Source organism: Bos javanicus, chromosome X (genome assembly GCF_032452875.1).
Source record: "Bos javanicus breed banteng chromosome X, ARS-OSU_banteng_1.0, whole genome shotgun sequence".
Taxonomy (NCBI): Eukaryota; Metazoa; Chordata; class Mammalia; order Artiodactyla; family Bovidae; genus Bos; species Bos javanicus.
This window is the reverse complement of record NC_083897.1, coordinates 121,283,197-121,355,285: the sequence shown is the minus strand read 5'-3', so window position 1 is coordinate 121,355,285 and position 72,089 is coordinate 121,283,197. Positions and strand designations below refer to the sequence as shown.

At 42.5% G+C, this 72,089-nt stretch overlaps 1 protein-coding gene and 3 pseudogenes across 3 annotated transcripts; all 4 read left to right on the top strand.

Moving 5' to 3' along the window:
* Nucleotides 1-10,985: 10,985 nt before the first annotated feature.
* Nucleotides 10,986-14,167, top strand: LOC133241964 (melanoma-associated antigen B4-like). Of its 3 annotated transcripts, none has more exons than XM_061407803.1 (2): nucleotides 10,986-11,411; nucleotides 12,455-14,167. In XM_061407803.1, exon 2 carries the CDS (start codon nucleotides 12,515-12,517, stop codon nucleotides 13,541-13,543), a length of 1,029 nt encoding a protein of 342 aa, XP_061263787.1. In that variant the 5' UTR covers nucleotides 10,986-11,411; nucleotides 12,455-12,514; the 3' UTR covers nucleotides 13,544-14,167. The 3 variants fall into 3 exon arrangements, with proteins under 3 accessions (XP_061263787.1, XP_061263788.1, XP_061263786.1); XM_061407804.1 differs by having other exon boundaries at nucleotides 10,986-11,441; XM_061407802.1 differs by having other exon boundaries at nucleotides 10,987-11,436.
* A 3,245-nt stretch (nucleotides 14,168-17,412) lies between these two features.
* On the top strand, nucleotides 17,413-18,586 carry LOC133242891 (melanoma-associated antigen B5-like; annotated as a pseudogene).
* A 10,150-nt stretch (nucleotides 18,587-28,736) lies between these two features.
* On the top strand, nucleotides 28,737-31,551 carry LOC133242694 (melanoma-associated antigen B17-like; annotated as a pseudogene).
* Nucleotides 31,552-40,414: 8,863 nt separating this feature from the next.
* LOC133242693 (melanoma-associated antigen B5-like) lies at nucleotides 40,415-48,026 on the top strand (annotated as a pseudogene).
* The last annotated feature ends 24,063 nt before the right edge of the window (nucleotides 48,027-72,089 follow it).

The window sequence follows — 72,089 nt, the reverse complement described above, 5'->3', positions numbered from 1 at the left end:
GTCAGAGGCCACTATGTTACAGAAATGTTCTACTACCTATTTTAAGCATAATTTGGGGGAACTTCAAATGAAAGCTACACTTTTGGTGCTGGTAAAATTAATGAAAATGGGGGGTGTTGGTATGGATGAAAAGGCAACTGGAAGGGAAGATCTTTGTCCTTGACACAAATTCTAGAAGTTCTGAGTAGCATCCAGGCAGGGGAGATTCCTCTACATTCAAATGGCATATTTACAAATGGGGAAATTTTATTTAGTTTTACTAAGCAGAACTGTGTTCATTCTGAAAGTGCCACATATTTCTGATATCTCATGCAACTAAAAAAACAAAATTCACAAACTATGGTCTGTAGTCATTATCAGAGGAATAAATGTCATTTTTGAAATCCATTTTTGCAAGAGCTTTAGATCCTCTACATAGAAAACCCTAAAGACTCCACCAGAAAATTACTATAACTAATCAAGGAATACAGTAAAGTTGCAGGATATAAAATCAACACACAGAAATCCCTTGAATTCCTATACACTAATAATGAGAAAATAGAAAGAGAAATTCAGGAAACAATTCCATTCACCATTGCAACGAAAAGAATAAAATACTTAGGAATATATCTACCTAAAGAAACTAAAGACCTATATATAGAAAACTATTAAACACTGGTAAAAGAAATAAAAGAGGACACTAATAGATGGAGAAATATACCATGTTCATGGATTGGAAGAATCAATATAGTGAAAATGAGTATACTACCCAAAGCAATTTATAGATTCAATGCAATCCCTATCAAGCTACCAACGTATTCTTCATAGAGCTAGAACAAATAATTTCACAATTTGTATGGAAATACAAAAAACCTCGAAGAGCCAAAGCTATCTTGAGAAAGAAGAATGGAACTGGAGGAATCAACCTGCCTGACTTCAGGCTCTACTACAAAGCCACAGTCATCAAGACAGTATGGTACTGGCACAAAGACATAAATATAGATCAATGGAACAAAATAGAAAGCCCAGAGATAAATCCACGCACATATGGACAACTTATCTTTGACGAAGGAGGCAAGAATATACAATGGATTAAAGACAATCTCTTTAACAAGTGGTGCTGGGAAAACTGGTCAACCACTTGTAAAAGAATGAAACTAGAGCACTTTCTAACACCATACACAAAAATAAACTCAAAATGGATCAAAGATCTAAACTTAAGACCAGAAACTATAAAACTCCTAGAGGAGAACATAGACAAAACACTCTCCGACATACATCACAGCAGGATCCTCTATGACCCACCTCACAGAATATTGGAAATAAAAGCAAAAATAAACAAATGGGACCTAATTAAACTTAAAAGCTTCTGCACAACAAGGAAACTATAAGCAACGTGAAAAGACAGCCTTCAGAATGGGAGAAAATAATAGCAAATGAAGCAACTGACAAACAACTAATCTCAAAAATATACAAGCAACTCCTACAGCTCAATTCCAGAAAAATAAATGACCCAATCAAAAAATGGGCCAAAGAACTAAATAGACATTTCTCCAAAGAAGACATACAGATGGCTAACAAACACATGAAAAGATGCTCAACATCACTCATTATCAGAGAAATGCAAATCAAAACCACTATGAAGTACCATTTCACGCCAGTCAGAATGGCTGCGATCCAAAAGTCTACAAGCAATAAATGCTGGAGAGGTTGTGGAGAAAAGGGAACCCTCTTACACTGTTGGTGGGAATGCAAACTAGTACGGCCACTATGGAGAACAGTGTGGAGATTCCTTAAAAAACTGGAAATAGAACTGCCTTATGATCCAGCAATCCCACTGCTGGGCATACACACCGAGGAAACCATAAGTGAAAGAGACACATGTACCCCAATGTTCATCAGAGCACTGTTTATAATAGCCAGGACATGGAAGCAACCTAGATGTCCATCAGCAGATGAATGGATAAGAAAGCGGTGGTACATGTACACAATGGAATATTACTCAGCCATTAAAAAGAATACATTTGAATCAGTTCTAATGAGGTGGATGAAACTGGAGCCTATTATACAGAGTGAAGTAAGCCAGAAAGAAAAACACCAATACAGTATACTAACGCATATATATAGAATTTAGAAAGATGGTAACAATAACCCTGTATACGAGACAGCAAAAGAGACACTGATGTATAGAACAGTCTTTTGGACTCTGTGGGAGAGGGAGAGGGAGATGGTGGGATGATTTGGCAGAATGGCATTGAAATATGTATATCATATATGAAATGAGTCACCAGTCCAGGTTCGATGCACGATACTAGATGTTTGGGGCTGGTGCACTGGGATGACCCAGAAGGATGGTATTGGGAGGGAGGAGGGAGGAGGGTTAAGGATGGGGAACACATGTATACCTGTGGCAGATTCATTTTGATATATGGCAAAACCAATACAATATTGTAAAGTTAAATAAAATAAAATTTAAAAAAAAATGACATATATTACAATGGTTCTACAAAATACGGTTTAGAACACTCACTTTGCAGATTACAAATTTGGTAATATTCTCAAGTTCATAAGACTTGTGACAGAGCTGGAAATAGACATTTGGTCTGCATCTGTCGAGAGGCCACACTGTTCCACTCTTCCCAGCCTGAGGCAGACCTAGTGTCCTTCAGTTCTCCTGTCATCTCCCTACTCCAAACTGTATTTCAGAGACTTCTGTTTCAAGACAGCGGTGTAGGAGGATGTCTGTTCATCTCCTCCTGCACCATAACTGCAACTAGCTGTTGAACAACTATCAACAGGAGGACGCTGGAACACACCAAAAATGATACCCCAAATTCAAAGAAAAAGTGGAAGTCGCAACAAGATAATAGAAGGGGTACAATCACAATGAATTCAAATCCCATACCCTCTGAGTAGGTAACTGGAGAACAAAAATACCAAAGAAGTTCTCCCACGATTGTGAAAGCTCTGCACCTCACATCAAGGAACGCAGCCTGCGGTTCTGACAAAGGGACTTGGAATTCCCTGGTCATCTGACCTTCAAGGGCAATGGGATTTGATTATAGGACTCCCACATAAGTAGGGGAAACAGGCACACCACTCTTGGAGGGCACAAACAAATCTCGCATGCACCAAGACCCAGAGAAAAGGAGCATTTACTCCACAGGAGACTGAATCAAACCTACCTCCAAGTGTTCGAAAGTCTCCTGTGGATTCATGGGTCAGCTGGGGCTCAACACAGGGATGGGGGCACTGGCAGAAGCAGTCCTAGAGGTCCTCCTTGGCGTAAGCCTTCCTACAGGTCAGCATTAACTCTGCCATAGAGACCACAGACCCATAATTCAAAGAGAGGCAAGCACTCTAATGTTCACTGCAGAACTGTTTACAACAACCAGCACATGGAAGAAACGTAGATGTACATCGACAGATGCAAGTATAAAGAAGCTGTGGAAGGCACATGCAATGGAATATTGCTCTTGTTATTTTGTCACTAAGTTGTATGTGATTCTTCTGAGACTCCAAGGACTGTAGCTCACCAGAATGCTCTGTCCTTGGGATTTCCCAGGTAAAAATACTGGGGTGTGTTGCCATTTCCTTCTTCAGGGAGTCTTCCTGACCTAGAGATTGGTCACAGTTCCTGCCTTGGCAGGCAGATTATTTACCATTGACTCACAAGGGTAACCCAGTGGAATATTACTCAGTCATAAAAATGAACAAAATTGTGTCATTGTTAGAGAGATGGATGGACCTAGAGAGTGTTATACCGAGAAGGAAGTCAGAAAGAGAAAAACAATGATTGAAAATTAATGTATATATGTGGGATCAAGAAGAATGGCACAGGTGACCCTATTTGCAAAGCAGAAATAAAGACAGTGATATAGAGAACTAATGTATGGTACCAAGGGAGAAAGGGTTAGGGTGGGAGGAATTAGAATATTGGGATTGACTCATACACACTATTGATACTATGTATAAACTAGACAACTGTTGGGAATATACTGTATAGCACAGGGAACTCTCCTTAATTCACTGGGATGCCCTCAATGCGAGGGAAATCCAAAGTGAGAGGATATATGTATATGTATGTCTGATTATTTTTAGCATGGAATAGAAGTTAACACAACATTGTAAAGCAACATACTGCAAGAAATATTTGCTGCCATTGACTCAAAACAGTGACTGTAAATGTACTTTTATTTAAACATTCCATGGTTTTCCAAAGAACAATGCAAAGTAAATCAGATTTTTCCTTCACAGGCTGTTATTTCACACAGTGTTTTTTTATGTTAACGTGTATCTTTCAAAATGTAAATGTCATACAAAGGAAACTAGGATTAATAACTTTTTAAATTTCTCTTCTTTACTGTAATTGTTTTTACTTTTCTAGTTAGTATGGGAGAGCAAAACATGCCATCTCAAACTGTCTCTTTTGATACACAGATTATTCTAACTGAAATCAATCAAGGCCAAAATACTCAGAAAGGAACATGACCTTTGGCCTAACTGCTGAAAGAACTTAGGCAAAGGTCCTGTTCCCTGAAGAGAACTATGACCAGAGATAGCTGCAAAGATTATGGGCAAGGAGTGGTGGCGAAATCTTGGCAGGGCCTAGAGATGAGAGTCCACTCTGTGGCCCGGGGTCTCTGCCTGGCACAGAAAACATTCTTTTACCAACATTCCCTTTCCCATCTCCATGTGAACTTCCTTCTCATTATTTCAGGTCCCAAAGAACTACCATTAAAATTTTCTTTTCTCTTTGGCTCTGGGCTTTGGCCATGTTGATGAGCTATTCAGTTTTCCTGGGTCTCTCTCATGTCTATGTGTTATTATACATTTATTTTATCCTATTAATCTGTCTCACATCAGTTTAATTCTTCAACCACCTGCAAAAACCCAGAAGGGCAGAGGGAAGTATCATGCTCCTCCATATTAGCTACATCTCACATATTTCTCTCTGTGTTCAAAATCCCTAATGAGGTATTCAGTAACCAACTAATGGCTATGAATGTCATTAAGGATTTTACTTATATTGATATAATTACATATTTCTTTATGCTTTTCTAATTTTTATTTATTTATTTACTGAGCATTACCCCGCCCAATAGAGCAAGAGCCAGGTTTCCTCATAGCCAGTCCCTCCCATCAACAAGCTTCCAAAAGCCTCTTAAACTCATTTTTTCAGAGGGGAGACAGAAGAACTACAATGCCCTATTCTCTACAATGAAAACCACAGTCACACAAAGCTAACCTAAATGATCACATGGATCACACCTTTGTGTAACTCAAAAGCTACGGGCCAGGCTTTGCATGGCCACCCAAGGTGGATGGCTCCTGGTGGAGAATTCTAACAAAATGCAGTCCACTGGAGAGGAGAATAGCAAATCACTTCACTATCCTTGCCTCGAGAACCCCATGAACATCATGAAAAGGCAAAAAATATGATACCAAGAGATCATACCAGCGGGAGATACCTGTGCACCCCAGGTCAGTAGATGTCTAATATGCTATTGGGGAAGAGCCCAGAAACAGCTCCAGAAAGAATGAAGAGACTGGGCCAAGTCAAAACGACACTTAGTTGTGTATGTGTCTGGTGGTAAAAGTAAAGTCTGATGCTGTAAAGAACAGTACTACATAGGAACCTTGAATGTTAGGTCCATGAATCAATGGAAATTGGTCAAGCAGGACATGGCAAGAGTGACCATCAACATTTAAGAAATCAGACAACTAACATGGACAGGAATGGGTGAATTTAATTGAGATTACCATTGTATCTGTGGGCAAAAATCCATTAGAAGAAAGGGAGTATATCATAGTCAAAAAAAGAGTGCAAACTGCAGGTACTGGGTGCAGTGTCTATAAGGACAGAATGATCTTGGTTCATTTCTAAGGCAAAGCATTCAGCATCACAGTAATCCAAGTCTATGCTCCAACCACTGATGCCAAAGAAGCTAGAGTCCAGTGGTGCTATGAAGATGTACATCACAGCCTAGAACTAACATCCCTAAAAAATGTGCTTTTCATAATAGGGGACTGGAATGGAAAGTAGGAACTAAAGGAATAACTTGCAACTGAAGATGGAGAAGCTCTATATAGTCTACATAAACATGACCCGGAGCTCACTCTGGCTCAGATCATAAGTTCCTTACTGCAAAATACAGACTTAAGTTGAAGAAAGTAGAGAAAAGCACTAGGCCATTGAAATATGACCTAAATCAAGTTCCTTATGATTATACAGTGGAGGTGAGGAATAGTTTCAAGGGATATGATCTGGTAGGAAGACTGCCTGAAAAACTAAATATGAAGGTTCAGAACAAGGTATAGGTGGTAACCAAAATCATCCACAAGAAAAAGAAATGAAAAACGCTAAATGGTTGTCTGAGGCCTTACGAATACCTGACAACAAAGGGAAGCAAAAGGCAAAGGAAAGGTGTACCAATCTGAATGCAGATTTCCAAAGAGCAGCAAGGAGTAATAAGAAAGCATTTTCAAGTGAACAATGCAAAGAAATAGAGGGGAAAAATAGAATGGGAAAGACTAGAGTTCTCTTCAAGAAAATTAGAGATACCAAGAGAACATTTCATGCAAAGATGGGCACAATAAAGGACAGAAACTATAGGGACACAACAGAAGCAAAAGATTTTAAGAAGTGGTGGCAAGGATATACAGAAGGACTGTTCAACAAAGGTCTTTATGACCCAGATAACAGTGATGTTGTGATCACTCACTTAGAGCCAGACATCCAGGAGTGTGAAGTCAAGTGGGCCTTAGCAAGCATTCCTAAGAACAAAGCTAGTGGAGGTGACGGAATTTCAAACCCTAAATGATGATGTTGTTAAAGTACTGCACTTAATATGCCAGCAAATTTGGACCACTCAGCAGAGGACACAGGACTGGAAAAGGTAAGCTTTCATTTCAATCCCAAAGAAATGCAATGCCAACGAATGTTCAAACTATCATATAATTGCGCTCATTTCACATGCAAGCAAGGGAATGCTCAAAATCCTTCAAGCTACGCTTCAACAGTATCTGAAAAGAGAACTTCAATATGTACAAGCTGGATTCAGAAAAGGCAGAAGAATGAGATATCAAATTGGTAATCTCCACTGGGTCATAGGCAAAGCAAGTGAATTCCAGAAAAACTTCTACTTGTTTGACTATGCAAAAGCCTTTGCCTGTGTGTATCACAGGAAACTGCAAAATTATTAAAGAGTTGGGAATACCCGACCACCTTTCCTGCCTTCTGAGAAACCGGTGTACAGGTCAAGAAGCAACAGTTAGAAGTGGACAAGGAACAACAGACAGGTTCAAAATTGGGATATGGGTACATTAGGTTGCATGTTGTCACCCTGATTATTTAAGTTATATGCACAGTACATCATGAAAATTCCCGGATGGATGAACACAAGCTGGAATCAAATTGCTGGGAGAAATATCAATACCTTCAGACATGCATATGATACCACCCTTATGGCATAAAGTGAAGTGGAACTAAAGAGACTCTTGATGAGAGTGAAAGAAGAGAATGAAAAAGCTAGCTTAAAACTCAACATTCAAGAAATTAAGATCATGGCATCTGGTCCCAACACTTCATGGCAAACAGATGAGGAAAAACTAGAAACAATGGAAGATTTAATTTTCTTCTCCAAAATCACTGTGGATGGTGTATGCAGCCACGACGGTGGTGGTGGTGGTTTAGTGACTAAGTCGTGTCCGACTCTTGTGACCCCATGGGCTGTAGCCTCCCAACCTCTTCTGTTCATGAGATTCTGTAGGCATGAATACTGAAGTGGGTTGCCATTTCCTTCTCCAGGGGATCTATCTGACCCAGGAATTGACCCCAGATCTCCTGCACTGCAGGCACATTCTTTACCAACTGAGCTACGAGGGAAGCCCCAAATTAAAAGATGCCATGAAATTAAAAAACGCTGTTTCCTTGAAAGAGAAGCTATGACAAACGTAGATCACATAATACACAGCAGAGAGATCACATTAGTAAAAGAGGTGTGACTAGTCAAAGCTATGATTTTCCCAGGGATCATGTGTGGATGTGAGTGAGCGCTGGACTGTAAAGAAGGCTGAGCGCTGACAAATTGATGCTGTTGAATTGTGGTGCTGGAGAAGACTCTTGAGAGTCCCCTGGACAGAAAGGGGACCAAACCAGTCATTTCTGAAGGGAATCAATGCTGAATATTCATGGGAATATCTGATGCTGAAGTTGAAGCTCGAAACATTTGGCCACCTGATGGGAAGAGCTGATTCATTGGTAAAGACCCTGATGTTGGGAAAGATTGAAGGGAAAAAGAAAAGGAGGCAGCAGAGGATGAGATGGTTGGATGGCATCACTAATTGGATGGATAAGAGTCTGAGCCAACTCCAAGAGTTTGTGAAGAATAGGGAGCCTGGCGTGCTACGGATCATGGGGTCACAGTCAGAGATGACTGAGCAACTGAACAAAAGCAACAACACAGAACTGCAAAACAACAAAAGTAAAATATACTGTAAGCAATGGACAATAAGTAATAACACCATATTGATATTAGTTGCTCATTTTTAATAAACGAACTTGTATCAGTTGAACCATTCCAAGATGTTAATAACAGAAGATGCTAAGTGGAGGAAGAGACTGGCTCTATAGGAACTCTGTACACTATCTGCTAAATTTTCTATAATCCTAAATCTGTTCTTTAGAAAAATAGAGAGGCTCACAAGACAAGATGTTGACCACTCATTATGAAAGAAATGCAAACCAAAGCTACAATGATGCATCATCTCACACTTGCCAGAAAGGCTATCATAAAAAAATCTAGAAGCAATCAGTGCTGAAGTGGCATGGAGAAAAGAGAACCCTCTTGCACTTTGAGGGGGAATGTAAATTGATATAGCCACTATGGAGAACAGTATGGAGAGTCCTTTAAAAACTAGAAATAAAACTACCCAATGACTCAGCAATCCCACTACTGGGCATACACACTGAGAAAGCCATGTGTGAAAAGATTCACGGACTGCACTGTTTATTGCAGTACTATTTACAATAGCTAGGACATGGAAGCAACCACCTCAACTTCCACTAACAGATGAATAGATACAGAAGTTGTGGTAGATATATACAGTGGAATATTCTTCAACCATAAAAGTAACAAATTTAAGTCAGTGGCAGTGAGGTGGATGCACCTAGAGTCTGTTTCACGGAGTGAAGTAAGTCAGAAAGAGAACAAAAAGTATTGCGCAGTAACACATTTATATGGAATCTAGAAAATAGCACTGATGAATCTATTTTCAGGGTAGGAATAGAGACACATGTAGAGAAAAGACATGTACACAGCAAGGGATGGAGAGAGAGGGACAAACTGAGAGTGGCTATGACATATATGCACTACCATGTGTATAAGAGAGAGCTAGTGGGGAGGTGCTCTACAACAGAGGGAGCTCAGACTGCTGTTCCGTGATAACCTGGAGGACTGAGATGGGGGTGGCGTGAGGGATGCTCATGGAGGGGATATATGCATACTTAGAGCTGCTTCATACTGTTGTACAACAGAAACTAACACACTATAAAGCAATTCTCCTCCAAATAAAATTTTTCATAAACTCTCTACTGATTTAAAATGTAGAAAAAATCTGGACAAGAACACATAGCCAGTACAGAGTTATATACAACAATGCCAAATGAATAAGAGACAGGAACAATGAAGAACAAAAGATAATGTAGGAATTTATCCTCGAATTAAAAATCTGAGGAAACACGCACAGAAAGTATTCAAACATATAAATAACTTCAGCTATCTCGTATAAAATAGATCACCATAGCAAAACCAAGAGTCTGGCCTGGAAGAATCAACAATTACTTAGACCACGTAATAGAAAATCCAGCACAACTAAAAGCAACCATACCAAAAAAACGTACCTACAAAGAATCCTCAGAACAATGTATAGGTTCCACATAGAGGCAACAAGAAGAATTTCTTGACAGCCTTAGGACAAAGAAGTCTCAAACAGAATAGTATGTTATGTGTATTCATGAGGAGCACATATTGTAAGACTGTTAATATTGCTTAACTCCTTTGCAGATCTACTCCAGTCAGACCAGCTGAGACCACAATCAAACATGGGCTGCTGTTTCCTGTACCCAGAATAAACCACGGAAAACTTACACAAGGAATAAAGACAAGTATTAACAAAAGCAAAAGCACAAAACTAAATAATCCCCGAGGCAAAGTAAGTCTCTAATGAACTTGACCCTATGAGTGTCCACATGAGGGAGTACTCAGAGACGGACAAGGGCTGTGCAGGCTACAAGGGAAGAAGGCAACAGGATCAGCTGGAAAAGGCTTTAAAGTGCAGCCCTTGATTTTTCCACTGTGCCCTGGGGCCATGTATCCCTACAGCCTCACTGAAGGAATCTGAGGTAGCATCTCAGAGCTCCCATGCCAAGACCATGGGGAACCAGTCTGAGTTGGATGTGGCAGCATGGCCCAGACGTCATGAAATAACCAGCACAAACTTTGTTAGTGCATGACAACTGGCCCTTTTAAGTGATCACCTTAATAGACTATCACCCAGGGACTAAAAGAGAAAACTTAGTACCCCAAAAATTATACCAAAGGACAGAAATTCACCTCAGAACTTTCGAGCAATGCCCCTGCAGTCGACTAAGAGCCCACAGTGAGAATCGTCAGGCTAAGGAGCCCCTTCACTTACTCTGCTGGGATGGTGTGGGGCATGGTGGGGGACAGGGGTGGATTCATACCAGAAAGGGAAGGATTTCCAGGCCCTGCCAGCAGTCAATATGTAGATCCTGAGTGAGATGTGAGGGGTTCCACACCACAGAAAGCAGTCTCCCATCCTTCCCTCTCAGCTCATCTTACCTGCGACAGCCATTTCCTGGAAGCCTCAGGCAGAAGGGTCCAGAGGAGATGTACGTGCACTTCTCAGCAGGAGTCTCGGGACTTGATATCTTCGATGGGAGGCCTTGGCCTCAGGTCAGCAGATGGGACGTAGCGCACCACCTACAGGGGTTAAGGGAAGACACGGAGAGCGGACAGAGCATCACTCAGCCCGGAAGACGGGGCCCGAAAGTGCCCCCACTGTCATTCTCAGGAGCTCCAGGAAGCCCGTTCGGCCAGGCCAGAAACAATTCCTGCTGGGGTGCTGATGGAACCTAGAGCCTGGGAGGGAGGCCCGTAGACTCTGCTCGGTACAGGGAAGGTCTCAGGATCCGCGACGATGCAAGGAGAAGTGCACATGCCAATCCTCCGGGAAGCTCCCCCGGAACCCCGCCCGCCCTGGCCCCGCCTCTGCTGTCCGCCTGGAACACAGATCCACATGACCGGAAGTGACGACAACGCACCACGCTGAGGCTGCGAAGCCATCTTTGAGAGCTGCTGCCGTCTTAGAGAACTGCCGTGTAGGGTGCCCAGACGGAGGACTCCCAGGTCTCAACAGGGGTCTGAGTGTGAGGTGACGTGAGTTACAAGTGTGGGACACACGTCCAGCACGCCCAAGCCTTTCCCTCTGAAAAGAGAGGGCCGGACAACCCCCGGCCATTCTGCCCCTGCTCTCCCCTGGAAGATTCGGGCCTGCATCTTAAGCCCCAAGTCCATCCACTTCACCCAGGTGGTCTCCGAGAGGAAGGCTTCGGTCCGGGGCTGGTGGACTCCAGTTCTGCTCATTAGAGGGAAAGCCCCGAGCCCTGTAGCTAAAGGAGGGACCGTCGGGGAGTACTGAGGGCCTCCTCACCCTAGAACGGCAGCCACGCGAAACCCCCACCCCCCGAACTTGGCCTCAGAGCATCCGGGTAGGATCTGGGCAGCTCTAACGGCTGCAGATCACCCTCATTGCGATCTCGGATGCGGGACACTGAGGGAGGAGGGCACTTCGGTCCGAGGGATTGGTAGCTGGTCAGTACAGGGAGGATGTCAGGGCTCAAGAGGAGCCAGGGTGAGGACCATCCTCGCGGACACACGGACGAATCAGGACCCTCCTCTGTAGTCAATGCTTACTCCCGGCCAAGCACAGGGAAGGGAGGCTGCGGTCTGAGTGGGGAGGTTAGAGCTTGCATACAGAAGGGCGGGTCCCGGGACCCTTAGGTGGGAGGCTGAGCACTCCCTCCTCTCCTTCTCCAGAGTCACAGGGAAGGTGGCAGCATCAGCCTTCAGAGCAGAAGAGCGATCGGGATGGGTGCTAGGGAGTCATTCCCCATTTTTCATCCTAACTATGAATGTGAACTGAAAGGACATGCCTCCCCTGCCAGCCCCCACAGGCCCCCCTCTAACGCCCAGGCAGGGATGTCTGGCTGTGCCCCAGGGCTCACTCTCACTTCTTCCTCAGGGTTCTCAGGGAACAGTCTGACTAGGAGAACAGGAGACTTGTGGGTCTTAGAGCAGTGGACTCAAGGCCACCTACGAAGCAGACTTGGTTTAAACCGGGGACGACCCTCTCTGGTGTAGGTGCTAACATTTCTTTTTCCTTCCTCAAGGCCACTCAAAGCCTGCCTTCGTAACTGCACGCCCGCCTGCAGTCCCTGACCTGTGTCATCATGCCTCGGAAGCACAAAAACAAGCAACATGCCCATGGGAAACGCCACCAGGTCCAGGGGGACACTCAGGAGGCCCAGGCCAGTGCTGCTGCAGTCCCAGGAGAGGAATGCCCATCCTCCCCCTCTTCTGCCCCTCAGGGTTCTCCCCCGAGCTCCCCTGCTGCTGGCGATCGCCAGGAGCTTCAGGGAGCCATGGCCCCTAGCTCTCCTGTTGCAGAGGCTTCCTGGGCAGGATCTGAGGAAGGTGCCCAGGGCCCCGAGGAGGAAAGTGCAGATGCCGCCCAGGCAGCCCTGCTCGCTCGGAGCATTCGCAAAGATCCTCTGATGAGGAAGGCCAGCTTGGTGATGGATTTCCTGCTGGAGAGGTACACCAAGAAGGAGCCCATCACACAGAACGGCATGCTGAATGTCATCGGCAGGAAGTACAAGCAGCACTTCCCTGAGATCCTGAGCAGAGCCTCTGAGCGCGTGGAGCTGGTGTTTGGCCTGGAGCTGAAGGAAGTCGACTGCAGCAGGAACATCTACACCCTCGTCAACAAGTTCAGTCTCGGGGTTGAGGAAGGTTCAAGTGATGAGGAGCTGCCCAAGTCTGGTCTCCTCATGGCGCTCCTGGGCATCATCTTTACGAAGGGTAACCGCGCCAGTGAGGAGGAGATCTGGGATTTCCTCAATGTGTTGGGGATCCATGCTGGGAAGAAGCACTCCATCTTTGGGGAGCCCAGAAAGCTCATCACCAAAGATCTGGTGCAGAAGGGGTACCTCATCTACCGCCGGGTGCCCAATAGTGATCCTCCGGGCTATGAGTTCCTGTGGGGCCCGCGAGCTTATGCTGAGACCACTAAGATGAAGGTGTTGGAAGTTCTGGCCAAGATCCAGGATAAGGTCCCGAGTTCCTTCCCAGACCTCTATGATGAGGCTCTGAGAGATCAGGTGGAGAGAGCAGCACTGAGAGGCGCGGCCAGGCCTCCAACAATGGCTGAAGCCAGTGCCCCTACCCGGGCCAAGTCCTACAGCTCCTCCCATATCTAGAGAGGGATCAGGGCACTTTGTTCCCTTCGTGTTGGAAGAGAACAGTCCACCTCTTAAATAGTTGAGGGTAGTAGGGGTGGGGGGAACAAAACCCATATGTTCTTCACAGTTTTAAGTAGTAAGGGAGTTTAGGTGCAGGTTTAACAAAATATACATGTTTTCTTTTTATCCATATGAATAATATCTAGTCAAAAATAGATGATTTAGGTAGGGAGGTAGAGGTTTTTTGTATTTTTAAATGTCACTACTCTTCATAAGGTTTATTATGCTTCAGAGTATCGGTTAATTAATGTCATGGATGTCATGTTTACTGCTGTTAGGTTTAAGACTAGGAGTTCATTGTAAACAAGTCGAAAAGACTTCAATATTTTCCTTATGGTCCAGAACAAGGTAACATAACATTGGAATAGAATTTTACTTGGAAATGTGTAAGAATCTTAGAGATAAGTATTTGGGAATCACAAAGCTTTCAGAGTAAACACTAGTTTATTCTTTGTCTTCTTAGCTGTCCTCTTTTTTCCTTGTAAAAGTTAATAACATGGACTTAGATTTGTTTAGCTTATTCAAACTGTATGACATTTAAATCATAATAAAAGAGAGTCTTTGCTCATTATTCCTTTTTTCTCCCAAATTAATTGACCATCTTGTGTTTAGAAGGCTTTTTTATAGTACTGGGTTGATAAGAAAATTAAGCCCAAGCCACTGCCCATGGAATTTTGAGTCTAGCAGCAGGGACCATATAAGGAAGGTGGTGAGCTAACTCTAAGGAATAAACAAATCATAAATTTAAATGGGGGAGGTGTGGAAGAGGAGGTTCCAGATGAGAGCAAGGAGGGCAAAGTTACCTGATTAAGGTGGCATTGGGTCTTGGGAAAAGTCTAGTTCCTCGGTGGGAGGTCATGTTCAGTCCAGATGCATGATGGGCTAGATGAAGCTGTGGGAGTGATGCCAGACACTCATATGATGGTGCTCAGAGGTGAGGCTGTAAACCTGGAATATATCTAAACCATATATTCACCATTATTTGGAGATATCCGAAAACCATAGGGCATGGAATGGGCCCTGTGCACTTGAGCCAGGGCAAGTGAACACTGACACTACGTGTTTTCATCAAAAGCTGTCCAGAGAGTTTCTGAGAAATAAAGGTGATACCCATTGAAGCGAGATGCCAAGACGTCACTGGACTGTCTCTCTTTTTCTGGGATGGGAGCACCAGAACTTGCTCTGTTAAACAGTTTAATTAGGTTATGTTTAGTGTAATTTGGCAAATTTTAAGGGAGGGCTCAATTTTTACTGTCAGTGGGATTAAATTAGGGGTGGTTTGGACAAAAAAAAAGCATCTGAGAGGGAAGTTGCTGGTCCTTGAGACAAATGAACTTGTCCTTGCATCCATGTGGAGGAGATAACCCCAAACACCTATTAAAACAAGTGCTCAAATAGGGAAATACTGCTTAGTTTTTACTTGCTTGGGAGCATTAGTGCTGATGTCGATTTGATTAATGTTTGGAGTTGCATATTCTCTAGTATAGCCTGGAAATAAAATTATGTGATGGAAGTTTGTTATCATTTGGGGTCAAAATCACCTTCGTAATAACGGCTATTCATTCAAAGTACCAAAGCTTGCCTCATACTGTGCCAGGTGATTTACATACATCACACATGTCTGTGGTCCTACACTATAGACTCTTTCACACACAATTTGCAGATAAAGAAGCTGGAATAAAGCAGTTCAGACTCAAAGCTCATAAATGATAGGAGCTGGACTGAACCCCGGCACTGAATTCCTCCAGAGCCCATACTGTGCCACTCCTCCAGGATGAGGCTAACCTTGGGTCACTTCCTCTTTCTGAACATTAGTCCAAAAGGTATTTCACATGTGAAATAGCAGAATTTCATACCCCAAACACAGTTTTGGAATAAAAAGCCCCAGAAATAAGTAACAAAAAATGAAAAGTGAAGTACGAATAAGGAAGGAGACTGCATTCAGTGACAATTTATCTACAAAGGAAATGTCAGTAAACTGCAATAGATCAGGGGTGCAGAAAATCATTTAATTCAGCCCCTTCCTTTCAGAGAGTAAATCTGTTAAGAGTGAAGGTTCTACAAGAGGCTATGTCTGGTCAGTGAAGAGAAGGAAGAGATCAGCGTGTTTTCTCTGATAGCACACCACCTATGCTGGGGCCCCTCCCGGACTGTAACTTCCCTATCACTCCTGGGACTCAGCCCATTCTCTGTGAGATTTGTTGCAGGCAGACTTAAGACTTTTTAAGATGTGGCTTTTCCCAAGAACTCTTTCATAGAAGAGACAGGAGTCAAGGTAAAGACAGATGAATGAGGAACTGAAGTCACAGAGAGACTGGCCTGTGTCGGCTCTCAGAAGGCCAAGACAGGGCTGCCAGGCTGCACATTCGCTCACTTCTTTTCAGGGCTTGCAAGGACATGGTCTTTGGTCTACATGGGTCACCTTAGGTTGAAAGAAAGAGGAAATCCAGAGTCCCCCAGGAGTCAAGGTGAGGTACCTGAGTGAGGGCATACCCCTACACTGAACACAGAGAGCCCCAAGAAGCCTGAATCCTGATGTCATCCCTGAAGGCACAGGTAAGAGTAGCCTCATGTGGCATTCCCAGACTTTCCCTCTCTGGCACCACAGGGAGTGAGGACCTTGGCCTGAGGAGAGCTCCCTTATGTAAACAGAGAAAGGAGCCCCAAATGCTTCCAGGAGTCCAGCTTTGGACTTACAAAACCCCCTGATTTCAGAACTCTGAGGAAACCACACAGAACCCTGCCCTTCCTGGCATCCCTGGGATACCTGCTTATTGTTGACATGACATGCCCATTTCCTTCTATGATGTCACAAGGGGGGTTGGGACATGGTCCAAGGGGTATAGCCTAGGGCCAGCAGTGGGATTATTTCCAGGTTTTCCAGAAACCAACTGAATACGTTGAAGACGAAGGGAACCACACAGCCCATAACCATATGATTCATCTCATCCACCCTCGCCTCAGAAAACCAAGGACAGGTATGGACGGATGAGGAGAATCTTACTTTCTCCTAGGGGTCTCACAGGGATGCTTGCCCTACTGTAAGAAAGTATAGTAGTAGACGGGGTGGACCTAAGTGGAAGGGAGTGTAGAATTTCAGGCCACAACAGAGGTCAAAGCAAGGACTGAGGGATCATCTACCAATAAAAAGAAGTGATAACGAAACCAGCCCTGTTCCTTATAGCCCTTGAAGAACCAGGGCAGAGCTATCAAGCTGAAGTTCCATCAACATTTATTTACATCAGGTGTGTAGGAGGTAAACCCCTTAGTATGAAGGTGCAAATACTATTCCAAGAAAGGGGTGGGGACACCAGGCCCTATGGGGGAACCAAAGGAAGCACTCTTAATTCGTGTTGAGGACTCCAGAGGCCACACAGAAAACTTCCCACTGAGCACTCAGTACTGGGTGATAACTACTGACACGGGTCATAAGCTGAGGACGTCTTCACTTCTCAGATATCCCAGGGAAATTTGTGATGACAACTAGAGGACAGCAGAGGGAATGGGTCCTATGACTGGTCCCTAGTTGGGTGGTGGTCTTGAATGTGAAATAACAGATGCATCTGTGTAGGAGACTACCAGCCCCTTCTGTCACCCCAGCATGCCTGAGGCAGGGGTAGCAGGATGAAGCCTAAAGATCACTCTAATTTCCTTCAATATGTTTCCCAAAGGACAGGCTGATTAGGTGAATAGGAACCCTGGGGGTTTTCAGAACAGTGCCCTCAAGAAAACCACAAATGTAGCCTTCGTGATAACCAAGGTGGTATTTCCCTGCTGCAGCTGTACACTCAAGCTTCGTCTTCCTTTGGGCCCTTATCACCTGCCCTCCTACTCACACTTCTAATCATTGTCCCCCAGCACAGGCATCATGCCTCAGGGTCAGAATCATAAGCTCTGCACCTGTGAGAAATGCCACCAGGCCTGATGTGAGCCCCAGAGTCACAGGGGACTTCAGCCCGCTGCAGTAATGGAAGAGCTTCCCTCTACTTCTTCTCTTTTAGAAGATAATTCACAGAGCTCCTCAGCTACTGGGTCAAATAGCACTTCCCAGGGGTCTTTGGAAGCCCCATCTACTACCAACACTTTTTCAACTACTTCTGACACAACATCTGATGAAGAAGATACCAGTCAAGATGAGGAAGATCCATGTTCCTCCGATGTCTCATCTTCTACTGAGAACACCTACAGTGATACTCTGAACAGCATGACAAGTTTGTTGGAAGAGCTCCTTCTGCATAAATATAAAATGAAGCAGCCCATTATGAAGGAAAGCATACTGAAGATTATCCAGCCAAGATACCATAACCGATTTGCCGAGATTCTCAAGAGAGCCTCTGAACACATCGAGGCTGTCTTTGCAGTTGACTTGAAGGAAGTTGATTCAACCATCCACTCCTATGACCTTGTCAGAAAACTGAACCTGCCCAACAGTGGGAGGGTGTGGGATGGTAGGGGCTTACCTAAGATTGGTCTCTTGATGACAGTTCTGGGTGTGATCTTCGTGAAGGGCAATTGTCCTGCTGAGGAAGACATCTGGAAATTCTTGTATATGGTGCGAGTATATGCTGGGAGAAAACACTTCATCTATGGAGAGCCCAGGAAGCTCATCACCAAAGACTTTGTGACGATGAAGTACCTGGAGTACCGCCAGGTTGCCAACAGCGATCCTCCTCGTTAGGAGTTCTTGTGGGGCCCACGAGCCCATGCGGAAACCAGCAAAATGAAAGTTTTGGAGTTTTTGGCAAAAGTCAATGATACGGTCCCCAGTGCCTTCTCATCACAATATGAAGAATCTTTGCGAGATGAAGAGGAGAGAGCTCGAGCCACAGTTCCAGCCAGGCCTGGCACCACTGTCACTTCCAGGCATGTTCCACGGCCACGTCCAGCAGCTTCTCCCACCCCTATTGAAGACCAAGACTTTTAAAAAATCATCCAGATAAGAAAATTTGACATCAAAATAGGGACTTTTGCCAAAACGGGAAGCAATCCCACAATAACCCTGATGGGACAATGGAATGAAAAAATGAAAAAAATTTCAAAACATCGTCAACCTTGATTGTTCTCCATCTTTTCTGTGTTCTGTTTTGTAAAATTAAATAATTTATACCTCGATATGCTTCTTGAAAAATGCAGGAGCTATTAAACCTTAACAAGTTAGACCTCTTACTGTCTTCATTTATTTTTTGAGCATCTGCTCTTTGAAAGGCTCTATGCCAGTTCTGGTGAGGCTAAGATCAAGACCTAGCCTATGCCCATACAACTTTAGAAACAAGGAGCTGCAATCACATAAGCAAGATCTTGAGATAGCCTTTAGGAATGACAGAAAACTAGAAAGACTATCCAGGAGGAAATCTCTACCTGGGGTAACATACTGATTTGTTGGGCTTTCCACAACAAAACCCCACAGAATGGATGGCTGAAACAACAGAAATTTATTTTCTCAGAGTGCTAGAGGCTACAAGTCCAAGATAAGGGCTGGTTTATCCTGAGACTTCTCCTCTTGGCTGCCAGGTGGCCACCTCTTCACTTGGCATTCCTTTTGAATGCATATATCCCTGGTGTCTCCTTTTGTGTCTCCATTTCTTCTTATAGTCACATTGGGGTATGGCCCACCCTAATGACCTCATTTTAACTCTACGATCTCTTTATTTTTTGTTTATTATATTGTGCTCATTGATCTTTATTTATTTATCTTTTTTTTGGTTTATTTTGGGTTTTTTTGATCACTGGGATGACCCAGAGGGCTGGTATGGGGAGGCAGGTGGGATGGGGGTTCAGGATTATAAACACGTGTACACCCATGGCAGCTTCATGCTGATGTATGGCAAAACCAATACAATATTGTAAACTAATTAGCCTTCAATTAAAATTAAAAAAATATTTAAATCAACCATATCTTTAAAGACCTTATTTCTAACTACAGTTCCATTCTCAAGTACTCTGAGTTATGCCTTCAATATGCATTTGTGGAGGGGACACAATTTGGCCCCTAACAGACAGAAATCTAAGGTGTCTCTGCTCTTATCTCAATGCAGGAGATTCCAGGGCACAGACTGGTATTCTACGCACATCATCTCCAGGGAGTTTCTGAGATGTAAGGGTGAACTCCCTTGAGGTGTTTAGGGAAGAAGGACATTCCTCCCTTTATCCCTTTTGAATTCTTGTGGTTAGACTACTAGTGAACTTGACACAAGACAGGGTAACAGAAGAAAAAGAGACAAATTGCAATTCATGTGCACAAGAAGTGTCATAGAAATGGGACCTAAGAAGTGGGCAAAGCAGGCAGCTTCTTTATTTTGTACACAACAAAACAATTTGTGAGGAATCGACAGGACAAATCAACTTAGGTTTTAGGTACTCAACTAGTAAGGAATCTAAACAGAATCTGTACCCAGGGTAGTAAATGAAAGACTTAACAAGGTTTGTGTATACAGGCTTCTCTGCTTGAACTGCCTACTTCTGCTTAGAAGGGTTTCCCTCTGCCTCCAGATACAGGCAGTACATCCTTCATATGAGATGCATTTCCTGCTCTCAGGGAGGCAGATATCGGGGGGCGGTGGAATGTCCCTCCTCTGTTGGCTGTTTCTTAAGTTACTTGAAATCAAAATAATCAATATGCCACTGTGGTATATTTGGGGGCAGAGTGCCCTAAGCCTTGACAGGTGCCTCCTCTGAAACTTGCCTGCAAGTCTCACATGGTAAAAGCTGACCTGGTCACTGTGGAGAGAGAGAATGGATTAGTGGAGTCCTCCATTTCATGGCAGCAGTTGCATCATTCTGAGAACAGGTCAGTTTATTTGAACAGTGGTATCTCATTTCAATAGGTGGTGGTGCAGGTGGGCTCCCAAAGCTAGGTCTAGGGTGCAAGCGGTATCAGGTAGTTATTAATAAGAGGCATTTCTATGGAAACAAAAAAAAAAAGCAGACATTAATGATTGGAGCTGGTTATAAACCAGTTTCTGAGCCCAGGGGGTAGTCAGTCAAGAAGTTTTCTAGGTGTCAGGATCGAAGCAACTATTGTAGTTTGAAATGTCTCTATCACAGTTAGCAATATTTCTGGGTGATCAGGTTAACTTTCTGAGTGGCTCGTATAGCAACAGTCATGAAGTCTATTTCAAAATGAGCTGTTGTACCCCAGTGTTCATCGCAGCACTGTTTATAATAGCCAGGATATGGAAGCAACCTAGATGTCCATCAGCAGATGAATGGATAAGAAAGCTGTGGTACATATACACAATGCAGTATTACTCAGCCATTAAAAAGAATACATTTGAATCAGTTCTAATGAGGTGGATGAAACTGGAGCCTATTATACAGAGTGAAGTAAGCCAGGAAGAAAAGCACCAATACAGTATACTAACGCATATATATGGAATTTAGAAAGATGGTAACAATAACCCTGTGTACGAGACAGCAAAAGAGACACCGATGTATAGATCAGTCTTATGGACTCTGTGGGAGAGGGAGAGGGTGGGGACATTTGGGAGATTAGCATTGAAACATGTATAATACCATGTATGAAACGAGTCGCCAGTCCAGGTTCGATGCACGGTACTGGATGCTTGGGGCTGGTGCACTGGGACGACCCAGAGGGAGGGTAGGGGAGGGAGGAGGGTGGAGGGTTCAGGATGGGGAACGCGGGTATACCTGTGGCAGATTCATTTTGATATTTGGCAAAACTAATACAATATTGTAAAGTTTAAAAATAAAATAAAATTAAAAAACAAAACAAAACAACAATGACAAAAAAATGAGCTGTTGTGACAATTTCTCTGATCTTTGCATCAAGTCATCTAGCTTCACCTTGCAGGACTTCAGGAAAATGGCAATGTTAGTTCTCAGTGATTCAAGTCAAAAGAATGGGAGAGTGACTGGATCAAGATGGCAGAGGTGTATCACTTGGAGCTTACCATCTTCCCACAGACACATCAAAAGGATGGGAGAAATTGGGAATTTTAGTAAGAAAATTCCGTAGTCCAGCTAGATACGGGTGGACACTAGAAAAATTCAGGATCGAACCCAGTTTGCAGGTAAATAATAAAACTTCAAGGAAATGTAATACCACTAGAACCTAATACCCACACATGTGTAGTACACTTTCTATTGAACCAATTTTTTCTATCATCTCCCTTATTTCTACTGTAGACAGGAAAACTAAGACCTAATATGTTTGCAAAGGAAGTCTAAATTCAATAAACTTGGCCTGATTATTTATCTGAGTACAGTAAGAATAACAATTTGCCAATAGGCGCTTTTAAATCTGCTTTGCTGGAACAGTTCATAAGGAGTCTCCAGAAAGACATTTTAATAGCCTCTTGAGGCTAGGAAGCCACAGCAAAAACTTGTTGTCAAACCTAGAGATCTGGATGAATTCCTCTCTTCCTGAAGTCCCCAAAACATCCTAAAGTTCCTGTGCCTGCCAGAAGTGATCATCCTTACTCACCTGGTAAGGCTGATGGGAATTCTGTCAGCAAGGTCCCAGGCTGTTTTTCCAATGGGTTTTTATGGCTCCATGGAAAAAGCAAGAGTTCCAGAAAAATATCTCTTTCTGCTTTCTTGACTATGCCAAAGCCTTTGACTGTGTGGATCACAATAAACTGTGGAAAATTCTGAAAGAGATGGGAATACCAGACCACCTTACCTACCTCTTGAGAAACCTATAAGCAGGTTAGGAAGCAACAGTTAGAACTGGACATGGAACAACAGACTGATTCCAAATAGGAAAAGGTGTACATCAAGGCTGTATATTGTCATGCTGCTCATTTAAATTATATGCAGAGTACATCATGAGAAATGCTGGGCTGCAAGAAGCACAAGCTGGAATCAAGATTGCTGGAAGAAATATCAATAACCTCACATATGCAGATGACACCACTCTGATGGCAGAAAGTTAAGAGGAACTAAAAAGCCTCTTGATGAAAGTGAAAGACAAGAGTGAAAAAGCTGGTTTAAAGCTCACCATTCACAAAATTAAGATCATGGCATCTGGTCCCATCACTTCATGGGAAATAGATGGGGAAACAGTGGAAACGGTGTCAGACTTTATTTTTTTGGGGCTCCAAAATCACTGCAGATGGTGATTGCAGCCATGAAATTAAAAGACGCCTACTCTCTGGAAGGAAAGTTATGACCAACCTAGATAGCATATTCAAAGGCATAGATATTACTTTGCCAGCAAAGGTCCGTCTAGTCAAGGCTATGGTTGTTCCAGTGGTCATGTATGGATGTGTGAGTTAGACTGTGAAGAAAGCTGAGCACCGAAGAATTGATGCTTTTGCACTGTGGTGTTGGAGAAGACACTTGAGAGTCCCTTGGACTGCAAGGAGATCCAACCAGTCCATTCTAAAGGAGATCAGAACTGGGTGTTTTTTGGAAGGTCTGATGCTAAAGCTGTAACTCCAATACTTTGGCCAGCTCACGCGAAGAGTTGACCCATTGGAAAAGACTCTGATACTGGGATTGGGGGCAGGAGGAGAAGGGGATGACAGAGGATGAGATGGCTGAATGGCATCACCAGCTCAATGGACCTGAATTTCAGTGAACTCTGGGTATTGGTGATGGACATGGAGGCCTGGCATGCTGCAATTCATGGGGTCACAAAGAGCCGGACATAACCGAGTGACTGAACTGAACTGAACTGATGGTTAACCTTAGTTTCCTGAAGTTATCTGGTCATATCCAAGTCCACCTGTGTGTGTCAAATATGACATTCCAGTCAAAGTCTCTGTAGTGTAATCAATGTTTCCACTTGTGTCCCACTATAAGAACAGATTCTTACTGAACTTTTGAAAAATAACTATTTCCCTAAGGAAATAAGAACACTGAGAGTTTCTAATTTCTGGAGTGGTACGGTAGGGAGAGAAAAATTAGTGTTTCAATTCTAATGACAAATGTACAATTTATCAAATTTCTGTGTTAAAAAATTTCCTTATATCTAGAAAATTAAAGATTTTTAAAAGACAGTACTCTTTTAAAAAATCAGGAAAATTATCATTATATTTGTAATTCATTAAGCCCCATGTTAGCCCAACAGACTGGTTCCAAATAGGAAAAGGTGTACGTCAAGGCTGTATATTGTCACCCTGCTTATTTAACTTATTTGCAGAGTACATCATGAGGAATGCTGGGCTGGAAGAAGCACAAGCTGGAATCAAGATTGCTGGGAGAAATATCAATAACCTCTCATATGCAGAGGACACCACCCTGATGGCAGAAAGTGAAGAGGAACTAAAAAGCCTCTTGATGAAAGTGAAAGGGGAGAGTGAAAAAGTTGGCTTAAAGCTCAACATTCAGAAAACAAAGATCATGGCATCTGGTCCCATCACTTAATGAGAAACAGATGGGGAAACAGTGGAAACGGTGTCAGACTTTATTTTGGGGGATCCAAAATCACTTCAGATGGTGACTTCAGCCATGAAATTAAAAGATGCTTACTCCTTGGAAGAAAAGTTATGACCAACCTACATAGCATATTGAAAAGAAGAGACAGTACTTTGCCAACAAAGGTCCGTCTAATCAAGCATATGGTTTTTCCAGTGGTCATGTATGGATGTGAGAGTTGGACTGTGAAGAAAGCTGAGTGCTGAAGAATTGATGCTTTTGAACTGTAGTGTTGGGGAAGACTCTTGAGAGTCCCTTGGACTGAAAGGAGATTCAACCAGTCCATTCTCAAGGAGATCAGTCCTGGGATTTCTTTGGAAGGAATGATGCTAAAGCTGAAACTCCAGTACTTTGGCCACCTCATGCAAAGTATTGACTCATTGGAAAAAACTCTGATGCTGGGATTGGGGGCAGGAGGAGAAGGGGGCCACAGAGGATGAGATGGCTGGATGGCATCACTGACTCAAGGGACCTGAGTCTGAGTGAACTCCAGGAGTTGGTGATGGACAGGAAGGCGTGGCGTGCTGCGATTCTTGGAGTTGCAAAGAGTCGGACACGACTGAGAGACTGAACTGAAAGCCCCGTGTTCCTAATTCTTAAATTGCCAGAGTCCAGTTTTTGTATTGTTTCTGTCAATCCTCCCTCAAGTTTGTGGCTCATATGGACTATGGTTAATTTCAAGAAGCCTTCAAGGTTTTGGTTAAAGCTTGTATAATTTGCCCAGAGAAATGTGTGCCTGGATCACACTTGATAAACCAAGCAGAGAACACATTTTCTCACACTTTCTTTGCCACCGTAAGGGAATCAGCCTTGCAGCAAGGTAAGGCTTCAACTCGTCCAGAAAATATAGGAATGACAAGAATATTTTGATGACTCATCTGTTCTGTTCAGTCTCTCGGTCGTGTCTGACTCTTCGCAACCCCATGGACTGCAGCACACCAGGCTTCCATGTCCATCACCAATTCCTAGAGCTTGCTCAGACTCATGTCCATTGAGTAGGTGATGCCATCCCACCATTTCATCCTCTGTCATCCCCTTCTCTTCCTGCCTTCAATCTTTCCCAGCATCGGGGTTTTTTCCAATGAGTCAGTTCTTCACATCAGGTCGCCAAAGTACTGGGGCTTCAGATTCAGCATCAGTCCTTCCAATGCATATTCAGGACTGATATCCTTTAGAACTGACTGGTTAGATCTCCTTGCAGTCCAAGGGACTCTCACGAATCTTGCCCAGGAGGAACAAGATGGCAAGAGGAGTTGGTGGACATTCTAGAATACATCTCTCTCCAAGGATACATCTGGAATACACCTTCAGACACAGAAGTGCATGCAGAATACCAGCTGAGAGTGGACAGGAGTACATGACCAGCAGAAAAGAATATATAGACCCATGCAAAACTCAATGTCAAGCCCTGAGCCTTTAGAGTGGGTGCACTGGCTCCAAGATCCTAGACTACCAGAGAACTAACCCTAGGATATCAAATAGTGAGAACTGACACAAAGGAAACCACTGGAATACAAGACTCGGCATCACCAAACCACTGATAGCACCCTCTGCAGGACGCCTCATCTAAACCACAAAGAAAACAAAAATGCAAACCCGATCATCGGCAGACAGAATTACCACCTTACTCAGCCTTGCCCCTCAGAGGAAAAAGCAAACAAACAAACAAACAAAACCTCAGCACAAATCTCATTCTATAAGAAGCTTACACAAACCACTGGACCAACCTTAGAGGGCAGAAACAAAAAGGAAGAAAAAATTCAACCCTGAAGCCTGGGAAAAGGAGACCTCAAACACGATAACTAAAATAATAATAATAATGGAAAAGGCAGAGAAATACTACACAAATGAAGGAACAAACCAGAAACACAGAAGTCCAAATCAATGAAGAGGAAACAGGCAAACTACCTGAAAATGAATTCATTGCTAAAGGGAAGGCAGTGATACTGATACTTTGGAAACTGTCTGGCAAACTCTTTTAAGCTAAATATAGTCCTATCATATGATCTAACAAGTGAACGTTAAGGTATTTACTCAAAAGAGCCAAAACCTTAAGCCCATCCAAAAACCTTCAACCAAATTTTAATAGCAGAATGAGTCATAGCTGCCAAAAACCGAAATCACCAAAGATGACCTTCAGTAGATGAGTGGGTAAACAAAATATTGGAAAGCTACATGGAATACTATTCAGTTCTAGAAGAAAACATTTCAAACCATAAAAAGATACAGAGAAAATTCAATGTATATTGATTAGCAGAAGGAGCCAGTATAAAAAGCCTACATACTGTATGATTCCATCAGTGTTACATTCTGGAAAATGCAAATCTTTAGAAAGAGTAAAATGGTCAGTAGTCATCAGGGGTTCCAAGTGAGGTTTTGAGGGATGAACAGATGGAGCATGGGAGATCCATAGGGCATTCACACTCCTCTGCAAGACACCATGTTGGCTGAGTTGATACTATCATGCATCTGTCAAACACTAAAGAACTGTAAAACACAAAAAGTAAAATGTATTGTAAGCAATGGACAGTAGTGAATAATAACGTATTGACATTAGTTGGTCAATTGTAAAAAACGAACTTGTATCCATTGAACCAATACAAGATGTTAATAATAGAAGATACCAAGTGGAGGAAGAGAGTGGCTGTATGGGACCTCTCTATACTATCTGCTGAATTTTCTCCAATCTTAAATGTGTGCTTTCAAAAAGAAATACAGAGGGGCAACAAACACATAAACACATGAAAAGAGGAGCTACATCGCTCATGATGAAAGAAATGCACATCAAAATTACAATGAGGTGTCACCTCATACAGGTCAGAATGGTCATCATCAAAATTTGTACAAGCAGTAAATGCTCGGGAGAGTTTAGAGAAAAGGTGGGACTGGAAATTGATATAGCCACGATGGAGAACACTGGGCAGATTCCTTTAAAACTAGAATTAAAACTACATATGACCCAGCAATAGAAATACTGGGCATATACACTGAGAAAAGAATCATTGAAAAGACACCTGTATCCAGTGTTCACTGCAGCACTGCTTACAATAGACAGGACATGCAAGCAAAGTAGACTTCAACTGACCGATGACTGGATAACGAAGTTGTGGTAGCCACATACAGTGGAATATTAGCCATAAAAAGGAACTAATTTAAGTCACTTGTAGTGAGGTGGATGCACCTAGAGCCTGTTTACAGAGCGAACTAAGTTAGAAACAGAAAAGTAACATACATTAACGAATATACATGGAAAGTTCGAATGGTACTCACGAACCTATTTGAAGGGCAAGAATAGTGACTCAGATGTGGAGAATGGACCTGTGGACACAGCAAGGGAAGGCATGGGTAGGACGAATTGAGAGCGTGGCACTGACATATATCGAGTCCCATGTGTACAAAAGATAGCTGGTGGGAAATTGCTATATAATACAGGGAGCTCAGCTTGGTGCTGTGTGACAGCCTAGAGGGGTGAGATGAGGGGGTGGGAGGAAGTCTCATCAGGCAGGAGGAATATGTATACGTAGCGCTGATTCATCCTGTTGTATAGCAGAAACAACACACCATTATAAACCAAGGATCTGTCGATTAAAACAACTTTTTAAAAGTCTACTAATTTAAAAACTAGAAAAAATATCATAAGAACACAGCCAAAATAGAGTTACATGCACCAATGCAAAATGAAAAAATGTCAGCAATAATGAAAAGCAAATTATCATGGTACGAATTTGATCCTCGAATTAAAATTCTTAGGAAACAGGCACAGAAAACATTGACACATATAACTAACTTCAGAAATCTGGCACAAAAAAGATCAACACAGCAAAATCAAGAGACTGGTCTGGAAGAATCGACAATGCTTAGACCATGTAATAGAAAACATACCATACACAAAAGCAACAACCTTAGAAAAATGTATGCACTCTACACGAAGGCAACAAGAAGAATTTCCTGAGTGCCTTAGGAAAAAGAAATCTCAAACAGAATACTATGTTATGTGTTTTCATGAGGACAAATTTTAAGACTGTCCATTTTCCTTAAATCCTTTACAGATTTAGTACCACATACAGAGTAGCTGAGACCACAGTCACACGTGGGCGGCTGTTTCCTGTACCCAGAACAAACCATGGAAAACTTACACAAGGAATAAAGACAACTACTAACAAAAGCAAGAACACAAAACTAAATAATCCCTGAGGAACAATAAGTCTCCATTGAACTTGACCCTATGAGTACCCAGGTGGGGGAGTACTCTGAGGCTGACACAGGCGTGCAGGCCACAAAGGAAACAGACAACAGGATCAGCTGGAAAAGGCTTGAAACTGGAGCGGTTGATTCTTCCACTGGGCCGTGGGACCATGAACCTCTACTGGTTCACTGAAGGAACCTGAGGCAGCATCTCAGAGCCCCATGCCAGGATCATGGGGCACCAAAGTTTGGGATGGACATGGCAGTATGGCCCAGAGGTCATGCAATAACCAGCAGAAACTTTGTTAGTGGATGACAACTGGCTCTTGTAAATGACCAGCTTAAGAGACTGTCACACATGGACTAAAAGAGAAAAGCTTGTATCACAGTAATTGTACAAAAGGACAGAAATTCATCTTAGGACTTTTGAGCAATGCCCCTGCAGTCGACTAAGAGCCCATAGTGAGAACCGTCAGGCTAAGGAGCCCCTTCACTTTGTGTGCTGGGATTGTGTGGGGCATGGTTGGGGACAGGGGTGATTTTATACCAGAAAGGGAAGGGTTTACAGGCTCTGCCTGCAGTCAATATGAAGATCCTGAGTGAGTGTGAGGGGTTCCACACCACAGAAGGTATTCTCCCATCATTGCCTCTCGCTTATCTTACCTGCGGCAGCCTTAGGCAGAAGCGTCCAGATGAGATGCTGGTACACTTCTCACCAGGAGTCTGGGGATTTGACATCTTCCAGGTGAGGCATTACCCTCAGGTCTGCAGATGGGACGTAACGTAGCATTACATTCAGGGGAAGACAGGGATAGAGGACAGAGAGCATCACTCAGCACACAAGGAGCCCCAGAGTGTCCTCACTGTCTGTCTCAGCAGCTCCAGGAAGGCTTTCAGGCTCGGGCTCACAAATTCTTCCTGCTTGATCTACTGAGAGAAGTGAGAGGCAAGGAGTGAGGCCAGTTGACTGAGATCAGCAGGGACGTCCCAGGAGCCACTATGAGTCAAAGAAGGGAACACAACCCCCCTCTTGCCGGAAACTCCCCCAGAACCCCGCCCACCCAGGCCCCGCCCCTGCTGTCCTCTTGGAGCCCAGATGCACATGATAGGAAGTGACTGCACCCTATCCACGCTGGGGTGTGATGCCATCTTTGAGAGGGCTGCTGTCTTTGAGAGCTGCTGTAGCTGTGACCAGAGGGATGAGTCCGAGGTCTCATCAGGGGTCCAAGTCGGAGGTGACATGAGTTACAAATGCACTGGATAGTTACAAAGATACGCCCTGGCATTCCCAACACCTTTTCCATCTAAAAGAGGGGACTTCACAGCCCCCGGCAAACCCCCACCTGCTCTACGCCTGGAGGCTCGGGCCAGGTGCAATGTCCATCGGCTATGCACACAGGTTCTCAGGACATAACCTGGGTCCAGGGGTTGCTGGACCCTGGCTTTGTTCAGTAGAGGGAAATCCGGGATTCTGTGGAGTGAAGGAGGGACCCGCTGGGGGACTGTGTCTCCATACCCCAGATTGGTGGCAACGCCTAATCCCTTACCCAGTGTTACTTGGCCGGAGAGCAACTGGTCAGCGTCTTGGCAGTTCTAAAGTCTGAGGGCTCCCTGCCTGCGATCACTGACACGGGACACTCGGGGAAGAGGGGACCTCGTTCAGAAGGGCTGGCAGCAGGTCAGCAGAGGGAGGATGTCAGGGCTCAGGGGGAGTCAGGGTAATGACCATCCTCCGCATCACACGGCTGACTCAGGACCCTCCCCTGTGGCCAGCACTTCCTCCCAGCCAAAAACGGGGACGGGGGCGGTGGTCTGCCACGGGAGGTTGCAGCTTGCTTGTGAAGGGGCAGCCTCCAGACAGCAGAAGGGCGGGTCCCAGATCCCTTCATTGGAGGCCTGTATATTCCCTGCTCTCATCGTCTGGGGTGACAGGGAAGGTGGCAGCATCAACTTCAAAGCAAGAGAGGGAACAGGGTGGGTGGTTTGGGGACGGGAGGGATATGAGGGAGTCTTACCCCATTTTTCATCATGACTCTGAAATGTGAACTGAAAGGACCTGCCTCCCCTGCCAGCCCCACAGGCCTCCCTCTAATGCCCAGGGAGGGCTGTCTGGCTGTGCCCCAGAGATCACTCTCACTTCCTACTCAGCGGTCTCAAGGGCGGGGCTCACCAGGAGAACAGGAGACTTGTGGGTCCTAGAGCAGTGGCCTCAAGGACCCCTCAGAGGCGGCTTTGGTTCAAGCCAGGGAGGAATCTCCTCACTGCAGTTGCTCACAACATCTGCTTGTCCCTCCTCTAGGTGCCCTCTTTGCCTGCCACCCAGCCTGCATGCGCCTGTCATCCATAACCTGTGTCACCATGCCTCAGAGGCACAGGAACAAGTACCATGCCCGTGTGAAATGCCAAAAGGTCCAGGGGGACATTCAGTGTCCCCAAGAGGCCCTGGCCAGTGCTGCTGCAGCCCCCAAAGAGGAGTGCTCCTCTTCCCCCTCATCTGTCCCTCAGGGTTCTCCCCCAGGCTCCCCTGCTACTGGAGATCACCAAGAGCTTCAGGGAGCCATGGTCCCTAGCTCTCCTGATGCAGGGCCTTCCTGTGCAGGATCTGATGAAGGTGCCCAGGGCCCAGGGGAGGAAAGTGCAGGTGCCTCCCAGGCAGCCCCTGCCACTCAGAGCCCTTGAAAAGATCCTCTGACCAGGAAGGCCAGCATGCTTATGGAATTCCTGCTGGAGAAGTATACCAAGAAGGAGCCCATCTCACAGCAGGCCCTGCTGAAGGTCGTTTGCAGCAAGTATAGGCAGCACATCCCTGAAATCCTCAGGAGAGCCTCTAACTAAGCATATGGAGCTGGTATTTGGCCTGGAGCTGACGGAAGTCGACCATAGAAGGAACATCTATGCCCTCATCAACAAGCTCAACCTCGGGGGTGATGAAGGTCCGAGTGATGAGGGGGGTCTGCCCAAGTCCGGTTCCTCATGGTGCTCCTGGGCATTATCTTCATGAAGGGTAACCGGGCCACCAGGGAGGAGGTCTGGGAATTCCTCAGTGTGTTGGGGGTCTATACTGGGAGGAGGCACTGGATCTTTGGGGAGCCCAGAAGGCTCATCACCAAACATCTGGTGCAGAAAAAGTACCTGAGGTACCGACAGGTACCCAATGTCAATCTTCCATACTACGAGTTCCTGTGGGGCCCGAGAGCTTGTTTGAAACTAATAAGATGAAGGTGTTGGAGGTGCTGGCGAAGATCCAAGACACCGTCCGGACTTCCTTCCCAGACCTCTATGATGAGGGTCTGAGAGATCAGGCGGAGAGAGCAGGGCTGAGAGGTGTGGCCAGGGCTCCAATGACAGCTAAAGCCAGTGCCCCTTCCAGGGCCAAGTCCTACAGCTCCTCTCACATCTAGGGAAGGATGCCCGGACACTTTCTTCCCTTTTGTGTTGGAACAGAGCTGTCAAGCTTCTAAATAGTAGAGAGTAATAGGGTGGAGGGAACAAAACTTGTATGTTTTTTACAGTTTTATGTAGTAAGGGAGTTTAGGTACAACTCATTTTAACAAAATATATATCTTTTTTTCCTTTATCCATAGGAGAAATATCTATTGAAAGTTGATTTAAATTAGATTAAGGCAATGAGGGAGGAGTCTAGTATTTTCAAATACTAATTACTTTTCATAAGGTTTATTGTGCTTCAGAATACAAATGCATTAATCATATAAATCACATTGTTTGCTGTTTTAAAGTTTTATAAGCCATACGTTGGGTATATGTAAAACACATTGAATGTATTGAATATGTTGTTCACCATCTACACAAGGTAAGATGACACTGGAATAGAGTTTTCTCAAAGAGTAGTCAAGCTCCTAGATAGTGCAGGTTAGTAGGGGTCGAGCAAACCATGTTTTGGTCTCTATTTTCTTCCTGACTTAAACCAGTAACTTCTGCATGTTATTTATTTCATTTTTATCGAATACTTTTACTTCTACCAGATTCTTTTTCTTCAGAATATTGATTTGGTAATGATTTTCCAGTTTTATTTATTGCTGTTTTAGGATTTTTAAAGTTACAGTTTTGGTAGATGTAAAAGAAATTCATGAACCATCTGTATTGTCTTTATTACCTGGAAGTGGGATTTCTTTGGAAGGAATGATGCTAAAGCTGAAACTCCAGTACTTTGGCCACCTCATGCAAAGAGTTGACTCATTGGAAAAGATCTGATGCTGGGAGGGATTGGGGGCAGGAGGAGAAGGGGACGACAGAGGATGAGATTGCTGAATGGCATAACTGAGTCGATGGATGTGAGTCTGAGTGAACTCCGGGAGTTGGTGATGGACAGGGAGGCCTGGCGTGCTGCAATTCATGGCGTCTCAAAGAGTCGGACACGACTGACCGACTGAACTGAACTGAACTGAATATGTCGCTGAAAGAGAGATTTTCATGGTAATGTGAAACATGACCACAGAAAATATTGAAAAACCAAAAAACAATTAGGCAAATATAAAGGAAAAAGCTTTTAATTTGTAGTTTGCCTTATTTCCTCTATTTTTTTTTTTGGTAAAAATAAAATATACTTTGCCTTAATTTAGCTCTTTTAAGAATATTTATTTTTTTGTCCCAATGCACTGCATAGTCTCTGCTATCTACTGGATAAAAATAACCTCAGATAGGAAGGTGGTATTTTGGAGGTTCATAATAATCATAACCACCATTAAATTAAAGACCAGTGTTTCTTAATCAGTATGACTGCTTTATATGTATACATGAATTCCAGCATTCATGCAGGATGGGATTTAGCAGACTCCATTTATAGATGGATAACTTGCAGTCTTCTCAAGTTCACAAGACTGATAAAGTGACCTTCATCAGACAAGTCCCCTGATGTGCACTAGCCCAGAGTCCTTCCCTTTCTTTGCAAGGGCAAGCACTGAGGAAATCTCTTTTTACCAGTGACATATTTGGTACCGTGACTAGGATTGCTGCCATGGTGAACTCCAGTGGTCTTGCCCAAACTGCTGGCTGGAGACCCCTGACTTTCACCCTATCTCTCCCATGAAAACTTGCTTGCTGTCACTCTCTGCTTTGTTCTCTTTCCATGACCCACAGGGCAAGATCTGGATCAGCTCACTGTGTCATAAGAGCTGCAAGGAGTATGCCCAGGCTGTGCATACCCAAAGAACACTTGGGTGGCATTTGACACTGTCCTTGGGCCTGGTACCCAAACTTGCTCTTACTCCAGGCAGGTATCACTTGACTTCCTACTTTCGCATTCCAAGCCTCTATGATGAAAAGGACATATTTTCTTGGTTTTAGTTCTAGATGGTCTCGTAGGTCATCACAGAACTGTTCAACTTCAGTTTCTTTGGCATTAATTTTTGGGGCATAGACTTGGATTACTGTTGTATTGAATGGTTTGCCTTGGAAACGAACAGAGATCATTCTGTACTTTTTGAGATTGCACCCAAGTACTACATTTTGGACTCTTTTGTTGACTATGAGGCTATTCCATTTCTTCTTTAAGATTCTTGCCCACAGTAGTAAATATAATGGTCACCTGAATTAAATTTGCTCATTCCCATCCATTTTAGTTCACTGATTACTAAAATGTTCATGTTCACTCTTGCCATCTCCTGTTCGACCACTTCCAACTTACTTTGATTCATGGACCTAACATTCCAGGTTCCTATGCAATACTGTTCTTTACAGCATCAGAGTTTACTTTCATCACCAGTCACATCCACCACTGGGTGTTGCTTTCACTTTGGCTCTGTCTCTTCATTGTCTCTGGAATTATTTCTCCACTCTTCTCCAGTAGCATATTGGGCACCTACTGACCTGGGGTGTTCCTCTTTCAGTGTCATATCTTTGTGTCTTTTCATACTGTCCATGGGGTTCTCAAGGCAAGAATACTGAAGTGCTTGGCTTTTCCCTTCTCCAGTGGACCATGTTTTGTCAGAACTCTCCACCATGACCTGTCTGTCTTGGGTGCCCCTACATGGCTTCACTGAGTTAGACAAGGCTGTGATCCATGTGATCAGCTTGGTTAGTTTTCTGATTGTGGTTTTCATTCTGTCTGCCCTTTGATGGATAAGGTTAAGAGGCTTGTGGAAGCTTCCTGATGGGAGGGACTGGCTGTGGCAATACTAAGCGACTCATACTAAGTGGCAAATATTTGTGACTCATACTAAGCGGCAAATAAATGAAATTTTGTTGCAGGTGTTCAAAGTGTCCAGGGAAAGGAGGTCTGAGGCCTCTGGGGCAAAAATCTGTTTTCCTTTCCTTTCCAGAGTTATGGACCTGGCAGGATAGACATTGCTGGTAGACTTTGGACAATTTTATAAAAATCTTCCTACCAGTGTCTATAATTTGAGTCATCTTAAATGATGGTCAGGGAAAGAGTTGCTAGAAAGCTGGGAGAAACCAAGGGGTCATCTTGAATTTCTCATAGCCCCAACTATTTATTTCATTTAAAGCTATTGTTTACCCACTTACTTTCTCCAATGTGGGAGCTGACTGGTGCCATATTAAATAGACATCAGGATGGCAAAAGCGTGGCAAGGAAGGGTCAATTTTTTTGGCAGAAGCAAAATGGACTTTATCTACATGTGCCACAATGTTCACAGATTCTTTTGTTGTTCTGCCTGTACATACAAGTCAGCTTCAGTGTTTCTCTGATACTTGGGTTTAGTCCTTTTAGTGTGAGCTTCAATTTTGATGACAGACAACATTCTACTACAGGACATAGAAGACTTCCAAAAGTTTCTAATAATTCCTGAAACACTTATTATGCACATCCATACAAGTCTGAAAGTGTGAGTTGCTCAGTTGTGTCTGACTCTTTGCGACCCCTTGCACTGTAGCCCACCAGGCTTCTCTGTCCATGGAATTCTCCAGGTAAGAATACTGGAGTAGGTAGCCATTCCCTTCTCCAGGGGATGTTCCTGACCCAGAGATCGAAGTCAGATCTCCTGCACTGCAGGCAGATTCCTTACTGTCTGAGCCACCTGGTAAGCCAGACACAACATAAAAAAGGTTTAACATTCCTTCTTACTTGGCAATGCTTCCCATGGTTAAATTTCATATAACCAATATTCTTAGTTCATTTTTTATTTAAATGTATTTATTTTAATTAGAGGCTAATTACTTTACAATATTGTATTGGTTTTGCCATACATCAACATGAATCCACCACGGGTGTACATGTGTTCCCAATCCTGAACCCCTTTCCCGCCTCCCTCACCATACCATCCCTCTGGGTCATCCCAGTGCACCAGCCCCAAGCTTCCTGTATCCTGCATCGAACCTGGACTGGCGATTTGTTTCTTATATGATATTATACATGTTTCAATGCCATTCTTCCAAATCATGCCCCCCCTCCCTCTCCCGCAGAGTCCAAAAGACTTCTATACATCTGTGTCCCTTTTGCTGTCTCACATACAAGGTTATTGTTACCATCTTACCAAATTCCATATATATGCGTTAGTATACTGTATTGGTGCATTTCTTTCTGGCTTACTTCACTCTGCATAATCGGCTCCAGTTTCATCCACCTCATTAGAACTGATTCAAATGTATTCTTTTTAATGGCTGAGTAATACTCCATTGTATATATGTACCACAGCTTTCTTATCCATTCATCTGCTAATGGATATCTAGGTTGCTTCCATGTCCTGGCTATCATAAACAGTGCTGTGATGAACATTGGGGTACACATGTCTCTTTTTATAAGGAGAGAGAACAAATCTTTGAGATATTTCAGGGGCCCTCTGAAATATACCTCAAAGCTACTTCTAAGTCAAAAAGACATGTAGAATTTGATTTGGAGGATGCTTGTCAAAAATATCAAAGAGTCTTTAGAACACTTAGTCACATAGATCACTGGGAAAAAAATGCTTAGTTATCCATTTAACCAAAATAACAATTAAAGACTTCATAGGCAAATATAGGTTATCAGTACAGTTCAATTCAGTCGCTCAGTCATGTCCGACTCTTTGCGACCCCATGAATCGCAGCACGCCAGGCCTCCCTGTCCATCACCAACTCCCGGAGTTCACTCAGACTCACGTCCATCCAGTCAGTGATGCCATCCAGCCATCTCATTCTCTGTCATCCCCTTCTCCTCCTGCCCCCAATCCCTCCCAGCATCAGATCTTTTCCAATGAGTCAACTCTTCGCATGAGGTGGCCAAAGTACTGGAGATTCAGCTTTAGCATTATTCCTTCCAAAGAAATCCCAGGGCTTATCTCCTTCAGAATGGACTAGTTAGATCTCCTTGCAGTCCAAGGGACTCTCAAGAGTCTTCTCCAACACCACAGTTCAAAAGCATCAGTTCTTCGATGCTCAGCCTTCTTCACACTCCAACTCTCACATCCATACATGACCACAGGAAAAACCATAGCCTTGACTAGACGGACCTTTGTTGGCAAAGTAATATCTCTGCTTTTCAATATGCTACCTAGGTTGGTCATAACTTTCCTTCCAAGGAGTAAGCGTCTTTTAATTTCATGGCTGCGGTGACCATCTACAGTGAATTTGGAGCCCAGAAAAATAAAATCTGACACTGTTTCCCCATCTATTTCCCATGAAGTGATGGGACCGGATGCCATGATCTTCGTTTTCTGAATGTTGAGCTTTAAGCCAACTTTTTCACTCTCCTCTTTCACTTTCATCAAGAGGCTTTTGAGTTCCTCTTCACTTTCTGCCATAAGGGTGGTGTCATCTACATATCTGAGGTTATTGATATTTCTCCCGGCAATCTTGACTCCAGCTTGTGTTTCTTCCAGTCCAGCGTTTCTCATGATGTACTCTGCATATAAGTTAAATAAGCAGGGTGACAATATACTGCCTTGACGTACTCCTTTTCCTATTTGGAACCAGTCTGTTGTTCCATGTCCAGTTCTAACTGTTGCTTCCTGACCTCCATACAGATTTCTCAAGAGGCAGGTCAGGTGGTCTGGTATTCCCATCTCTTGAAGAATTTTCCACAGTTTATTGTGAGGTTCTGAATAAAATTTAGCTCTTTTAACATCCAGAGGACTAGGTTTACTTGAGCAATCATGGTCTGATAAAGATAAAACAAGATTACTCTCTCTCTCTTTCTCTCTCTCTCTCTCTATATATATATAGTCAGATTCCTTTAAGGTAAAGAAAAACTTTAATAATTTCTTCTTACTAAGAACAAACTCATAGAAAAAATACAGTTTGTCGTTTTAACAGAGATAAAACCAAATTCCAATTTTATACCAGGTTACTTTTGATATTTAAACTCATTTACTTAATTAAATTGATCCCAATTTTATTTATTCCTGACCACATATAAAATTCCTTTCCAAAGATTTATTTTTTCACAAAACTTACAATTTTCTATGTCCATTTTAGTTTGTGCCTTGTTTTCTTTCCCATTTGGGAATAACCAGCCTTACTGAAAATCCCATGGATGGAGGAGCCTGGTGGGCTGCAGTCCATGGGGTGGCTAAGAGTCGGACACGACTGAGCGACTTCACTTTCACTTTTCACTTTCATGCGCTGGAGAAGGAAATGGCAACCCACTCCAGTGTTCTTGCCTCGAGAATCCCAGGGACGGGGAAGCCTGGTGGGCTGCCGTCTACGGGGTCGCACAGAGTCGGACATGACTGAAGTGACTTAGCAGCAGCAGCAGCAGCAGCCTTACAAAAAACGACTTTCTTTTTCCTTAACAAAAACATCTCCATACCATATAACTTTTATTACCACCAAACACATTCTATGTCTGTTATTATACTCAGTAGCTTTAACCACATATTAAACTTCTTAATCCTTTTAATTTTAATTTTTTTAGTGAAAATAAAGAAGTAATTTTTTTCCTTTTTTTAAATTTAAATTTATTTATATTAATTGGAGGCTAATTACTTTACAATATTGTATTGGTTTTGCATAAATCAACATGAATCCGCCACGGGAGTACATGTGTTCCCCATCCTGAACCCCCTCCCACCACCCACCCCATACCATCCCTCTGGGTCATCCCAGTGCACCAGCCCCAAGCATCCTGTTTCCTGCATTGAACCTGGACTGGCGATTTGTTTCTTAATTGTATTAATATTTTGTGGCTCGGCAAACTTAAAAATACACGTTATAATTTCCAGAAATATATAGAATAATCTTTCAATAAAGCATAAGGTACATTTATTAATAAACCAAAACATACTTAGTCTCTTGTAGTAACAGGTGAAATATATGCAAACTTAGACTTGTTCAACAATTAGTGTTTTAGTATTTTATCTTATTTGGAAATGACCAGAGAGTCAACAAATTTTCATCACTTAATTTAACTTAGCCAAACTCTAAGAGTATAAATTACCAAAGAGATTTAGGAAACAATTTGAGTAGACATATCACAAACGATTATTGTTAAAAAGTTCACCTAGAAAGTCCTATCTCATTTATATCTATTTAATTCTTTTGTTCTTAATAATCATACTTAGATTCCTCATGAAAATCTCATTAAAGCATTTAGTCATTATCTTAAGACCTTTTGACTCTTTTTTGTTTGTTTGTTCCCGACAAATGTTGCAACAGAGACATTAGCTCATTTGACTAGTAAACCCAGTAGAACAAAAGTTGGTTATCCATATTTTATTTTATGCTAACTCTGAAGATATACCCATATTAAACCAGTAAGCTTAAATTTAGCTTTTATTTACTCAAGATTATTCTAGCTCATGTGAACTTGAAAAATATTTGGGTTGGTGTTTCTTAAACTTTAAGAATTTTTATATAAGCACGAGTTTTTGTAAGCCAATTAAATAGAGCTCTTTTACAAATATGATTTTGGCAACATAATCTGGAAGTAGAAAGATACGATATTTACAATGTATACATATAGACATACAGACAGACAATTAGCTTAAAGTTTTCATTGTAAAACTTTAGTCATGAATCAGGCACAGTACAAAACTCATTAGTTTATAAATAACAACTGGAATTAATTAAGTATACTCATTCAGATGGCTAAAGTATTTTTCTTTGTTTGTGGAGAAAATTTTAAGACCAGTATTTTCCCTTGACAAGCAATTTTAAAGAGACTGTTTAGGCAAGGGGGTGTTTTAGCAGTATGTGTTTAAAGAGGTCCCTTTTTTTTTTTTTTTTTAATTCTACAGACTGAGCTAACCCAGACTCATTCTCAGGTGCTGTGACCTGTGTTAACATTTGAAGGACATGACAGAATTTATAACTTCAAGGGGCAGAGACAGAAAATGTGTTTTCTCCTAGGAGTTTTGGAGCATATTTGTCTATTATCATAAGTATTTGAGTAATTGCTATTAATTTTTTCCTTAAGTAAAGGAAAATTTTACTCTAATACCCTGGTTATTTATAATATCTACAAGCATTTTAGTAGGGATGGGCAAAGCCTTGGGACTTGTCAAGTTAGGTGTGTTTTGACTTGCTTCTAGAATCGTATTTCTGATTTTATATGTACAAGACAAAGACAGTTGTTTCTGTTAGCCCTTGGCTCCAGCTGATTTGTTCTGAGATTATGTGTAGGAGGTCCTGAAAATTTACTGAGGAAGCAGGGTTATTTTTAAGAAGGAGAATTTTGTTGGATTTTTGTTTAAGTTCTTTCATCATAATAAGGAATGTCTTAAGGGCAGTCATAATTTATTTTCCTTTCAATTTGATCCTCACATAAGTATCAATATGACAGATGTTTATGATGACAGCTCCCACAAAATGTTTTCCTTTTAAATACAGCCAATTTAAAGGATCCATCATCTGGCAATTGGTAAGTAGGCTCTTATATTAATTTCAAACAGCAACTCAAACCAGTAAGTTTTTTTTTTTTTATTGCTTAACCAAAGATGCAAGAAACATAATACAAGAGAGTATGTACCCCTCACAAAATCCAGAAAGTTCATTCCCAGAGTTAGTCAAAAAAGTAAAAGCGTTTTGTTGCTACAGGTGGTATGAATGATGTAGTGAAAACAAGCTCTGTAGTGTCCCACAAAACGTGGGGCACTCCAGCCATAAGCTCACTAATTCATGACACCAGGCAGGCACTACTGGCATGAGGCTTTCCAGTGCTAACAAGAAACACAAGCTGAGATGACAAATGCCCTTTATGGACCAGGACCCCTTATGACAAACCCCCTGAGAGCTGGCCCAACCAGACAAAGGGAGTGCTGCTGGTGACTTCATGTCTTGGAACTCCAGTCTATTCAACAAGCCACCAGATATACCCCAGTAAATGTATCTCCTGGATGGCAGAGATCAGACAGAATATTCTCACTGGACAAAATGATGAGCTCTCAAGATATAAAAGAAGATGGAAGGTAAAGTCTCATCTGGTTTTTACTTACGGGAACCACAGCAAAGTTTGTCTAAATAGACGCAGGTCTGGTGAGAATTGCTAACTCATCACTCTGTGAGGCTGGCTTGAACAGCAGGCTTATAGAGCCTATGCCTGCTGTCCTGCCCTATGGTTCCTGCTCCTTATGACAAATGACACAACAGACAAAGTAAAACAGTGACCATGTTTGAGAAGAAAAGAATCCCTAAGTTTCCCTAAGTCCAAGGAACTAGCTACGCAAATATTATCTCCTGCTAATCTAAATTTAGAGAGAAAAAAAGGGACTCTGACTACTTTCCCTCGCATCAGACCTTGAAGGCAGAGATCTGGAGACTGACATGATAAGACATCTTACCTTCTGCGGCCTTTGTCAGATGTCCCAGGATCTCTCAGTAGCAGCAGTCTCAGGATGAGAAACCTCCTGGCTGGCTTGCCAACTGTCAGGGAGAGAGAAATTTATGCCTCTATGCCTCTTGGGTTCCTGTGATTGGACTAATAATAAAATTGACACAGACAGATTAACAGGAGAAGAAGAAACAAATTGTAATTCATGTGCATGAGGGTGTCTTAGAAATGGGACCTGAAGAAGTGGCCAAAGCAGGCAGCTTTTATATGGTTCATACCTAGAAACAATACATTCTTGAGGAATGGACAGGACAAATAAACGTAAGTTTTGAGGGCTCAATTAGTGAAGAATCTAAACAGAATTTGAGCTTGGGGTAGTAAATTAAAGACATTTGTGTATACAGACTTCTCTGACTGAATTCTCTATTTTTGGCTATCGGGATGTTCTTCTACCTCCAGATGCAGGCAGTGCATCTTTCATATGACAGACACATTTCCTGCTTTCAGAGAGACAGAAAAGAGGGTCAAAATATTACTCCTGCAATGGCCTTTTCTTAAGTAACCTGAATACAAGGTAATCAACATGTCACTGTGGCATATTTTGGTGCAACCTGCATTGAGCCCCAACAGGTGAGATGCACAAGAGCCACTCTGTTGACTCTTTCTGCCTTGAACTGGTAGAGCCAAATCCCAATGCACTAATAGAGCATTTTAATTGGGTTATCTTGAGTAATTTGGCAAATTCAAAGAGGAGGCTAGATTTTGGTGGGGAAGAAACAAATAAAAATAGACATGGTTTAGATAGAAGGGAAACTGGAAAGGACTAAAAGAGTTGGTACATGACAAAATTCCAGGAACTTTGAGTTGCTTCCAGGTAGGGAAAAAAAAAGAAAAGAAAAGAAAACCTCCACACCAAAATTAAATAATAAATGCTCTAACGTGGAAAAGATACTTAAGTTTACTTGCTAAAGCAAAATTTTGACTGATTTGGTATTGTTCTGTCTGAGAGTGCTGCATTTCCCCTGACATATGCTGGATTTAAGAAAACATTCCTACACAGGAGGGTGATATTGTCTAGGTAAAAATATTAACTGCCATTCATGAAACATGCAATATTTGCCAAGATTTTGATGGGTGCTTTATACACAATACATACATTCCCACAGTCATACAGTTGAGTTCAGTTCAGTCGCTCAGTCGTGTCCGACTCTTTGAGACGCCATGAATTGCAGCACGCCAGGCCTCCCTGTCCATCACCAATTCCCAGAGTTCACTCAGACTCACGTCCATCTAGTCCGTGATGTCATCCAGCCATCTCATCCTCTGTCGTCCCCTTCTCCTCCTGCCCCCAATCCCTCCCAGCATCAGATCTTTCCCAGTGAGTCAACTCTTTGCATGAGGTGGCCAAAGTATTGGAGTTTCAGCTTTAACATCATTCCTTCCAAATAACACAGTCATACAAGTTAGGGTTTATCAAATTCATTCGGCAGATGAAGAACTTGCATTATTCTCATATTCACAAGGTGGTAAGTAACAGAGCTAGACTAGACTCCTGGTCTCAATGTCTCTAGGGCACACTCTTGTCTACCACTCCCACCCTGAAGTTGACCTTGTGTATTTTTACTCACTTTTCTTCTCTCTATTCTTGAATATATTTCAGGTGATTGAAGGAACAATAAAAATAAAAAGCAGTGTGTGCCCAAAGTACTGGATTGAAATGCATAACCAGGGCAATAAGAAAACCCAAATAAGTGAGGGGTATGAATAATGAAAAGAAGCTTACTACCTGGTAACAATATGATCATTTATATGTGCAGTGTCAGTTAACCATGAAATAGGGGAATCTCATGAAATTATCAGGCTCAGCCCACTTCTGTAGTATGTAAGTCTCATAGAATAGAAGTTGTATCGGAAGCCAAGTCTGGGTGGTAAAGAGAAGAAAGAAATCAGCATGTTTTTTGCTTTGTTCTCTGAAAGCTCAACTCCAATCTAAGTCCTCTACCTGGCACTTCAGCTTCTCTATCTTACATCATTCCTGGGACACAGACCCATTGCCCTTAAGACTCACAGTGGAGATGGTACTTAGGAATTTGCATGGATATGACTTTTACAAAGAAGCCATTCATTAAAGAGACAGGATCTGAGACAGGACTCGGGTGCAGGACTGGAGAACACCACCCAATCGTTTAGGGAATCCTGCAAGGACAACCCCGTACCTACTCTTAGACCTGTGCCATCAGGCAGCTTCCTACAAGGAAGGTCTCAAGTAGGTGAGGACCTCGTTGTAAGGACAGTAACAGAAGGAAGTGCCCAAGGTCCTGAAAGGAGTGTAATTGAGTGTAATTGAGTGTAATTGTAATTGAGTGTAATTGTGGGAGTGTAATCACGCCCACAAAGCCCTGACGCTCTGGTGGAGGAAGATTCCTTCCCAGAGGCTATCCGGGAGGTGAGGACCTTGGTTGAAGTGGGTGGCCCCAGTTTAGAGGGGGAAGAAGACCCTAAAAAGGGTCTGAGAGAGGAAATTCAGGTGCAAAGTCTGAACAAGGCCCTGGTTGTTGCTCTCAGAGGACCCAAGCATGGCAGTCAGGTAGAGGTGAGCCTTCCTTTTCTATATGATAGATTAGGAGCTCGACCACCTTGCCCTGAAGGAATTTGAGGAGGCAACTCTGAGTGAGGTCTGAGGGGACCTCCACCCCAGAACAGTGAAGTGGCACAGGACTTGTGGTTCCGTCAATCTTAGGAAGACCCAAACAGGACGATCAGGCTGATTTCTTTGAGGAGGGTCTCTGAGATTGTGAGGGTGTTGGTTTTTTAGGGGAGGGGCCTCAAGATAGCAGACAAAAGCATTCTAGGGTGGCCAGGAGTTGGGATGAAGGCCCTATGTGAGGACAGAGGGAATTCCTGCCCTGCTGGCAGCCTGGCGTGTCTGTGCAACTGGTGATGTGATGACTGACACTCATTTTCTCTTATAGTATCTCGAGGATGGAATGGTGAAGGGATGGCGGGCAGGGGGAGAGGCAGGAAGGCAGCATGTGGGGTGAGTGAAAGATTTTATTTATAAGGGGTAGTTTATTCCCCCACAGTAGGAGGATTTCCAGATCTTTCCAGGAGTTGTATGGGATACAAAAGAATCCATCTGCTATTCTCAGCCTTAGAGACCATGGGAAAGTGGGGGAACCCTCAAATGTTACTGGGTTGTTGTTTCAGCAGAGGCTGGCAGGAAGACAGAAAACCCAGACCATGCAAAGGGTCAAAGGAAAGATTGAAAGGACTACCAATCATTGAATCAGTTCAATTCAATTTGGTCACTCAGTCATGCCTGACTCTTTGTGACCCCACAGACTGCAGCATGCCAGGCTTCCCTGTCCATCACCAACTCCCAGCACTTAATTAAAACTCATGTCCATGGAGTTGGTGATGCCATCCAACCATCTCACCCTCTGTCGTCCACTTTTCCTCCCGTCTTCAATATTTCCCAGCATCAGGGTCTTTTCCAATGAATCAGTTCTTCCCATAAGGTGCCCAAAGTATTCACCTTCGCATCAGTCCCTCCAATCAATATTCAGGACCAATTTCCTGTAGTTTTGACTTGTTTAATCTCCTTGCAGTCTAAGGGACTCTCAAGAGTCTTCTCCAACACCACAGTTCAAAAGCATCAATTCTCTGGTGCTCAGTTTTCTTATAGTCCAACTCTCACATCCATACAGTTCAGTTCAGTCGCTCAGTTGTGTCCAACTCGTTGCAACCCCATGAATCACAGCACGGAAGGCCTCCCTGTCCATCACCAACTGTCGGAGTTCACTCAAACTCATGTCCATCGAGTCGGTGATGCCATCCAGCCATCTCATCCTCTGTTGTCCCCTTCTCCTCTTGCCCCCAATCTCTCCTAGCATCAGGGTCTTTCCCAATGAGTCAACTTTTCGCATGAGGTGGCCAAAGTATTAGAGTTTCAGCTTCAGCATCAGTCCTTCCAATCAACACCCAGGACTGGTCTCTTTAGGATGGACTGCTTGGATCTCCTTGCAGTCCAAGGGACTTGCAAAAGTCTTCTCCAGCACCACAGTTCAAAAGCATCAGTTCTTCGGTGCTCAGCTTTCTTTATAGCCCAACTCTTACATCCATACATGACTACTGGAAAAACCATAGCCTTGACTAGATAGACCTTTGGTGGCAAAGTAATATCTCTGCTTTTCAATATGCTCTCTAGGTTGGTCACAGGTTTTCTTCCAAGGAGTAAGCATCTTTTACTTGCATGGCTGCAATCACCATCTGCAGTGATTTTGGAGCCCAGAAAAATAAAGTCTGACACTGTTTCCACTGTTTCCCCATCTATCAGCCATGAAGTGGTGCTACCAGATGCCATGATCTTAGTTTTCTGAATGTTGAGATTTAAGTCAACTTTTTCACTCTCCTCTTTCACTTTCATCAAGAGGCTTTTTAGTTCCTCTTCACTTTCTGCCATCAGGGTGGTGTCATCTGCATATCTGAGGTTATTGATATTTCCCCCGGCAATCTTGATTCCAGCTTGTGATTCTTCCAGCCCAGCGTTTCTCATGATGTACTCTGCATATAAGTTAAATAAGCAGGGTGACAGTATACAACCTTGATGTACTCCTTTTCCTATTTGGAACCAGTCTGTTGTTCCATGTCCAGTTCTAACTGTTGCTTCCTGACTTCCATATAAGTTTCTCAAGAGGCAGGTCAGGTGGTCTGGTACTCCCATCTCTTTCAGAATTTTCCACAGTTTGTGGTGATCCACACAGTCAAAGGCTTTGGCATAGTCAATAAAGCAGAAATAGATGTTTTTTTCTGGAACTCTCTTGCTTTTTTGATGATCCAGTGGATGTTGGCAATTTGATCTCTGGTTCCTCTGCCTTTTCTAAAACCAGCTTGAACATCTGGAAGTTCACGGTTCACGTACTGCTGAAGCCTGGCTTGCAGAATTTTGAGCATTACTTTTCTAGTGTGTGAGATGAGTGCAGTTGTGAGGTAGTTTGAGCATTCTTTGGCATTGCCTTTCCTTGGGATTGGAATGAAAACTGACCTTTTACATACATGACTACTGGAAAAACCATAGCTTTGACTAGATGGACCTTTACAGCAAAGTAATGTCTCTGCTTTTTAATATGCTATCTAGTTTGCTCTTAGCTTTTCTTCCAAGGAGCAAGCGTCTTTTAATTTCATGGCTGAAGTCACCATCTGCCATGATTTTGGAGCCCAAGAACATAAAGTCTCTCACTGTTTCCATTGTTTCCCCATCTATTTGCCATGAAGTGATGGGACTGGATGCCATCATCTTAGTTTTTTAAATGTTGAGTTTTAAGCCAACTTTTTCACTCTCCTCTTTCACCAAGAGGCTCTTTAGTTCTTCTTTGCTTTCTGCCATAAGGGTGGTGTCATGTATGTATCTGAGGTTATTGATATTTCTCCCAGCAACCTTGATTACAGCTTGTGTTTCATCCAGCCTGGCATTTCAGATAAGTTAAATAAGCAGAGTGACAATAGATCACAAAAAATCTAGGCCCCACATTTTTCATTCGGAACTTGCAGGCTCAGGGCAGGACTGTCAGACTGAGGCTGACAATCCACATCAAATCTGAGAGAGAAGAGTATGAGGTTAGTATGACGTTGCAGCCACCAGTCAGCAGAGGGGAAGTATACCAGGTACCACCTGGAGACCAGGTGAGCATCCTTAACGAGAACTGAGGACCCAAGCATCCCTAAAGGAGTGGGTTCCACATAGCTCTCTTTTGGGTATCCTCTGACAGAGAGAAGGGCTAAGGAACCAATTCACTTCTTCCTCTGGGGTGTCAGGGAACTGCTGACTTTGGTTTGAGGTGTCAGCTTCAAAGCATCAGAAAAGAGGAGGCTCTAGACCTGCCAACAATTGACTATATGAGTATGATGACCCTGACTATAAACTGAGAATACCCTCAAACCCAGAAGCGAGGCTCCCTACTGCCAGCCCCTGCTGTCACCATAGTATACCCCTAGCAGGGTTGGCAGGCTGCATTCTAAGGCTGTAATATCCTGTACAGTTTTCTCAGGGGACAGGCTGATCAAAACAGAAGCCTTGAGAGGTCCTCGACCAGTGCCCCCAAGGACCCTGCAGAGGTGGCTTTGGTTAAAGCCAAGGTGGAATCTCCCTGCTGAGGTGCTTACAGCATCTTATTCTCCTTCCTCCAGGTGCCCACGTCTTCTGAGCTCCTGTCTATACTCCTTCCTGCTGTCCCTGACCATGCCTCAAAGTAAGAAGAGTAAGGCCCGTGGTGGTGATAAATGTCCCCAAGCCCAAGGCAAGACCCAGAGTTGTGGTGGTGCTCAGGCCATAGCAACAGCAGAAGAGGAGTCCACTACCTCCTCTCTTCAGTGTGAAGATATTACCCAGAGTCTGCCTGGTGCTGAGTCATGTAGCACTTCCCGGGAGCGTCAAAGAGTACCGACCATTGCCACTACTGCTCTCTTTTCTTACACTAGATCTTGTGAAGCATTTGATGGCCAATAAAAGTATACAGCACTTGCCTATGAGGTCCCACCCTTCACTGAGACCCCAGGAACTGACTGTTTAACCAGGAAACCTAGCTTGTTGGAGCAGTTCCTTCTGTACAAGTATAAAATGAAGCAGCTCATGGTGAAGGAAGACATCCTGAAGATTATCCACCAAAGCCACCATGACCGATTTGCTGAGATTCTCAAGAGAGCCTCTGAACGCACTGAGCTAGTCTTTGCAGTAGATCTGAAGGAAGTCGACTCAGTTGTTCCCTGCTATAATCTGGTCAGCAAATTGAAACTCCCCAACAATGGGAGGGTGCGTGGCAGAAGGGGTTTACCCAAGACTGGTGTCCTTATGAATCTCCTGGGTATGATCTTCCTGAAGGGCAACTGTGCCCCTGAGGAAGACATCTGGAAATACCTGGGTACGATGCGAGTATATGCTGGAAGAAAGCACATTATCTATGGAGAGCCCAGAAAGCTCATCACCAAAGATTTAGTGAGGCTGAAGTACCTGGAATACCACCAGGTTGCCAACAGTGATCCTCCACCTTATGAGTTTCTCTGGGGCCCCAAAGCACATCTTGAAACCAGCAAGATGAAAGTCCTGGAATTTTTGGCAAAGGTCAATGATGCTGTTCCCAGTGACTTCCCTGCTTATTATGAAGAAGCTTTGCGAGATGAAGAAGAGAAAGCCCAAGGCATGCATGCAGCCAGGCCTGACACTACTGTCAAAGTCAGTATACCTCCCAGGGACATGCTCAATATTATCATCCCACCCATAAGGAAGTATGTGAAGTTTTTACCCCGAGCCAGGAAAATATAACATCACAATAGGGATTATATTATTGGAAATGTGAAAGAATCCCATAGTAAAATAGTTAGGATAATGGAATAGAAAAAAAGTAAAATATGGTCAGTGTTAGTTTTTCTTGTTCCTTTTAGTCTTTAGCTTTGTTAAAGTAATTGATCTGTGCTCTGAGTTCCTTAGCTGCTTCAAGAAAGTAAGAGAAGTAAAATGCTAGTAAAGTAACCTTGTGTTTATTGGCTCTTTTATTCATCAAACATTGAGAATATGCTCTTGGGAAGGCTCAGTGCTAGTACTGGGGATGCTAATATAAAGAAAACCCAGCCTCTACTCACAGAATTTTAGAGCTTATGAGTTACACTCATATGAGTAAGATACTGAAATATTCTCTATGACTTATACATAAAGTAAAAAGAATGGTTGAAGTGGAGGGTATTCCTTATGATGGCCCTGCCTGCCTGGCTGCTCAATCACTTAAGTCATGTGTGACCCCATGGATGATAGCCCACCATGCCCCTCTGGTACATGAAATTTTCCCAGAAAGAATACCGGAGTGGGTTGCAATGCCCTCCTCCTGGCGATCTTCCCGACCCAGTGATTGAACCCACATCTCCTGTTCCTCCTGCATTGCAGGAGGATTCTTTGCCACTGGGTGATGGCAGTTAAGTGTAAATTTCCTGAGTAAGGCAGTTTGGGACTTTAGGAAACTATGAGTCCTCACTGGAATGTAATTTTCATTGCTGTTGTGTGGTGGGGTAGTTGAGATCCTGAAGTGATGAGTAGAGGCCAAACCTTCCAACAGCTGATAGAAAAAACCCTGTATCAGTCTGCCCAGGCTGCTGTAACAACACCATAGATAGGGTGGCTTAAACAACAGACATTTATTTTTCACAGTTACAGAAGTTGGGAAGGCCACAATCAGTGTGCCAGTGGATTCTGTTCCTGGTGAGAGCTCTGTTTCTGGCTACCTTCTCTCTGTCCTCACTTGATGGAGGGAGAGAATTCTGGTCTCTATTGCTCTTCTTCTAAGATACCTGATTGCATCATAGGTGCCCCATCCTCATGACCTCATCTAAACCTAATTATCTCCCTAAACTTTCACCTTCAAATACAATTACATGGACATGGTGGGAAGGAGAAAGTGGTTAGGGCTTCAACACATGAATTTTGCCAGGGACACAAACATCTGGTCTATAATGGCAAACTGCTGCTACAAATTATTTTGGGATTGTGGATAAACTATAGAAAAATCTCCACCAGGGGCAGGAAAGGAAGGTGTCCTTTGCTCTCGTTCTAGTGCAGATGAACACAGTGTGCAAACTAGGTATTGTAGGCACATTATTTCCTGGGAGTTTCTGAAAAATAATGGAGACGTTCCCCTTAGGTGAGATGCCAAGAAACCACTGTGCTGGCACTGTTTGCCCCAAACTGGGAGAGCCAGGGTCTGATCCATTATAAAGGCATTTTAACTAGGTTATCTTAAGTAGAGTTTGGCAAACTCTTGAGGGATAGCTTTCTTACGAGAGTGTAATGAATGTAAACAGAGCTGGTTTGGATGCAAGGGCACCTGGAAGGGATGGTAGGGTTAATCTCCTAGATAGACCACATCTAGGAGCATGAGCTGTACCCAGCTAGGGGCAACAACTCCATACCTAAATTAAATGCTCAAATGGGTAAAGTTAGTTTTGTCAGCTAGAGAGACTTTTTGGTTGATTCAGTATTCTTTTTCTAAGAAAATTACATATTTGAAATTTCCTGAGTTAAACATTCCAAGGGAGGTAAATGGTATCATCTGAGATCAAAATAATATAAATTACTGCTATTCTTTAACTATTGGGTGATATTTGCTGGTCCTCTTGCCATGTGATTTATATATGGTACATACATTTCATCCATCTTACAAGATAGGGCTTACCAAACTCAGCAGATGAAGAACTCACAGTTTTCTCAAGTTCACAAGACTGGTTATTAGCAGAGCTGGGAACAGACTCCTGGTCTGAATTTGTCCACAGGCCATACTGTTTCATTCTTCCCAGCCTGGGGCAGACCTGTCTCTTAATTCACTTCTCTTTGCACTATGTATCTCAAATAATAAAAAGGCCCTTGAAGTTAAAGTGCTAAAAGCAAGTCTACTGAAGGGGAGAGTGAATATGAGAATAGATCAGTATGTGGGAACTGTCCCTGGGTTTCATTTTCCTAGGATCCTACTGAGAGCTAGCTCTGTCCAGAAACTAGTATTTTGTTTAGCTCCAGTTCTTTCCACCATTACAGCATTCTCTCCTCTCCTGGCCCCAGACTTCCCCAGTGTGTCCTTCCAGCTCTGGAACCTGACCTCCTGCTGACTAGTTCTTCTCTGCAGCCTCTTCTGAGGGCTGCACTCTGCTCAGTGGAGTTGACAGTCCATATCTTCTGCTGTCCCTGCCCCCCTACCCCCCACCTTATAGCATCGCAACTCCCTGGATATCACTTCCTTTATCATGGATGTGTACCATCTTTATTTTCCTATTTATGTGGTAATTTGGAGATCTTTATTTCTCTAACTGTCTCTCTGTATCACTGTCTCTGTCCTTGTCTCTCTCTTTTCATTATTTTTCAAATATTGTCTGTTTTAATAGACGGTTTAAATAGCTTCTGAGTACATTTATGTATCACTTGTTTATACATTTATTGCTGTGTATCAAGTTTGCAAGTAGGAATTTCTATATTTTGTGAATCAAAGTGGGACATTTTCATTCTTATTTTTTGATTTGGAATGGGTAACATGACATTGGAATAGGTGTTACTTTAGAAAAGTAAAGTATGTCGGTAGAAAAATTGTTGGGATCAAGAAATAGAGCAAAATAAAGTAAAAGATTGTCACTTCCTGTCTTCCTTATCTTTAGTCTGTTGTACAGTAAAAATTAAATGATACATACCTGCATTTGTTTAGCTTAGCTAAGAATTTAGGAGAAATTAAATCTTAATAAATTAGATACTATGCTCCTGGGCTCATTTATTCCCTTAACACCAATTGGGCATCTGCTCTTTGGAATACACTGTGTTATTTCTGGGTGCTAGGATCTGTGTGTCTAACAGCCGTCATCTTACAATGAAGATGGTAAGATATTATGGTAAACCAGAGGGCAATTAAAAAGAGAGTGAGGGAGTTGAGGTCTAGATAAATGCAATGAAGTGGAAGCTAAGTTTAAATGCTCCAAGCTACGTCCACTTGGGAAATTGCAAGCTCTTCAGACTAAAGTTTAAGTTCAGTTATGTCCTGGGGAGTTTAGTGGGAGTGAGGAACAAAGGCCAGCTCTGTGCAAGATGTATCTCAGAATGGAGAGACTTAAGCTTGGAGCACAATGACACCTTTATCACTGGATATATTGACACCTTTATCATTATGTAATTCCCTTCTTAATCCCTGATACCTTTCTATGCTCTGAACTCTGCTCTGTCTGTAATTAGTACAGCCACTCCCACTTCATTTTGATTAATGTTACCAAGGTATATACTTCTCTGTTCTTCTACTTTAATCTGTGCGTCTTTGTATTTAAAGTGGGTTTCTTTCTTTAAACAACATATTGTTGGGGTTTGGTTTTGGGTCCACACTGATAATCTCTGCCTTTTAATTGGTGATTTTAGACTGTTGATATGCAAAGTAATTATTGATGTGATTGGGTTAATATCTACCATATTTGTTACTGTTTTGTATTTGTGGCCTTTTTTCCCTCTTGTTTTTATTTTATACTCTTTTTGCTCTGTTTGTGGTTTTTAGGCTAATTAGCTTGATTGGGGGAATCATTTTACAATGTACATATATGTCAATATCACATTTCATACCTTAAATATATGTAATGTTTATTGGTCATTCATATTAATACCTCAGTAAAACTGGAAACAATTAGTTGAGCTTTTATGGGATTCCAATTTCTATACTTTAGCATATCAATTATTTTTAAAAATTTATTTTCAGTGGTGGCCCTAATGTTTGTAATACACATTTACACCTAATTCAAGATCACTTTGCAATAACCCTCTATTATTTTACATATAGTGCAAGTAGCTCATAATCACAGAGTAGTCCTAATTATACCCTCCTGTCCCTTGATTATTTCTCTTATTCATTTTGCTTGTACATAGGCCATAATTGGACTTCCCAGGTAGCACTAGTGGTAAAGAACCCACCTGCCAATGCAGGTTAGATGTAAGATGCAGGTTTGATCCCTGGGTCGGGAAGATCCCCTGGAGAAGGGCACAGCAATCCACTCCAGTATTCTTGACTGGAGAATCCCATGGACAGAGGAGACTGGCAGGCTACAGTCTATAGGGTCTTACAGAGTCGGACATGAGTGAAGCAACTTAGCACACATGCAGGCCATAATCATCTAAAACATTGTTGTAATTATTGTTTTGAACAAACTGATACCTGTTAGATCAATTATGAATGAGAAAAATATGTTTTCTTTCACTTCCATTTATTCTACCTCTAATTCTCTTCTCTTTAGAAGGATTCAATATCATTTTCCTTCTTTTTGAAAAATTTCCTTTATTTCTTACAAGGTCGATCTACTAGTAACAAGTCTCTTCAATTTTTGTTTGTCTGGAAAAGTCTCTATTTGTTCTTCCCTTTTGAGGGATAATTTTGCAGGATAGAGAATTCCTATATTTTTTCCTCTCAACACTTAAATGTTGAGAGGAAAAAATACTCCCCTTTTTTCTGATGTGTATGGTTTCTGAGGAATAGTCAAACATAACTCTTATCTTTGCTCTTCTACAGATAGGCTGTTTTTCCTCTGGCTTCTTTTAAAATTTATCTTTATCTTTGATTTTCTGCAGTTTGATGTGTGGGTTTTTTGTTTGTTTGTTTGTTTGTTTTTGTTTTTTTTGACACCATCAAGTGGTTCTCTAATTCTCAGCAGACAGTGACTGGGTGTCCTACAAATATAACTCAATTCTGACACTGTCTACCTGGAGAATGCATCACAGACCCCAGGTTAAAGGTTCAGTCCTACAAGACTGACTCTACTTCAAATGCCAGTCACAGGTCCCAAGTAGCTACTTGTCCTTCTGACCTACTGGCTACAAAGTTCACAAGCGATTCACAGTCCTACACTCCTCTTAAACTGGACTGGATGGCTATGTGGAATTGGAATTATTTCCCTTGTCCCATATAGAAGGATAGAGAAGGCTAGAGCTAGGTATTTTATTTCTCCCAAGCCAGTCTGGCTCTGATAAAACTTCAATAGATTAGGCTCTGATAATATAATTTCTCCTGAGGGCAGGTTTTGTTAAGGACAGAGTGTTCTGGCATATGTCAGCTGATTACTTTTTCCTCTACCTGCAAGAAGCCCAAAGGGATTTTTTTAGTCTTAACTGTGAGAATCTGGTAACACTCCTGGATGTAAAATTCACAAAATGTAAAGAATTTTTAACTCTCAGACTTTTCCACAATGAGCTGCCTAGAAATTTCTCAATTATAGTTTAGATTTTCCTACCCTGGCACTGGTTCCCATTGAGGTTTCTGTTTTTTAAATTCTGATTCTCTGTATTGACCTGACAGCCCTTCCAATTAGAGGGGCAGCAGTTTTCTCTGTGGTCTCACCTCTCTGGCTGATGTAACAAGATTTATTGATTTTTTTCAGCTTTTTATTTGTTGTCAGGATGGAATGACAACTTCTAAGTGACTCACATGCCAGAGAGGAAACTGTAACTTTATTATTTCAATTATTCTTTCTGCCCCTTTCTCTACTCTGAGACTTATTTTACATATGATTTCATAACTGATGATGTTCCACAAGTCTCTTAGGCATTTCTCATTTTCCTTATGTATTTTACTTTCTGTTCCTCAGATTATATAATCTCAATTGACCTGTCTTCTGGTGAGTCTTTCTTTGGCCTGCCCGAATCCCCTACTGAATCCCTCTAATGTATTTTTTATTTCTGTTACTGTACTTTTCAACTCCAGAATTTCTATTTTGTTCATTTTAATAATTTTTAAATCTTGGTTGCTGGTCTTCATTTGGGGAAACAGAATTCTGAGTTTCCTTTAGTTCTTTGTACATGGTTTCCCTTACCTCTTTCATAATATTTAAATGGCTGATTTAAGGTCTTTGTTTAGTAAGTTCAATATCTGGGCTTCCTCTTGTACAGTTTCTATTAATCTCCTTTTTCTCTACTTTTTTTCATTGCATCAGTTCAGTTCAGTTCAGTCACTCAGTCGTGTCTGACTCTTTGCGACCCCATGAATCGCAGCACGCCAGGCCTCCCTGTCCATCACCAACTCCCGGAGTTCACCCAGACACACGGCCATCGGCTCAATGACGCCATCCAGCCATCTCATCCTCTGTCGTCCCCTTCTCCTCCTGCCCCCAATCCCTCCCAGCATCAAAGTTTTTTCCAATGATACCTCATGGTTTTTTCTTGAAAACAATACATTTTGAGTATTATAATGTGTTAACTTTGAAATCAAATTCTTCCCCCATTCACGGCTTATTTTTGCTTCTTCTTATGGTTTCTGTTTGTTTGCTTCATTAATTTTCTGAACTCACTTTTTAAGATATGTGTTCTTTGTAATGAGTGGTCACTGACTCTGTTCAATTAATTGATTGATCAGCTAGTGACTTGACAGAAATTTCTTAATGCCTGAAATAAAAAATATAAATCACCTCCATTCTTTGCAGATGGGCGATATGTGTTTGTGTTGGAGCATGCCTTCTACAATCAGTTGGGCAGTCTGCAACTTTGCTCATACTTTTGCTTGCACAGAGTCTAACTGTGAGCCTTAGGTAAGAGACTAGGGCCTTCCAAGTATATTTTTTTAGCATTAGCTAGTTCTGGGCATTCATATGATACTCCAGATTCTCAGAAATATATAGTAGCTTTAGAAAGCTCCTTTCCCCCAAAGCATCTCATTCTTTACCTTTCTTGCCATGCCTTTTGGTTTGTCTGTGATTTGTTCCAACTATTATCTTTCAGGCCTCAGTGGCTTATACCCTTAGCTCTAAATATTTCTGATAAACATTTTGCAGTAAAATGCCTCTTCCCTGGGACAGTTTAGAAAAATAAAGGAGTCCTTTGAACGCATCCTTCAGGGAGCCATTGGATAGGCCAAAACAACCACAATTCCCTCCGAACAGGCCACTTTGCCCTCTCTAAAATAAGGAACCCATATCTGGAAAATTGGCTCCCTTCCTTAAGGACAGTACTCATTGGAGGAGCCAGGTAAGAGGTAGGTGAAAATTCCATGAAGTTTGCTTATCAAGATTCAGGCTCCCCCTTTTTCTTCTAATCAATGACTTTATCTTTCTTTTTTAAATTGAAGTATAGTTGATCTACAATATTGCTCAATGTTGTGGTTTCTGCTGTATAGCAAAATGATGCAATTATACATATATATATATATATATACACACATTTTTTTCCATTATGGTTTATTATAGGATATTGGATATAGTTCCTTGTGCTACAATGGTAGGACCTTGTTGTTTATCTATTTTATATACAGTAGTGTGTATCTGCTAACCCCCAAATACTAATTTACCCCTCACCTACCCCTATCCCATTTGGTAACCATAAGTTTGTTTTCTGTGTCTGTGAGTTTGTTTTCATTTTGTAAATAACCTCATTTGTGTCATATTTTGCCCTTCCTGACATTCAACGTGGGATAGCTCCTCTAAGCCCTCCTGTGCCCGTGCAGCCACCACTCCCTGGACATGGGGTTGGTCCTCAGAAAACGAAAATCATGGCATCTGGTCCCATCACTTCATGGGAAATAGATGGGGAAACAGTGGAAACAGTGTCAGACTTTATTTTTTGGGGCTCCAAAATCACTGCAGATGGTGACTGCAGCCATGAAATTAAAAGATGCTTACTCCTTGGAAGGAAAGTTATGTCCAACCTAGATAGCATATTCAAAAGCAGAGACATTACTTTGCCAACAAAGGTCCGTCTAGTCAAGGCTATGGTTTTTCCTGTGGTCATGTTTGGATATGAGAGTTGGACTGTGAAGAAAGCTGAGCGCCAAAGAATTGATGTTTTTGAACTGTGGTGTTGGAGAAGACTCTTGAGAGTCCCTTGGACTGCAGGGAGCTCTAACTAGTCCATTCTGAAGGAGATAAGCCCTGGGATTTCTTTGGAAGGAATGATGCTAAAGCTGAAACTCCAGTACTTTAGCCACCTCATGCGAAGAGTTGACTCATTGGAAAAGACTCTGGTGCTGGGAGGGATTGGGGCAGGAGGAGAAGGGGATGACAGAGGATGAGATGGCTGGATGGCATCACTGACTGGATGGATGTGAGTCTGAGTGAACTCTGGCAGTTGGTGATGGACAGGGAGGCCTGGCGTGCTGCGATTCATGGGGTCACAAAGAGTCGGACACGACTGAGCAACTGAACTGAACTGTGTCATATTTTAGATTCCATATGTAAGTGATATTATATGGTAATTGTCTCTCTTTCTAACTTATTTCATTAAGTATGATAATGTCTAGGCCATCCATGTTGCTACAAATGGCATTATTCATTCTTTTTTTAAAGATTATATAATTCCCTTCTTAATATTGTAAATTGGATCCACAGTTGCATAGCCTAAAGAATGATGAAATCATTAATTTTCCTTGGAAGACTTTGGATACACTGACAGTGTGACCACAGACAGGTTGTGTAAATAAACTAACACATCCACAATGTCACATGCATAATAATTACAAAACAAATATGTTAAAATAATAATTTCAAAAAATTGAAATATATCAACTATTTTGGCATTCTGGGCTTATGCATGCAGGTCAGATAATAAAACAGTAATACTCATTCTTACAAAGATGCATACAGTGAATACTGACAGGAGATCCTTGAGAATTAATATGTACAATTGCTTCCACTGCATGAAAAGAAACTGTAAAAATTGAAATTTAACTCATAATGCTAAAATACTGCATGGGTCCAAGGCACCTGCTATCCATGAATACTGATCTTAAGGTAATATTTGGAAATTTAGAAGTTTGTCATATAAGTATTATAGAGATAATGTACATTACAGCAACTTAAAAAAAATAAAAAACTTTAATGTGACTATTTCATGATATGGTCCAATTATGTATAAAATTTCTTCTAGAGAACCAAAGAAGGTTTTTGGAACAATATGTACAACAGAAGCTAAAATTTCCTCCTTTGCTTGCCAGTCATGTGACTATACTTATTAAATAGTCTTTCAAACTCTCCAAATACTTTAGTTTTTACAAATGGAGTTATTCATTTTGCAAAGATGAGATACTCATTTCTTGATTTTCTGTTTGTCTAGAATAAAGTATTTGTCATGAGGGGAGGAGGATTCTTAAACTGCAGCAAACTAAGTAAATTTCTTAACAAAATCTTTAAAATAAAATGCCACACTATTCTTTGCAAGATAAAAGTACTGTATTATATAACTTATTTTTGTCAAACCATACCAAACACAGAGCACAAATTTATGTAGATTAAAATGATTATACTTACCTATAACAGAGGGACAATTTTAATCCTAGTACCACCTCATACCAGTCAGAATGGCTATCATTAAAATGACTACAAATAGCAAATGCTGGAAAGAGTGTGGAGAAAAGGGAACCAACCCTCCTACACTGTTGGTAGGAATATAAGTTGGTACAGTCACTATGGAAAACAGTATAGAGTTTCTTCAGAAAACTAAGAATAGAATTACCATATAATCCAGCAGTCTCACTCCTGGGAATATACCAGGACAAAACTATAATTCTGAGAGATATATACACCCCTATGTTTGTAGCAGCACTATTCACAATAGCTAAAACATGGAAACAACTTAAATGCCCATCAACAAGGGAATAGATAAAGAAAAAGTGGTACACATATGCAATGGAATACTACTCAGTCATAAAAAATAAAAGTAAAAAAAATTTAAAATAAGGTAAAAAAAGCCAAAAAATAACAGTAACTGGAAAACTCACAGTAAAGGGGTTGGGGAGGGTCCAGAGGGGTTCCTGAATCTAATTAGGGGAATCTTTCAGATCCATGACCTAACCTGGCTAATATCCAGAGCCTCCTCAATGTACTCCTAACAAGGAAGAAAAAGCCACGGTCTTTTAAAAAACCCGAGATGAAGCAGAGAAAGAGAACAGAACAGAAACAATGCACATGGTGCTATTTTCAGACGGGGAATCAAGGGCTCCCAGATAATGGACCCAATTGGGACCACCGAGACAGAGGAGAAGGGAGTGGAAACAGAGGCTGGCCCATTATATAATTATGATAATTATGATCCTAAACAGAATCCAGGAAGCAGAAAAGAAACCCAGCAAGTGGAATAAGATAAAAGAAATTTATCAGAGCCAACAAAAAACCCTTTGGCATTCCTAGAGCCTCAGGGGATGCCTCTGAATCTATGCTATTGATGATTGAGTCCTTGGAAGGAAAGGCAATCCTGAGGTGCTATTTCTCATTTCCCAAAGTGCTTCAGCATTAGGCATAAATTTCAGAAAGTGGAAATAGAACCAGAGAGCCCTACTTTTCACCTGGTCAAGGTTGCCTACCAGGTATTTAATGAACAAGATATAGAGGAGGAAGTGGAGAAAGAAATGGCAACCCACTCCAGTATTCTTGCCTGGAGAATCCCAGGGACAGAGGAGCCTGGTGGGCTGCCGTCTATGGGGTTGCACAGAGTCAGACACAACTGAAGCGACTTAGAAGCAGCAGCAGCAGAGGAGAAAAAGTCAGAGGGTAAAAAGGCCTAGAGACCCACCTACTGGCTATTGCTCTCTGATGTCAGTCAGCATGAGAATTTGGACTAACTGCCCATGGAGACTCTCTTCTCTGGTGAGTGACCCCAGGCCCCATGGAAAGATAGAAAGCCAAGGAAACTGGGACCCAATAAGTGCACCATAGTTAAACAGGAAGGGCATTGGAAAAGAGACTGCCTGAAGGGGGATAGAAATTGCAAATCCCAGTCACTACCCTGGAAGGCAGACTGTCCAAGTAGAAAAAGGATGACAGGGCCTAAGCAGGCACTCCAGCTGACCCTGAGGAGCCCTGACTGACTTCAGATAGAGCGGGGAAGGCTGTTGAATTCTTAGTCAACACCAGTGCCACTTACTCAGTTCTGAACACCAGATCATGCAAACTCAATTCACAAGAGTTGTAAAATTATGAGAGTATCAGGGAAGGCCCAAGAATGGATATTCACAGAATCATTTGAATATCCATTGGGTAAACACACACTTATCCATTCCTTTCTGTGTGTCCCTGAATGCTCTATACCCTAGTAGGAAGAGAGATCTTATACAGATTGGGGGGCTACTATCCACCTAATGGCGGACAAATTGGAGTCTGGGATCCCCTTAGTAAAAGGGCGTAAGATCACAGTGTTAATGGCTGAGAATATACCTCCCCGGACAGAGCAAGTTGATCTTTCCAGAATTATCCTGAGGTATGGGCTCAGGGATAGGTGGAACAAACTGTAGGAGCCAGTGCCATGATAGTCTGTCTAAAACCTAGACATACATGTCCCAGTAGAAAACAGTATCCTCTTCTTCAGGAGGCCTTGTTGGGCATAGCCCCTGTTATACAGGGCCTAAGTGACCAGGGCCATATTAGACCATGACAATCAGCCTGTAATACCTCCATTCTCCCTATATTTACAAGTGACAAGTGTTAGTCGCTCAGTTGTGTCTGACTCTTTGTCGCCCCATGGACTATAGCCCACCAGGCTCCTCTGTCCGTGGGATTCTCCAGGCAAGAATATTGGAGTGGGTTGCCATTCCCTTTTCCAGGGGATCTTCCTGACCCAGGGATCAAACCCAGGTCTCCTCCATCACAGGCAGATCTGTTACCATCTGAGCCACCAGGGAAGCCTCCATTCTCCCTATAAAGAAATCCAATAAGGAATACTGGATGGTACAGGGCCTCAGGGCAGTCAGTGAAACCACTGAGGAGGTACATCCAGTAGTCCCTAATACCTGTACCTTGGTGGCTACTCTATTGTCCACCAGGACTTGGTATTCTGTACTGGATTTAAAAGATGACTTCTTTTGTATTCCACCAGCTCTCGAGTCACAAGAAATTTTTTCTCTTGAGTGGCAGGATCTAAAAGTACCACAAAAACATACTAGAGACTGAGAATGGATTAAGTTGGCAGAGTAGAATATGGAGCTCACCTTCCCCCACGAACACATCAAAAATACATCTACATGTGGAACAATTCTCACATAAAACTAACCAGAAACTGGCAGAAGAACTTCTATACAACCAAAGATTATAGGCAAGAAATATTTCCACATAACCAGGTAGGACAGAAAAAAAGTATAGGGTCAGGACGTCCCTCCCTGGAAGGATCTGAAAGGAAAAGAAGAGGACCCTCAACACGGGAGGCAAGTGTGTGAAGCCACAGACTGGACATCCTATGCAGAGGAGACAAGCCCCTTTGATGGCTGGGAAATTTACTGGGATAGGTAGAAAGTCGGGAGAAGCCTAGATTCTTCTCACAAAGAGTTTACACATGCTAGCTTGCTAACAATCGGCAGAGAGCAAATAGGACCTAATTAAACTTCAAAGGTTTGCACAGCAGAGGAAACCATCAACAAAATGTAAAGACAGCATACAGAATGAGAGAAAAATATTAGATTGGCCAAAGGTTCATTCAGGAATTCCTTCCCATCTTACGAAAAATCCAAACGAACTTTTTGTTCAACTCAATATTTGCAAATGAAGCAACTGACAAAGGCTTAATTTTCATAATATACAAAGAGCTCATACAAATCAATATCAATAAAACAACCCAATCAAAAAATGGGAGAAGGCCTAAACAGACATTTCCCCAAGAAGACATACAGATGGCCAACAGGCACAGGAAAAGATGTTCAACATTGTTAATTATTAGAGAAATGCAAATAAAAAAAATGAGATTTCACCTTGTACCATTCAGAATGGCTATAATAAAAAAAAATCTACAAATAATAAATGCTGCAGATGGTGTGGAGAAAAGGGAACCTTCCTACACTGTTGGTAAGAATATAAATTGGTGCAGCCACCATGGAAAATGGTATGCAGATTCCTTTAAAATCTGAAAATAAAGCTACCATACAATCCAGCAATTCCATTCCCACGTATATATCTGGAAAAACAAACATTTTAATTTGAAAAGATGCATGCACCCCAATGTTCATATCAGTTCATTTCAGTTCAGTCACTCAGTCCTGTTCGACTCTTTGCGACCCTATGAATTGCATCACCCCAGGCCTCCCTGTCCATCACCAACTCCCGGAGTTCACTCAAACTCATGTCCATTGAGTTGGTGATGCCATCCAGTCATCTCATCCTCTGTTGTCCCATTCTCCGCCAGCAATCCCTCCCAGCATCAGGGTCTTTTCCAATGTGTCAACTTTTCGCATGAGGTGGCCAAAGTATTGGAGTTTCAGCTTTAGCATCATTCCTTCCAATGAACACCCAGGACTGATCTCCTGTAGGATGGACTGGTCGGATCTCCTTGCAGTCGAAGGGACTCTCAAGATTCTTCTCCAACACCACAGTTCAAAGGTATCAATTCTTCAGCACTCGGCTTTCTTCACAGTCCAACTCTCACATCCATACATGACCACTGGAAAAACCATAGCCTTGACTAGACGGACCTTTGTTGGCAAAGTAATTTCTCTGCTTTTCAATATGCTATCTAGGTTGGTCATAGCTTTTCTTCCAAGGAGCGAGCGTGTTTTAATTTCATGGCTGCAGTCACCATCTGCAGTGATTTTGGAGCCCCGAAAAATAAAGTCTGACACTGTTTCCACTGTTTCCCCATGTATTTCCCATGAAGTGATGGGACCAGGTGCCATGGTCTTAGTTTTCTGAATGTTGAGCTTTAAGCCAACTTTTTCACTCTCCTCTTTCACTATCATCAAGAGGCTTTTTAGTTCCTCTTCACTTTCTGCCATAAGGGTGGTGTCATCTGCATATCTGAGGTTATTGATAATTCTCCCAGCAATCTTGATTCCAGCTTGTGCTTCAGCACTATTTCAATAGCCAAGACATGGAAACAATCCAAGTGTCCCTCAACAGATGATTGAATTAAGAAGATACACACACACACACACACACATACATACAATGGAATATAACTCAGCTATAAAAAAATAAAATATTGTCATTTGCAGTAAAATAAATGGATCTAGGGAATATCTAGCTCAGGCAATAAGTCAGAGAAAAACAAATACTATATGATATCACTTATATGTGTACTCTAAAAAATTAATATAAATGAATGTATGTACAAAATAGCTGTTGACTTATAGAAAACAAATTTAAGGTTACCAAAGGGGTCGGGGGAGGAACAAATGAGGAATATGGGATCTATACATACAAATTATTAGACATAAAACAGATGAACAATAAGGAGTTATATATACATTAATAACACAAGGAATATTACCTAATATCTTATAATCCTCTATAATGGAACATAATCTGCAAAGAAAGCCCCGAGTTACTTTGCTGTACAACTGAAACCAACACAATATTGCAAATCAACTCTATTTCAATTAACAACAACAACAAAAAATCCCCCAAAAGGGAATTCTCTGGTGATCCAGTGGTTAGGACTCCATGCTGTCACAGCCGAGGGCCTGGGTTCAATCCTTGATTGGGGAACTAAGATCCCATAAGGCACATGGCAAAGCCAAAATGAACAAACAAACAAAAAACAATACTGCTGGATGGTCCTGCTCCCAATCTCCAAAGGGGAAGAAAAAAAACTGCCCCATCATTTCTGGGGAAACTTTAGCTGAAGACCTTAAAGAAATCTCCTCTGGTATGTAGAGGATATTCTAGCCACGAGCCCTATGATGGGCATCTGGTCCCACCACTTCATATAAATTGATGGGGAAACAGTGGATGAATTTATTTTTCTGGGCTCCAAAATCACTGCAGATGGTGAATGCAGCCATGAAATTGAAAGACACTTACTCCTTGGAAGGAAAGTTATGACCAACCTAGACAGCATATTGAAAAGCAGAGACATTAGTTTGTCAACAAAGGTCTATCTAGTCAAGGCTATGGTTTTTCCAGTGGTCAGATATGGATGTGAGAGTTGGACTACAAAGAAAGCTGAGTGCCGAAGAATTGATGCCTTTGAACTGTGGTGTTGGAGAAGACTCTTGAGAGTCCCTTGGACTGCAAGGAGATCCAACCAGTCTATCCTGAAGGAGATCAGTCCTGGGTGTTCATTGGAAGGACTGATGGTGAAGCTGAAACTCCAATTCTCTGGCCAACTGATGCGAAGAGCTGACTCATTGGAAAAAGACCCTGATGCTGGGAAAGATTGAGGGCAGGCGGAGAAGGGGATGATAGAGGATAAGATGGTTGGATGGCATCACCGACTCAATGGACATGGGTTTGGGTGGACTCCGGGTGTTAGTGATGGACAGGGAGGCCTGGCGTGCTGTGGTTCATGGGGTCGCAGAGAGTCAGACACGACTGAGAGACTGAACTGAACTGAACTGAACAGAGCCCTACGAAGGAGTCCTCCGACAAAAAACACTGTAGCCACCCTAAACCACCTAGCTGATAAAGGATACAGCTGTCCAAGAAAATGATCAAGTATCACAAACTAGGATGAACTACCTAGGCTTCATCCTCACACGTCAGAGAAGCCCACCCCAGGAAAGGAAAGAAGCCATCTGCAGCCTCACTCCTCCTAAAGCTAGAAAACAGCTAAGGGGTTTCCCGAGGATGGCCACGTTTTCCCACAACTGGATCCCTAACTGTGGTCTAATAGCTAGTCCTCAATATGAAGAATTGAAAGGAAAGGAGGATGATCCTTTTGAATGTGATTCAGAATGCAATTCAGAATGTGAAGGGGCCTTTTAAGAAGTGAAAAAGCAATTACTTTAGGCCACTTCCCTGGCTCTCCCAGATTTAGCTAAACCCTTCACCTTTACATTTATAAGAGAAGGAATTGCCATTGAGGTATTTTAGCTTATAAACTGGGACACCTTATTAAGGTGGTTGCTTATTTCTCTAAACAATTAGATCAAACCATGAAGGGATGGCCTCCTAGTCTGCTAGCAACAGCTACAGCCCTGCTAAAGGAAGCGAAAAGTTAAAGTTTGGTCAGCCAATCACTATATGGACTCCACACCAGGTTCAGGCTTTCGTAAGTTCTAAGGAAATGGGACGGCTATGTCCCAGAAGGTCTATTCAAGTTCAGGCTCTGCTTTTAGACACAACCCAGTGGCTACCATAAAAACCTGTCACATACTACATTCTGCCACGCCGCTATCCACAGAAATGGGGCCCCTGGAGCATGACTATATAGAAATCATAGACATGATCTATTCCAGTCACCCAAACTTAGGAAGTGAGCCTCTCCCAAATGCCAAAGAGGAATGGTTCACAGACAGGAGGGATTCTATGAGAGAGAGGAAAAAGGCTGGTGAGATATGCAGTCACCTCCCCGGCCCAAGTCACAGAGGCACAAAACCTACTGTTACAGACTTCTGCCCTAAAAGTGGAGCTGATAGAGAGCCTTAGAGCTTGGAACAGGGAAGATCTTAAATGTTTACACAGATTCCCAGTATTTGCATGCTAACCTTCACACACAGGGCCATTTGGAAGGAAAGAGATATGTTTACTGCAGAGAACAGACTGATGAAACACGGCTTAAGCATACTGAAGCTCTTAGAAGCAGTGCAGCTTCCCCAAAATGTGGCAGTGATTCACTGTAGGGGTCACCAAAAGGGGGTGCAGAGTTAATAAAGGGAAACAACAAGGCCAAGGCAGATGCAGTTGCAAGAAGTACACCCCTGAACTATTAACTTGGCAATTATCTTCTTATGTAAGAGGCCAGGTCCATTCAGTTACTACCCAGTCTATACAAAGGAAGAATTAGACAAAGCCCCAAAACAGAACTTCATTATAGATCTAGGAACCCATGGGTGGCTAGTTAATAAACATGGGTGATAGTCCTTTTTCCAAACTGCATGTGTCATGCCATCAGGGAGGCTCATCAAGGAATTCACTATGGGAAGGAAGCCTTCCTTATATAATTGATCAGTTGAAGTCATGGTAACTCCTGGCATGAAAAGTATTAATATACTCAGTTGGAGAGCTGAGACACGCCTCATCTGCACAATAAACAACTCCAACACCAGTCTCCCCAGAAGCTCCCAGATAAGGTCCATGGAAACCAGGGGAACATATCCTGGAGAACACTGGAAGTTTGATTTCACTGGCATGCCGAGAGTCCCGAGCAATTTCAGGTATCTCCTGGTGCTTGTAGACATGTTTTCTGGGTAGATAGAAGCATTCCCTGCTAGAATTGAAGAGGCAGCTGAAGTGCCTAATGCATTCCTACAAGAAATAATCCTTAGATTTTTGCTCCCAGGATCCCTACAAAGTGATAATGGTTCAGAATTTGTGTCTCAAATGACAAAGGGCCTTGATCATAAAATGGACCTTGCACTCAGCCTCAAGACCCCAATCACTGGGGAAAGCAGAGAGGTCCAATCAGACCTTGAAATGGGTTGTAGCCAAGTTATGTCAGGAAACTCAAGAAAATTGGATTAAGTTGCTTCCAATGACCCTTCTCCCAGTGCCATTATTAGTTCAAGGGATAAGCTACAGTTAAGTGTATTTGAACTCATGTATAGGGGGCTTCCCCTGTGGCTCAGCTGGAAAAGAACTTGCCTGCCACATTGGAGACCTGGGTTCGATCCCTGGGTTGGGAAGATCCCCTGGAGAAGGGAAAGGCTACTCACTCCAGCATTCTGGCCTGGAGAATTCCATAGATTGTATAGTCCCTGGGGTCGCAAAGAGTCGCACACAACTGAGCGACTTTCACTCACTCATAGTAGAGCCATTCCCCAAGCCCAAGGGAAGGAATGGACTTGAAAGGGAACAACCCAAGTATGCCCTCCAGGTGGGAGAAACCATGAAAGCTCTCACGGAATATAGTAACCAGATGCTGACCGCATCCACCAACCCAGGCCTCCACCCTGTCCAGCCAGGAGACTGGGTGAACCTAAACACTGGGGAAACCTGCAGCCGCAAACCAACTCACTCTTAAGAAGAACAGACACTACTCGGTGATCCTAACCACCCATTACACCCTGAAGTTGCAGGGCCACTCTGTGGGGACTTTGCATTTGAGGGAAGAGGCCCCTCAGCCCCAACCTGGGGCAACGACACCCCCCGACTACTCGTGTGACCCACTCTCTGACCTGAAGCTTCTCTGCAGAAAACCCACAAAAGCATGAGCAAGGAGATTCAGGCCACAGTGGTGAGCCTCGACACCGAGGCACAGTTTTGCCTTCGGGCAAAAGAACTGGAGACCTTCATTTTTAGGAAAACTTGGCCATGTGCCCATTGTTCTCTTGCTAAAATTTGGGCCGTGTATCTTAAATTGGGCATCGCTCAGAGCTATGAACAATTGGGGCCGAGCTGACAGAACTGAAGCGGTGGGAGAAGTTCTGTTCCTCCACACGCAGTCAGGACGATGGCCACACACAGCAGGGAGCAGTGACACAGGACAGACTTGACTGGCGCCCCTCAGTGCCCTTCGAGCACCACGAGCAGGATGAAAGGCAGTTTCACCTGCACAGCCCATTAACAAAGCCCAGGAAATAAAAATAAATCTGAGTAACAAAGTCTAACCTTTTCCTTTGCTTTTGTGCTTAGTCTAGTTCTGCTTGCTCATAGGGGGCCATGTGCAGAGCCCTTCCACCTGGCTCCTCAGACCTGCGTGGCCAGGGAGAAAGGGCTGCTCCGACATCTCAGCTCCGAAGGCCTCATGCAGGCCTGACACTGTCATTCAACATGGCCACGGCCGTCGTGCAGAGACGATGCATCCAGCACTGAGATCTGAAGTGCACCTGTGGCTGTTCCCGCCTCACGAGAACTCCTCTCTCCACCCCACTCAACGGAGGAGATCCCTGTGAAGCAGCCCTGCCCCATCTCACATGGCCTCAGCCTGTAGCGGCTTAAAGCTGGGCATCAGTTCCAGATCAGAAATTGAGGCAGAATCTAGGCGGTGAGGGCACTGAATCCTAGCCCCTAGACCAGCGGTCAGGGACAAGGCTTTGGCCCTTGACCTTTCCGGAAAAGAATTCCCACATAAGATGGGAAGTGTAGGGTGAGGGAGTTAGTTAGAGAAGGCGAGGTTCGGAAAAAGAAGGAGACCGCGCTTTACAGGAACAGATCACCTTTAATGAGGTGAGAAGGGGCATCAGTCAGATTAGTAAGCTGCTGCACTAACCCAAGAAAAGAGTAAGTATATATAGGCATATATATGTGGAAATCTACTGTCTTAAGGGGGCCTGTTCTTCTCCCAGGTTGTTCAGAGTAGTTATCTTTTAAACGGCTGGGGCAGGGAATTCTGGAGATCAGCCAGAGGCTGTGACCAGCTGGGAGCTGGGCGTTATCAACCTTAATGTCCATTTTTTCCTTCGGGTGAGAGAGTTCTTTGTTTTGCATAGAATGGTGGGGAGGACCTGGAGGGGAGTTTTAACTCTAGGCTATTTTGAGCCGTGTAAGTTTCCTTCAGGAAGTATTGAGACATGTGTTTATTAGGAAAAAAAAGAGTGCAGTACAGTGTGGATAGACGCACGGGCGGACCCAGAGAGAGTCTCGCCTCAGTGGTAATTTGAATCAGCTTTATGGGGCATTTGCTTCTTTGGCCAAGCATTTTTATTTGTCTGGTTCTGTGTCCATATTTGGTATATCTCAGGATCCTCCCAGGTGTACATGCACATCGCTCAGCCAAGATGAATTCCCCTGAAGAGGCCTGTGGGTAGGTAGACTTACCGTCATTTACCTTTTGATCTCTAAGGAGCTTTCTAAACAGGAGGGTTTCCTTGACTTTGAGAATGAGACATATGTGATTTTTTTCTCTCTGAGCAGGGCTCAGCCTCCTCTCTTGATTGTCCTGCTATTCTCGTCTTGGGATATGGGACCACCGGGAACGAATCTCCAATTGCTTTACCCTGGGTGGGGGATGGGGAGGTCTTGCTTCATGCCCACCACCTGTCCAGGACAGCATGGATGAACTCTAGAGCATGAACTCACCCGTCTCCATTCTTTATTCAAAAATAAAACTTTCTTTGCTTTAGAACCAAACAGTCTTGTTCTACCCGAGTGACACTGGGCAGGAGGACTCTTGTTGGGCACTGACTTGGGCTTGTCCATAACAGTATCTGCAAAGAATGTGGGCAAGGTTTGGTGGGAGAAACTCTAGGCATCACCTAGAGATCAGAGCCCACTCTGTGTTCTATGGTTTCTCCCTGGCCCAGCAAATACTTGTTTACCAATCGTTTGCTTTTCCATCTCCATTTCAGTACCTTCCTTCCTTCCTTTGCAAATCTCAAACTACTACCCTCAACTTCCTCTCTGTCTTTAGCTGTGATGGTATTGAAGGTGAGGATTTTGGCCAATTTGGTGAGTTATTCAGGTCTCCTCAGTCTCTCTCATGTACACATGTTATTAAACTTTTGTTTGATTTTCTCTCATTTATCTGTTTCATGTCAATTTTATTCTTAGATTAGCCAGAAGAGGGTGGAATGGCACCCCACTCCAGTACTCTTGCCTGGAAAATCCCATGGATGGAGGAGCCTGGTAGGCTGCAATCCATGGGGTTGCTAAGAGTCGGACACGACTGAGTGACTTCGCTTTCACTTTTCACTTTCATGCATTGGAGGAGGAAATGACAACCCACTGCAGTGTTCTTGCCTGGAGAATCCCAGGGACGGTGGGGCCTGGTGGGCTGCCGTCTATGGGGTCGCACAGAGTCGGACACGACTGAAGCGACTTAGCAGCAGCAGCAGCAGCCAGAAGAACCTAGATGGCTGGAGGACAACTTCTTCCCTACCACCTTCATTATAATGTTTGTTATTTTTGTTGCATATCACGTATCCAAAAATAACTACCAGTAATAGATCATATTCAAAGGTGATATAAAATTCATCTTGAACACTTTCAAATATTCAATAAGAATAATCTTGATGTCTTTCTTTAAATATTTTCCAAAAAGTGTTCCTTTTGATTCTGATTTGTACGATTTCATTAGTCTATAAATATATGGGCCCAAGTACACTTGTGATTAATCTTTTTACTTTTCATTCTGTGCCCTTTTATGGTTTGCAGTCTCAAGTCTATTCATAAAATATTTTTCTTCACAACATACACCATGTATTTTGGCTTTATTCCCAAGCAAAGTCTTCCCATCCAAGTGTCTCTTACCTTGTCACTGTCAGCCAGTTGTGGTGTCTGTAGACTCAGTTTTGTTTGACACAGTTCTACTTTTAGTTTAGGTTACTTTCTGAATCAGAAGTGTGAAGAGTACCTTCTGTTCTTTTACATTCTCCCTAATATAAATATTAAAGTTATTATATTCAAAATCAAAGGACAAAATCTGCTCTTTACCAATAAATACATAAAGTTGACAGATGATTTTATCAGTATCTTAAATCTTCGGGGTTTGACGAATTATTTGAAGTATAAACATCAATTATGTTTCTTGTCATAAAACTACTCTCACCAGCATTGATCAATGAATATTAGATTCTCAGAGGCCTCTGGTTTCATGATCAGCACCTGTTTTGGGTTCTATAAGGAATCCCAATCAAATAACAATTTCCAAATGAAAATAGTCATGTTATTTTTATATATATATATATATATATATATATATATATATATGTATATGTATATATATGCATATATTTTAAGCAGAAAGTGTCAAAAAATTGGAATTAAGCTGATAATAATTTTAATGTTCTTATTGTATATCAGAGGTCCCGTTAAGTTAGATCATATTTTTTGATGCTGTTGTTCTTTAGTCGCTCAATCATGTCTGACTCTTAGATCATATTTACTGATCAAGAAAATGCCTAATTTTCATAGATCGCAAACATTAAAATAATTACTTAAATTCACTATTGTTCATAGAAAATAACTTGCATGTTTGATACTATATTTCACTCTAGATAGATATTTTCCATAATTACTTTAAAAATTACCCTGTTTCCTCTGCTGTATTGTAATTAAAAATGTACGTGTAGTTATGCTACATTCAAATTAAAACTATTCGATTATTAATTTATAGATAAAATGGGACAGAATTAAATGAACATATAGTTGAAAAGAGAATGGAGAAAAAATAAAATAATTCAGAGGACAAAACCACAGCAGTAAAAACAAAACTCACTAGGAGTTGTGAATAGCAGTGTTGGCAAAGGAGGAATTTCCCTCTAGGTTCTCCTGGTTGGTCTAAGAGTTAAATTGACATGAGACAGATTAACAGGAGAAAATCAAACACAAGTTTAATAGCATGTATATATGTGAGAGACCCAGGAGAACTAACTTGCCAAATTGGCCAAAACCCTCACCTTGAACATGATCTTTAGCTAAAGACAAAAGAGAATGTTGCAGGTTGTGGTTTGGGACTTCAGAGGGGAGGAAGGCAATTGACATGGAGATGGAAAGGCAAGTGTTTAGTAAACCAGTGTTTGCTGGGCCAAGCAGAGACCATGGAACACAGAGTGGACTCTGATCCCAGGCTCACCCTAGAGTTTCCCCCACCACATCTTGCATGTATTATTTGCAGAGATCTCTGATGATAGCTCTTTTCTGGGAACAGATCCACAATCCAAACGATTTTAGGCAGTTTGGAGGAAGGTCAAAGTCTCTTCCTTAGTCTTTTGTCCCTTGATTGTTTTCGGCTAAAAATAATCTGCATGTTAAAGAGACATTTTGCGATGGCAACTATTGCTTCCCTACAAGCAGCAAGGCAGAGAATAGATCCATGAAAAGTGCAAAAATGAAAACAAGGAGGCACGAGCTGAAACAGGTGTTTTTAAATAAATGACAATAAATATTCACTCTGTTATTGATGGAAGATTAATCAATCAGTCTACGAAAGAGGGAAATTTTGTTCAAGCCAAAGTTGAGGATTATAACTCAGGAAGAGCATCCCAGAAAGCTCTGAGAACTGTGCCACTCATTAGAAGTCAAGGCACAGTTATACTGTATACATTTTTTTGAGACAGAGGGCTCTACATTAAATGATGTATTATTGACAATTTACACAATGTAGATCTAAGTGTCATTGTGGCCATTACAAGATCAAGAAGGAATATTATCTTTTAAGGAATTGTCTTCTTAATGCTAGGAGAATGTTGCTCTTTATGGTCACATAGATATTTCTGCCTATTGTGGAGGTTCGGTTAACCCATAATGCAGGTACACAACGCATAACGGTGAGGAGTTGTTTAGTTGCTAAGTTGTGTCCCACTCTTGAGACCCCATGGACTGTAGCCTGCCAAGCTCCTCTGTCCATGGGATTTCCCATGTGAGAATACTGGAGTGGGTTGCCATTTATTTCTCCAGGGAGTCCTCCCAACCCAGAGACTGAACCCATGTCTCCTGTATTGGCAGGTGGATTCTTTACCACAGAGCCACCAGGGAAGCCCAACAATGGTGAGAGAGGAGGCCAAAGGGCAGAGAAATTTTTTTATGTGTAAATTTTCCTTGTTTTTCCATAAAAAAAAAATGAATTTTATTTCACACTACAAATTCCCAGTGCCCTTGAAGGGGGAAAAAAAATAATAGAAGAACTGGAGCAAAGGTAAATACATAGCATGGAGCAACCTAAATGCCCATCAATGGATGATAGGGTAAGCAAAATGTGAGAGATATATATTATTTAGCCATAAAAAAGAAGGACATCTTGCCATTTGTGACAATGTGGATGAAACTTACAGGCATTATGCTAAGTGAAGTAAGCCATACAGGGGAAGACAAATAGTATAGGATGGCACTTGTAGGTAGACTCTAAAAAATAAACCCAAACTGACAGATTCAGAGAACAGGTTGGTGGTTGCCAGAGGTAGGGGTTAGGGGGTAGGGAAAATGAGTGAAGGTGGTCAAAAGGTACAAGCTTCCTGTTATAAAATAAGTCATGGGTATGTGATAGTATACAGAAAAGTGACTATAGTTAATAATGCT

Coding starts and splice junctions, on each gene's coding strand:
- LOC133241964 (XM_061407803.1), top strand. CDS start 12,515: ATGCCTCGGAAGCACAAAAACAAGCAACATGCCCATGGGAAACGCCAC.